This window comes from Dendropsophus ebraccatus, chromosome 11 (genome assembly GCF_027789765.1).
Source record: "Dendropsophus ebraccatus isolate aDenEbr1 chromosome 11, aDenEbr1.pat, whole genome shotgun sequence".
In the NCBI taxonomy this organism is placed as follows: domain Eukaryota; kingdom Metazoa; phylum Chordata; class Amphibia; order Anura; family Hylidae; genus Dendropsophus; species Dendropsophus ebraccatus.
This window is the reverse complement of record NC_091464.1, coordinates 26,261,951-26,324,926: the sequence shown is the minus strand read 5'-3', so window position 1 is coordinate 26,324,926 and position 62,976 is coordinate 26,261,951. Positions and strand designations below refer to the sequence as shown.

The 62,976-nt window shown below is 41.3% G+C and overlaps 2 protein-coding genes across 3 annotated transcripts; one reads left to right on the top strand and one right to left on the bottom strand.

The window, feature by feature from the left end:
• Nucleotides 1-11,450: 11,450 nt before the first annotated feature.
• Nucleotides 11,451-30,468, top strand: GUCA1B (guanylate cyclase activator 1B). Of its 2 annotated transcripts, XM_069944359.1 has the most exons (5): nt 11,775-11,958; nt 12,820-12,955; nt 23,025-23,174; nt 24,676-24,790; nt 27,846-30,468. In XM_069944359.1, exons 1-5 carry the CDS (start codon nt 11,870-11,872, stop codon nt 27,971-27,973), a joined length of 618 nt encoding a protein of 205 aa, XP_069800460.1. In that variant the 5' UTR covers nt 11,775-11,869; the 3' UTR covers nt 27,974-30,468. The 2 variants fall into 2 exon arrangements, with proteins under 2 accessions (XP_069800461.1, XP_069800460.1); XM_069944360.1 differs by lacking the exon at nt 12,820-12,955 and having other exon boundaries at nt 11,451-11,958.
• Nucleotides 30,469-35,348: 4,880 nt separating this feature from the next.
• GUCA1A (guanylate cyclase activator 1A) lies at nt 35,349-43,934 on the bottom strand. Its single transcript, XM_069944837.1, has 4 exons — nt 43,737-43,934; nt 37,932-38,081; nt 37,397-37,487; nt 35,349-36,709 (listed from the first exon to the last, which is right to left on the bottom strand). The coding sequence occupies exons 1-4, from the start codon at nt 43,932-43,934 to the stop codon at nt 36,540-36,542; spliced, it is 609 nt and encodes a 202-aa protein (XP_069800938.1). The 3' UTR covers nt 35,349-36,539.
• Between the last annotated feature and the right edge of the window lie 19,042 nt (nt 43,935-62,976).

Genomic DNA, 62,976 nt, shown 5'->3' with positions numbered 1-62,976 from the left:
ATACGTCTCTTATACTTGCCATACTATGATTACAATACCTATATATCATAACAGGTACTTTACCATAAACCTTTTTTTCTAATAGTCAGTTACAATACGGCTATACCCTTTTATTTAGTGTTTTTTTTTTTTTACATGTGAACACATGGGGGAGATTTATCAAACATGGTGTAAAGTGAAACAGGCTCAGTTGCCCCTAGCAACCAATCAGATTCCACCTTTCATTTTCCAAAGAGTCTGTGAGGAATGAAAGGTGGAATCTGATTGGTTGCTAGGGGCAACTGAGCCAGTTTCACTTTACACCATGTTTAATAAATCTCCCCCATACCGTATTTCCTGGTATGATTGTATTTATTGTCATCTATTAGTTATTGCTCTTCTTCTTTCTCCATTCTCCATTTTCTTTTTACATTTTTTTATGTGAACCTATACAATGTTTATCATTAAAGGGGTTATCTATTGGCACTGTGACTATGTATATATATATCCACCCCATTGTGATTCATGCTTGTCATCAATATGTATTGTGTCTAATCACCTTTATGTCCAGCTACTTAGAGCAAATAGACCAACAATGCCACCATTTTGTAATCTTTTTCACTGATGGAGACTGCAGATAGTTTTTATATTATGTGGATAACCTTTGCCCTCAGGCGTCATTTATACTCAACCTTTTCTGTGTTTTAAAATGCGCTAATGTTAAGCAGGGAAAACACCATGAAACACGATTCAAAACATTGTGGCCCCGATGCATCAGGTTGTGTAAAATATACACTGGTGTAAACTGCCCACTGCAACCAATCACAGAGAGTGTGTGTGTGTATGTGTGTATATATATATATATATATATATATATGTATATATATACTACCGTTCAAAAGTTTGGGGTCACCCAAACAATTTTGTGTTTTCCATGAAAAGTCACACTTATTTACCACCATACGTTGTGAAATGAATAGAAAATAGAGACAACACATTGACAAGGTTAGAAATAATGATTTGTATTTGAAATAACATTGTTCTTACATCACACTTTGCTTTCGTCAAAGAATCCACTTTTTGCAGCAATTACAGCATTGCACACCTTTGGCATTCTAGCTATTAGTCTGTTGAGGTAAGCTGGAGAAATTGCACCCCACGCTTCTAGAAGCAGCTCCCACAAGTTGGATTGGTTGGATGGGCACTTCTGGCGTACCATACGGTCAAGCTGCTCCCACAACAGCTCAATGGGGTTCAGATCTGGTGACTGCGCTGGCCACTCCATTACCTATGATAGAATACCAGCTGCCTGCTTCTGCTGTAAATAGTTCTTGCACAATTTGGAGGTGTGTTTAGGGTCATTGTCCTGTTGTAGGATGAAATTGGCTCCAATCAAGCGCTGTCCACTGGGTATGGCATGGCAGTGCAGAGTGATGGCCTTCCTTATTCAGAATCCCTTTTACCCTGTACAAATCTCCCACCTTACCAGCACCAAAGCAACCCCAGAACATCACATTACCTCCACCATGCTTAACAGATGGTGTCAGGCATTCTTCCAGCATCTTTTCATTTGTTCTGCGTCTCACAAACGTTCTTCTTTGTGATCCAAACACCTCAAACTTGGATTCATCCATCCACAACACTTTTTTCCAGTCTTCCTCTGTCCAATGTTTGTGTTCTTTTGCCCATCTTAATCTTTTTCTTTTATTGGCCAGTCTCAGATATGGCTTTTTCTTTGTTTTTTTGCGGGTACTATTTAATGAAGATGCCAGTTGGGGACCTGTGAGGCGTCTGTTTCTCAAACTAGAAACTCTAATGTGCTTATCTTCTTGCTTAGTTGTGCACTGCGGCCTCCCACTTCTTTTTCTACTCTGGTTAGAGCCTGTTTGTGCTGTCCTCTGAAGGGAGTAGTACACACCGTTGTAGGAAATCTTCAATTTCTTAGCAATTTCTCGCATGGAATAGCCTTCATTTCTAAGAACAAGAATAGACTGTCGTTTCAGATGAAAGTTCTCTTTTTCTGGCCATTTTGAGCGTTTAATTGACCCTACAAATGTGATGCTCCAGAAACAGAATCTGCTCAAAGGAAGGTCAGTTTTGTAGCTTCTGTAACGAGCTAGACTGTTTTCAGATTTGTGAACATGATTGCACAAGGGTTTTCTAATCATCAATTAGCCTTCTGAGCCAATGAGCAAACACATTGTACCATTAGAACACTGGAGTGATAGCTGCTGGAAATGGGCCTCTATACACCTATGTAGATATTGCACCAAAAACCAGACATTTGCAGCTAGAATAGTCATTTACCACTTTAGCAATGTATAGAGTGTATTTGTTTAAAGTTAGGACTAGTTTAAAGTTATCTTCATTAAAAAGTACAGTGCTTTTCCTTCAAAAATAAGGAGATTTCAATGTGACCCCAAACTTTTGAACTGTAGTGTATATATATATATATATATATATATATATATAATTTTTATTTTTATTTTTATATAGTACCCATAAAGATTCTTACTTTAAAGGGGTACTAAGGAATCTGAAAAAATGCAGCTACACAATGGAACTGCATATGAAAATAAAAAAAAAACCTATACATTAAGTTTAATGCAGTAGTATTACGAAGTAATCAGTCTCCGGAGTATCCCTTTAAGACTGCTATATCCCTTATATAGTACCTAAAATATGCAGCTTCCTAAAGGCCATGTAACTTAAGTGGTGTTAAAGGGGTAGTTCACAATAAAAAAAAATCTACTTTCAGATCAACTGGTGCCAGAAAGTGCAGGAGATGTGTGATTTAATTATATATATAAAAAAAATCTTTCAGTACTTATCAGCTGCTGTATGTCCTGCAGAAAGTCATGTATTTCTTTCAGTCTGACACAGTGCTCTTTGCTGCCACCTTTGTCTATGTCAGGAACTGTCCAGAGCAGTAGCAAATCCCCATAGAAAACATCCCCTACTCTCCAGACTAGAAAGAATGCAGCACTTCCTGCAGAACATACAGCAGCTGATAAGTATTGGAAGACTTGAACATTTTTTAATAAAAGTATCTAACAAATCTCTACCACCAGTTGATTTGAATTAAAATATTTTTCTGTGAGCTAGTCCCTCCCTAATAACCTAGGAAAGTGAAAGGGTTAATGTCCTATCCTGATGTGTGGCCATACACTGTGGTTTACATGACCAGTCAGACAACTAGAAGTGACAGTGAATACAGTAAGATACAGTGACGGCTTAAGAACATAAACAATCCTTGCAGATGTCGCTCCAGGCAGTTACTATAGAAGCAGTAAAACCGGTGTCTTTATAGCAAAGGTTTATATGTGACCATCATCATCCAGACAAGTGCGGAACTAGATTCCCACTTAGTTTTGGCAAAACACTTTCCCTGCACAATAAAACTTTGCGGTGGCTGCTGGAGTCTCATATTGTGCTGTCCATGCTTTTATCCAATGTGTCCTGTTAAAACTGTCCCAATCCTCTTAGCAACAGAATCCCTTTTAAGACCTTGGGCCATTTATAGAAACAGGTCACAATTCTGCCACCCGCCTTGAGATATGATATATTATCCGATCTTAGTGATACTGATGCCTTTACATAATTTCTTTACATAAGTTATAATCCTTTATTCTTAATTCTTTATTTTAATTAAATTGAAATAGAATGAAATGTTATATAATAATGCTGCGTAATAGAAGATCATCCATTAATAAAGGGATACAGTATGGAAGACGTAATAAAACTCCTTGCCTCATTGCTGGTAACCCAGCCAAGGTGCAGCCAATATTGGCCTTTGGGATAAGCCCCATTTAAAAAAAAATTACAAGTGTTTATTTGTGAATAACTCTAAAATTTTATAAAAATTTAAAAGAAATTGCATTTCCAGAAATCTGTAATTGTCTGCACCACATTTTAAAATTTTTATTAAAATGTTTTGTTTGTTTTTAATGCTACAAACCCCAGTAAATAATTCATTTTTAAACATTGCAGGTTTAGAAACATTGGTAACGCTTTAAGTGGTTTACAACAATTAGGGTATGTTCACACAACATAACTTTTGTATTAATGATGGCCATTTGCAACAACGGCCATCATTAATACAAAAGTTACGGTACACTGCAATCTGAGGGAATCCTGGCCGGAGTGTATAGACATAGTATACACTCTGGCGGGGATCCCTAGCGGCCGCACAAAAAACTGACATGTCAGTTTTGTGTGGCCGCTATTCATTGACTAGTGGCTGCACAACACTGACAGCTCACACAAAGGAGGGTGCAGCTCTCCGTTGTACCTGTACATTACATGAACAGGGCCAAAAAAGTGTGTAAAATAGAACCTGGTGTACACTCCCTATAGCAATCACAACCAATCGCAGCTCAGTATTTATGTTACCAGAGCTGGAAGCTGTGATTGTTCACTTGTCAAATTTTACACATTTGATAAATCTGGGCCAAAATGGTTTCAGAACAAAAAAAACAAAAAAAACCAAACAAACGTGTATTGAAAATTAATGTCACTCCTTTACGCACTTTTGTAATTCCATAATTACACAGTACAAGTATTCCTGTAACAAACAAGCCATTACATGGCCTTGTAGATAGAAAACTGAAAGTGCTGGAGCTCTTAGAAGGGGAGGAGGGAAAAACGAAAACACTAAGATCAAAATTTGCGCGGTCCACTGGGTCATTTGGGCCTGGTCCTCAAAGGGTTTAAAAAACTGATGCAATTGTGTGCATCTGTTTTCATTTGTTTTCCCATTAAATGGACAAAAAAAATGAGGTCGACCACGTTTTTGTGTATACTAAAAAAAAACAGATCCGTTTTGATCTGTTTTTTTTTTTTTTTTTATAATAGAAGTCAATGGAAAATGGATCAAAATTGATGCACAGTTGCATCCGTTTTTTTCATCAGTTTTTCATGTTTTTTGCAAAAAAATGGATGAAAAAAACGGATTGCAAAAATGTAGTGTGAACCCAGCCTGAGTTTGAACTTTTCCTTACACACCTGCCATCATTGTAAACACCCCCTTTTTCTCAATTTGTAGCTTGTATCACTGTTGCCCTCCTAGTAAGTAGTTTTTTTTCCCACTGACAGCTGCCCCCTAGTAAATAACCCCCCACCCTAATAAATAAATAAAAACCAATAAAAAAAAAACCTCATCTTCTCTCTGCTCCTACAGGACCTTTTCTTCTCTCTTCTTTCTTGCCTCTTGGAGGCTGCACAGTAAAAGAACTGCAGGCAGCACAAAAATCAGGTCAGTCACTATAGCGGCCAAAGAAGTAAAAATGACGATACGCTGTGGTTATTATGGAAACCCATATATCTCAGTTCTGTTATGGAGTAGGTGGAGATTTTCAATACTAATTTCTGCATGGTATGTGGTGGACTCATGTCAAAACTCAACCATAACACGTGTAAATTTTATCTTACTGTACATTAAACATGGTTTTGCTGAAAAACCCCACAGCAGAAAATGACTTTCTTGTTTTTCTTGCCTGACCTTTGTGTATTCAGGGTCATCAGTGACGTGAGTAATTAGATAGTTGTGTCAAATTGGTGGGTGGCACCATTGGAATTAGGTGACACTACCTTAACTAGTTGATACAGGATGCAGAATAACAGGGTCACACCCCAGTGGACTGTTACAAAGAGACAGGAATTGTGATTTTTTTTTTTTTTTTTTTAGAAAATCACCTATTTTTAACAACAGAAAGCTAAACGTGATTTGTAGCACAAGAAATCTATAACTATTTTCCTGGAATTCAGTATTGTAGCTCTTCTGGAGTAACCAGTTAGGCAGCAATATGAGCCTATAATAATATACAACAAAAAGAATGTATGCTGTATTCCTTATCAGCTGGAAATTCTAACGTCACAGAAGGGTCTAGTTTCAGATTTCATAATGATGAAGCTCTTCTTTCTCCACATACCTCAAGTCTTTAAAGGGAATATTCTCCTTTTTCTATTCATTTTTAATGACTAGAGACAAATATTGAAACATGCTTTTTTGTATTTTTTTTTTCAATTTTATTTTTTGTTTATTCCTTTAGAGGCAGCCATCTTGCCTGAGCTGTTGTTAACAGCATTTCACAGATGCTTTACAGCAAGCCCCATGGACATAGACAACAATAGACAGAAGCTATACCATTGACATGAATGGAAGAGGTATCTGGGCATGCTCTGTGAGCTTTAAAGATCATGCCACTGGGAGGGGGAGGCTGAGCTGTAAACATCATATAATAATTTCTCTATCTATTGACTGTATGCTGTACAGATAACTTTACAGCAGTTTCCTCTTTATCATCACAGATAGAACAGGATAACTTGACTGACAGCTCACTTCCATCCATGCACAGGGATGTGTTCAGTTCAAGAGCAGTTTCTGAATAGATTCTCCTTAAATTTAGATTCTCTTTAAAGTAAACCTAGTAATGTACCTGTTTTTATCCCCTGCATATAAATCACAATGCCCTCATTTATGGACTACAATCTTGTATCTGAAAACATTAAAGGGGTTAGCCACTTTATAGTAAAATAGCTCAGTGTACAGTATTAGTTAGTGTACTCACTGTATATACTGACAGCAGCTCCCTGTGTACCTCATAGAGCTAATATCAGGATCCCCTCCTCTAGGCTGGGCTGCCCTGCTCTGTGGTGGGTCTGTACATAAGATGGCCAACAAGGAGGAGCATGTGACCAGGCCCCACCCCCCAGTGTCCACCACTGAGCCTGTATATGGCTATGGAGGACACTGGGGGCGGGGCATGGTCACATGCTCCTCCATGTCAGCCATCTTATGGACAGACTCCCCACAGGGCAGGGCAGTACAGCCCGGAGGAGGGGAATGTAATTAGCTCTATGAGGTACACAAGGAGCTGCTGTCAGTAAGTGCAGTGAGTAAACCTACTAATACTATACACTGAACTATTTTACTATAAACTGGCCAGCCCCTTTAAAGAGGAAGTCCCACAAAATGTAAAAATTACATAATAAAGTATGTATACTTACCCATTCCAGTGCTTCCGTAGTGCTTGTCTACGGTCTCTTTGGCAGCTGCCTGATGCCATTTTGGTCTGGCATCCAGGTATGTCACATACCCGTCCCTGGCTGTTGAAACGGCACATCACTGCTGAGTTGCCAGTTCAGACACTTAGTGACTGCAGCAATGTCCCCCCTAGTCACTGATTGGCTGAGCGGGCAATCCATCAATGGTGTATGTGACTGGTGTATGCAGCAGGAGCTGCTGAGGCCAGCGAAGGGGAGATATTGGTAAGACAGAACTATGGGGCACGGGGATGGGTAAGTATATTTTATTATGTTCCTGCATTCCCTGCTTTCCGGTGAGTCTCACATTTCATGGGACTTCTCCTTTAAGGAACAGAAACACTAAGTATATCAAAAAGATTAAACCAGAATAAGTAATAGGTTAAGAAGAGGAAATGTGGATTCAGACATCTAGTCATTGTATGCTAGATTTTACCTCCTAAATTTTGGCTGCAATACTCACTACTAGAGATAAGCGAACCTGGAGCATGCTCGAGTCGATCCGAACCTGAACTTTTGGCATTTGATTAGCGGTGGCTGCTGAACTTGGATAAAGCCCTAAGGCTATGTGGAAATCATGGATATAGTCATTGGCTGTATCCATGTTTTCCAGACAACCTTAGAGCTTTATCCAAGTTCAACAGCCCCAGCTAATCAAATGCCGAACGTTCGGGTTCGGATCGACTCAAACCTGAACCCGGTTCACTTATCTCTACTCACTACCACGTAGATCAAGGGCATCGGTGATAAAGAGAAGCTGCATTATGGCTGCCCCACATAACTATCCTCAAAGTATCAGGAGTGTTTTAAAAGTTATCTGTCAACACCCGGACCTGACCCGAGGTGATGAGAGTATGCTGTAGGCGGCATTATATTAGATAGCAGGTTACCTGTGGCTATTCTGTGGGTGGAGGGGGTGCTGTACAATATCAATTCTCTAACTGTAATCAAGAGTAAAAGAGGAGTCACGGTGAAACACTTGTGCCGCACTCTGACACCCCTCACCACTCCTTCCTTCTCCTCCTTCTCTATGAATATTTTGATCTGCCTGGCCTCCAGCAAGATCGCTCCATCTTTCGGTTCTGCACATGTGCCGCTAATGTCAACAATGACTGTGAATGCAGGAGGATGGCACGACTATGCAGGAGGACAGGCAGGTCATTATATTTATGGAAAAGAAGGAGGAGGAAGGAGTGGTGAAGCGTACCAGAGTGTGGCACGTGTGCCTCACCACGACTCCTCTTTGACTCTTGGTTACAGTTGAAAAATCAATATTGTACAGCACCCCGTCCACCGACAGATTCCCTTTAAGTGTACCTCTCTATGTTACAGAATGTGTTGCAATGTTTCAAAGTAGATAAAACTTCATGCACATTTTCTTGAAGTCATATCTACTACTTAGTTCTGAGTAATGTTCCCCCAGATGGCAAAAGTTTTCCATATATACTTTTAGGGTACGTTCAAACTTACCGGATCCGCAGCGTAATTTCTGCTGCAGATCCGCAGCAGATTTCATTTAAATAGCTGAATGCAGCATCAAATCTGCACCATCAAATCTGCTGCGGATCCTGTAGGTGTGAACGCACCCTTAGGGGGTAATAGCTTGTTCACAATAGTGAAAACAATAAACGGTAAAATGGTGGGCAATACATTTCCATATGATACACTAACTATAGTACCCCAAAGCCAGTGTTCCTGTTCTACTCGCTTTCACTGATGTCCTGCTCCCTGCTTGTTTCTGTGACTGTCTGACTCAACATATACAAGCCTAAAAAAATGCATAAAAGAGGAGTATGAAACACAAACAATAAATAAGAGCGATAAATTGGACAGTTAAGAGGAAAATTCAGAGGACATTAGATACCACAGCACTATTCATTTGTGATATCTCTGAAACTGTGCGTGAGGGACTAACTTATATGCAGGTCAGTGGAGGAAGACAAGAGAACTGATTACAGTCAGTCAGCAGTGCACTCCTAGGAAATACAGCTGCCTGATGGTCACATGATTATACTGGTGCCCACCCACAGACTGTGAAGAGACCAGAGCTGTATAAGTGAGAGTAGCTTAAAAAGGAGAGTGTCATGGAGAGTGGTAAAGTGGTTGTGTGTATTACGTATGGTTTTATTTTTTTATGTTTCCAATTCAAATGCATTCTAAGGTGTCCATAGCCTTTTAAAAGTTAGTTTGACTGATAGGGACAACTACACGTCGTCGCAATTCAGGCAAGGGGCAAGAAAAGCTGGAAAAACTTTAGTGCAAATATATTGCAAAATGGATTGATTCGATAACACTCAGTAGGGCTGATTTACTAACGTGTTCCCGGCAGCAAATTGTTGTTTTTTAGTCCATTTTCCCTATCAGTTCATATGTTCGGATATATTTACTACAGGTATGCGACACAACCTGACCAAACCCCCGACAAAAACTCAACACTATTCTAAAAAAACAACAACAATAAACTAGTTTCAGTTTGTTCCTCGTGATTGTGAGCATGTTCTCTTTCTATATTCAACATACTTATTATATCTTTCTATTTCTATATCCAACACACTTGGAATCTATTAGGGACGTGGTGGGATGAAGCTCTGAAGTTGTTTTCATGGTACAGAGAGCAATGTGTGGACACACTATTGTATGTTTGTTTACTACGCAATAGAGAGAATGTATTGTAAGACCCACATACGGGGGCGAGTGCAATGCAAAGGATCACATTGTTGAACTGGCAGTGATGGGCTGCAGTGTGTTCCCGACGTGTGTTTTCATGTCTTTTCTCCTATTGACATTGATATTCCTATTTGAGCCTCCCTTCCTGCTCTGCATAACTGCTTTAATCTCAGTGAAATAACCAGTGGATATATTACATTATATTAGATATATTATAATATAGGCTATGTTCCCGCTTTGGGAATATATCGGCAGAAGGCGGGCGTTTAGTAATATAGATGGCCGCTAATAATGATCATGGCCACGTTCCCTCGATGGCTTTGTTCACACAATGAATTTCAACTGCAGTTATTTTAAACTCAAAACAATGGCCAGTGTTTTGAGTCTAAAAAAAACCCAGCCGTTGTTTAGCATACACTAGCGACTGCCATTGCAATGGCGGCCGTTGGTTCATTATTTAGGTTGAGGTTAGAGATGGCCGCTTTTACCACCCTCTTGGTTGTGGCTATTAGAAAGTTGACTGGCATTTAGGTGAATAAGGGTGGAATGATGGCCAGAAAAAAATGGCTGTGAATAGATGTCATGAGCATTTATTTGACGGTGCTCTAAACAACGACCGTTATTCCATACATTGTGTGAACAGACAGCCATTGTTTGCATTGACTTCAATGGAAATCACTGAAAAATTACAAAAATGGCCGTTATTTTAAATAAATTTAACGGCCGTTATTTTAAACATAGCCTTTAAATGTTTCCACTATTGCATGTCTTTGCTCAACACTGCTTCTGTAGGCAGTGGACTCCATAGGCCACAGTGGTACATGCATGTATGTCCCCCAAAAGCATGAAAAGAGAAATGGAAAGCATCAAGAACACTAAAGGAGAAGTCCCAACAACTATGAAATCTGCAACGCTGTCGCCGAGTTCCGTATCCCGCAGTCGTGGTCATGCAGCTCTGCTAGCTGCAACGTCAGGACCCTGGCTGAGTGACTGCCCACTCAGCCAATCAGTGACTGGGGCGGGGCACCTCCCCAGTCACTGACTGGCTGAGCAGGCAATCGTTTAGCTGCACCTTGACCTTGCTGGTGCAGGAGCCGGGTATGTGACATACCCCGAATGGGACCCCGGTGGTGGTGCTACGAGGTATGGGGGACGAGCGACTTAACTTGTTAGTTATTTTTACACCCACCCCCACCTGACTGCAGATTGCAAAGTTGGTGGGAATTCTCTTTTAAATTTATTGTACTTTGCAGCTATGAATGTCAGGTCTATTCTTCAAATAAGCATTTCCTCAATAGCATTAACATATGGTTTAAAAATATTTTACTAATATCACTCAAGCAAATACTGTCTATACTGTACCTTTAATAAAGGCATCACATGAGAACACCTAAGTCCTTTCGAGAGTCCTCTAATGATCTTAGATCTTCTTATCCCTATCTGACAACACATGTTTTATTTTTAGTCTAATGGAGTCAACTCCTTCATTGTCTCCTTGTGCAGACCAGACAGAGCATTATCCGGGGACAGGCACATAACTACTGAAAGACTAGGAGGACTAATGACAATTCCTGATTTTTTTTTAATATCAAGGTTAAGTTGCTCCTTGGACCTCTTTTATAGTCATCTCTATTACAGATAAAAGCTATTGACGAGGATGGACCGAGAAACATATTCCCCGGAGGACAAATTAAACATGTTTGGCTTGTATGTGAATTCACGAAATCCAGTCTAACATTTGAAAGAAGAAATCTAATGGAAATTGGGTATTTTCACAACCTTTTTTGTATTTCTTAACAGACGGTTTTCAACATACATCGACTGGAAACAGCAATTTCTTCTTGTAAATCGAGGAAAAAGAACAATTGGACTTCTGTTCTTCATCTTCTCCATTCCTTCAAGACAGAAACTCTCGGAATGTGGTTTGCGGAGGCCGAGCAACAAAGCCGTATGGGTGGCACCATATTAATATTGGCTCATTTTTGAAGACTAACAAAAGGTCACAAGGTCATTCAGTGAAGAAGGACAGAAAGACCGAGAAGAGTGCCGTAGAAGGGATTTCTCAAGATGGGGCAGCACCTTAGTGAGGAGTCTAACAGGGTGGAAATAGACGTGGCTGAGCTCCAGGAATGGTATAAGAAGTTTGTTGTGGAGTGTCCTAGCGGGACTCTGTTTATGCATGAATTCAAACGTTTCTTTGGAGTTCAAGACAACCAAGAAGCAGCAGACTATGTGGAACACATGTTCAGAGCTTTTGATAAAAATGGGGTAAGTCTTCTTCAACCAAGTCTGAATCCTATAATGTGAGCACACAGTGGTCTATGGACTCGGAATAAAATTAGAACTAGTTACGTGATTAAATGATTTCTCTAGGTAACGAGGGAACGGAGAGAATTACTCAACACCCAGGTTGTAATCTCTTACATTAGCTGAAATGTCTTGTCTGTATATACGGTAATGGAAACCACTGCAATTTTTAAATTTTTTTTTTTGCGAAATATTGTGTGGCAGTACTCCACTCCTACCATAGCATAGTGTAGCATTTTTTTTTAAAAGTCAAGCAGTAGTTTTTGTAGGCAAAAAATTGTGCAAGATTTATCAAGGCACTTGCGCCTAATGATTATTTTTGCACACAACCATAAAAATTAGTGCAGCCCATAAAAAGTACCTGCCCCTATATCTTTACACTTAAGTGAACAATTATCCCACCAATGTTAGTGGGACTGACTATTGCTGCGTTTACACGGAACGATTATCGCTCGAATTTTCGCAATAACGATCGCATTTGAGCGATAATTGTTCCGTGTAAACACAGCAAACGATCAAGCGATGAGCGAAAAATCATTCATTTTGATCTTTCAACATATTCTCAAATCGTCGTTCATAGGCTTAAGCGATTTTAAAAACGATTGCATTAACGATTTTTCTTATGAATTTTCTTACGATTTTTCTAACGATTTATTCGTCTAAACGCTATTCGTTATAAAAATGAAATCGATGCTTTAAAATGGTTAAACGATCGATTGGGCGACTTATCGCTCCGTGTAAACGTAGCATAACTCACTCTGCAATGTGTATGGGGGCTCTTGGTTTTCCACCGACAGATGACTTTCTCTTTATTACCTACAGGTTACAGATGATGATGATGAGGAGAGAAGGGGATGACATGTTGGATTTTAACTGTTTAACAATTTTGTTTTTTGGGAAAGAAGCACCAGAGCTTTTTTGGCAATGGCGTGCCTTCCCGCTCCGCCTTTTATGTCATGTAAATATAGATCATTTATTATATAGTTAAAACATTTGCAGCTCTCTCAAACTCTTTGGGGTAATTTACAATTTTTTGAATACTTTATGCCAGTTTTTGAGCATTCCAAATGTGGCAAACCTGCCTTTTTTTATGAGTTTCCAAATAATAAATATGCCTATAACCCTTACTCTAGCTTAGCCTCGCCCCTATCATCTGTCAGAAAGCAAAACTAGCAAACAAGAAACAAAAGCACCAAAGCATAGATACTGTAAGTGAAGATGGCCCTGAAAAATTGCGCAAATCATGCTAAAATATTGGTATAAGACCTGGTAAATTCCCTCCTTTGTGTTAACTTTTTTTTACCATTTTCAATAGTTTTTAAAATTTTTAACACAAACGCCTGTTGGTACATTATTCTACTTCTGGCCCTTTTGGGTATGGTTCTTTTTTGAAGGGTCATTCAATTTAGTTGTAAGTGGACAGTGGAATTATTATTTTTTTTTTAACAACTAAAAATAACGTCCATTGTTTGCAAAATAACGCCCACAAATAATTGTCATGGACATTACTTTGACGTCCACGTTCAATACACTATGGTGGATATTTATCAAGGGCTTTGTGTCTATATTTAGGTGAATAATTGGATTTTTCACCCATTTTTGGTAAGTTTTATTTATAAACCAGTATTCGACAGGCAAATATTTTTTAGATTTTTTTAATCTGCCTGTTTTGAATCCGGGAAAAATTGGTGCAAAATTTATCATTTACGATTTTTGAAAAAGTCGCACAAACAAGTGCAGGCTTACGTCTCATCAGTACCAGGTGAATATGCAATTTTTTGCTAATATTCTGAGAATATTCTATTCATAAATTTACACATTGTGAACATAGACCATGCCTGTTCCTTGTCTATGTCTAATATTACAATTCCACCTGATTCATTTGAATTAATGCCAGAAACAACACATGAACGAGGTAGACTTTGGTCACACAACATGCTTTGCGACACATGCTACTTCAATGGGACAGTTAAAAAAAAAAAATCTTTAATGCATTTTTGGTTACAGATTACAAACTGAATGAGGGAGATTTATCAAACTGGTGTAAAGTAGAATGGTCTTAGTTGCCCCTAGCAACCAATCAGATTCCACCTTTCATTTAACAGTCTGTGAGAAATGAAAAGTGGAATCTGATTGGTTGCTAGGGGCAACTGGCCCAGTTTTACTTTACACCAGTTTGATAAGTCTCCCCCAATATGACCTTGCCACCACTGACTCAATAGAACTGGTGTGCAACCGAAACTTGCTCAGAAGATCTCTGCAATTTGACTTTTTAACGGCCAAGTCAAAACCCATGTGAAGGTGCTCAACAATACGGCGCAAACAAGTCAAACTAAATATTTTGGTTGTAGCCCTAGCCTAAGGGTCCTATTATACAGAGCGATTTTTAACGATGAACGACTAACGATAAACAATCACAAACGAGATTGTTTATCGTTAACCTGAAATCGTTCCCCATATTAAACAGAATGATGGTCGATAGTTACGATCATTATTGCGATCGTTACTATGATTGCTTACTCCATCTGATCCCAGCAAAATAATGGCCAATGTGCAATTACACTGAACGATTAGTGAACAAATGCGGAACTTTAGCGAACGAATGTGGAATTACAGCGAACGATTAGCGATAATCTTAGGTTCAGATCTAAATCAACAATCACAGACAAACAAATTTTTCGCATGATAATCGTCCCGTGTAATAGGGCCCTAAGAGTCTGCAGGATAAAAGACCCTCGTCTGGCACTGCTGGAAGATCTCCAGGTCCTCCAGGGGTTAGTTTACATGGAATTGTATTGCATAAAACACATTAAAAAGCAATACTGTGTTTCTGGGACATTTCCCCTTCCTTGATTCAGTCTGAGAAGTTTCTAACAAGGGTGAGACTCTAACTTTGGGCATTTAAGTGGGACCCACCCTTTAATCCACAGGGTTACATGAGGCGCTGTCCTGCTATATCTCTTTTTCTTTACTCTCTATACAGTTAGCCTAAGGGCCCTATTACACTGGATGATTGTCACACAGAAAATCGTTATATTGTTCAAATTTAAATGATATTTGCCTGTGTAATTGCAGGCAATGATCGAAAAATCGTTTGTGTGTTGTTGATCGTTGATTTAAATCTGACCCTAAAAATCATCATCAATTGTTCGCTGTAATTCCGCATTCGCTCACTAATCATTCAGTGTAATTGCACATTGTTCCTTCTTTTGTTGGGATCTGGTGGAGTAAACGATCGTAGTAACCATTGTAACTAACGACTATCGTTCTTTGTAATATGGTAAATGATTTCAGGTTAACGATTAACAATCTCGTTTGTGATCATTTATCGTTAGTCGTTAAAAATCGCTTTGTCTAATAAGACCCTAAGGCCTCATTCACACGTTCAGTAATTTTTCTGGACTGCAAAACCTCCCACTATTTCTACTCTGTGGTCTGTATAAATTCATCCGTATTTGCATCCATTTCCGCAAAATGTGAATAGTACTAGTTTGCATAGATTTGAGCCATGTGACATCTGTGACGTCTGTAAAAAATACGGATCCCATAGACCACTATTGGTAATCCGTACCGCAATCACAATCCGCACTCTCTTTTACGGAATGGAATACGGATCAAAATTAACACGGACTGAATGAAAAGCCAAATATACATCAATGTGCTCTAAGTTGAACCGTGATTACAGATCCGCAATTACGGACAACTTTACTGAACGTGTGAATAAGGCCTAAGATTGACACTATTTCTGGGGGCAAATGTGGAGGTTTTTTCCCCCAATCCTGAACAATTCCTCTAAAATGACAAAATGACAAAAAAACAAACAAAAAAAACACCCAAAATAATAATAGCTGAGTGCAGTTGCTGATGCAAGTCTATGATCTGTGACATGTGAGAGCTAACAGAGATTAATAATTAACACAAACTTAACACTGCTTACTACTTTCATTTTACTGGTAAAATTGTATGTACGGTAATATTTTTTCTGTGAAAGAAAATGGATTACCAGTCTTTAGTATTCTGTAAAACAAGGAAGCCATTGTGAATTGTCCTATACCGTAGGTTTAAGCTTTGCTAGAACTTGTTCACATCATGTGTAAACCGAACACGTGTGTATCCAGGTGCTTGCACACCTCCGATCTCCTGTACAGGGTCATAAATCATGCTCATCCTCCTCCTTAATATTAGGCACTTTACTTGGCTGTTCTGTCTTTCTCCGCATTCCCTCTTCAAGAACAGACTGGGCAATGAACCAGCCCTACAGGAATATTCACAATGTTTTTCTTTTCTTGACTTTCCCGTAAAGCGTCATTCATATGAAGTTGCAAGCCTATGCTTGGCCATCAGATCCTCCTGACATGTTCTTGCAACACACAATGTGAATAGAGCCTAAGGTTTCTCTATAATTCTTCCATAAGGGTACTACGGAATTCGTGTGGAAACCTCAAGCTGATTCCGCCAGGCGGCCTCCACTTGAAGTTCCACATGTTCCATAGACTCAATATCTGCCCGTCCGCCCACAAAATTGACATGTCAGAACTTCAAGCGGAGGCCGCCTGGCGGAATCCGCTTGAAGTTTTTGCGCCTATTCCGTAGTATGAATGAACCCTTATGATGCAGTGCATGGGCGGGTTCACATGCTGTCACAGAACGGCCGTTGTCAGTAAAGTTCAGTACCAGCCATATGAACTTAAAGGGGTACTCCAGCGAAAAGCTTTTTCCCAGTAATTGAAACACATTACAAAGTTATATAACTTTGTAATATGCTTCAATCACCTATCTGCCCCCCTTCCCTATCTTTTCCCCCCTCCATCCCCCACCAGGAAGTGAAGTAAACTCATTCTTACCCAATGACTGTTGACCCCAGGTTGCTCTGTGGAAGCCATTTTGTAACTATGACATCATCAAGAAGGAGGCGGGTCTAAGCCCTGTTAGGCCAGCCTCCCTTTGTCAGATGACTCAGGTTGCAAAGCTCTCATTGGCTGAACAAGCTGTAAGCCATCTAACAGTTTTACAGAGTCAATTAGACATTACAGGAGACAAAGTGCATCATGGGATAGCCCAAACCAGGAAGTGAAGAAAAAATGAAGCCACCAACTGGAGCTTCAGGGACCTGCAAACAGCGGGAAATTCAAACGGAGACAGACTCAGAAGGGATGGTAAATGTGAAAACTATGTTTGATTGATTGACTTTTTTTTTAATCAGCGCCGGAGTACCCCATTAATTTAATTTTTTTAGAATTGGGATGCGGGCGTATTCGTTATTGCATTGCTCTGTCAGTCTTGTGCAGTTTTTGATGTGGCCGCAAGGAATCCCAGCCAGAGTGTATATACTCCGGCGGGATTCCATTGAAATCAATGTAATTTTTTTTTTTCATTTAACAACCTTCGTGAATTTAGCCCATTAGACCTTGATCCAGCTGAAGAAGGATATGCATAAGAGAGAGGCAGTAGTAGCGAAAATGCTCATGTACATGGAGGCCTCTTGAAAGTACCCCAATGGCAAATGTTGGGGAATAAGGAATTGGGAATCTTCGATTTGTTCGGCCAGAAGATTTCTTGCTTGATTGGCTGGATTAAGCCATGGCTGATCCTTTTGTTCTCCATCTATTTTAGATAAGGACATGCCCCAACTATAGAGTACTCATAGAATAGGGAATGTGTTCAAACAGGAGCCATTACAGCCAACACAGATGGGCTATGTTCACACACAGTATTTCTGTCAGTCTTTTGGTCATATTTTTTTCAAATCGGGAAATCGAAATCAGGAGTGTAACCAGGAGCGGAAACCTTTTGATACAACCATTATGTTTATTGTTGAACATAAAGTTATTAAAAAAAAATAATTATTATATATATAAAAAAAAATAAAAAAAATAAAATATATATATATATATATATATATATATATATATATATACATATACACTCACCGGCCACTTTATTAGGTACACCTGTCCAACTGCAAGTTACCACTTAATTTCTAATCAGCCAATCACATGGCGGCAACTCAAGACAAGACAATCAAGACAATCTCCTGCAGTTCAAACCGAGCATCAGTATGGGGAAGAAAGGTGATTTGAGGGCCTTTGAACGTGGCATGGTTGTTGGTGCCAGAAGGGCTGGTCTGAGTATTTCAGAAACTTCTGATCTACTGGGATTTTCACGCACAACCATCTCTAGGGTTTACAGAGAATGGTCCGAAAAAGAAAAAACATCCAGTGAGCGGCAGTTCTGTGGGCGGAAATGCCTTGTTGATGCCAGAGGTCAGAGGAGAATGGGCAGACTGGTTCGAGCTGATAGAAAGGCAACAGTGACTCAAATAGCCAACCGTTACAACCAAGGTAGGCAGAAGAGCATCTCTGAACACACAGTAAGTCGAACTTTGAGGCAGATGGGCTACAGCAGCAGAAGACCACACCGGGTGCCACTCCTTTCAGCTAAGAACAGGAAACTGAGGCTACAATTTGCACAAGCTCAACGAAATTGGACAGTAGAAGATTGGAAAAACGTTGCCTGGTCTGATGAGTCTCGATTTCTGCTTGAACATGACAATGAGTTCACTGTACTCAAATGGCCTCCACAGTCACCAGATCTCAATCCAATAGAGCATCTTTGGGATGTGGTGGAACGGGAGATTCGCATCATGGATGTGCAGCCGAAAAATCTGCGGCAACTGTGTGATGCCATCATGTCAATATGGACCAAAATCTCTGAGGAATGCTTCCAGCACCTTGTTGTATCTATGCCACGAAGAATTGAGGCAATTCTGAAGGCAAAAGGGGGTCCAACCCGTTACTAGCATGGTGTACTTAATAAAGTGGCCAGTGAGCGTGTATATATATATATATATATATATATATATATATATGTATATATATATATATATATATCAAGAAGCTGAGTATTATGCTTGCATTCAACAAATCTGTACTTAACAAGTCTCTGTTAAGATGTCATTGTAAGATAGTGTCAGTCTAGTCAGGCATTAGATATAGGTGAACCCGATTTAGATGGATTTTCTGCATAAATATGATCTAATTTTTGTATACAAGGTGTTTTACAGTTTTGTTACAGCACTATTATTCTTTTATACTCCTAGTGGGACAGTGATTTAGTTATTAATACTTAAAGGGGTATTCCACCAAAACATAACTTTTGATATGTTGCTACCCATGGTGAGACTTAAACTGACTCTATACCCACAATCTGACCCCCCCAAACCACTTGTGCCTTCGGATAGCTGCTTTTAATCCAAGATCTGTCCTGGGATCCGTTCGGCAGGTGATGCAGTTGTCCTAAAAAACTACTTTTAAACTTGCAGCCCTGTGTCAAACTGGCATGGTCTAAAGTATCTGTGCCCTAACTTTGCACCACCCATCCATCCCTCCTCCCCACCCTCTTCATCATTAGGAATGCCACTGGCAGGATTTTTCCTATTCCTCTGCAGTAAACACTACACAGGTGCCAGCCTAATGCACACACTCTAGGCCACGCCAGTTTGGCACAGGGCTGCAAGTTTAAAAATAGTTTTTTAGGACAATAACTGCATCATCTGCTGAATGGACCCCAGGACAGAACTTGGATTAAAAGCAGCTATCTCATGGTACAAGTGGTTTTGGGGGGACAGAGTCGCTTTTACAATTCATTCCATACCTATTATTATCTATTCAGTCTCCTTTCCCCAGTACCGAACTGCTACTTTCTGCTGAAAACACCAAAATCTGTGTGTGCTTTTCTCTCCATCTTCCCCTCCTCCCCCCTCTCTTGCGAAAAGGCTGATGGAAACAAGTCCCTGGCAGGCTTTACCTGCAACTTTGTAGCTTCTTTGTATTGCCGGGAGGGTTCATCTGAGGTCAAGTTGCTACAAAGTTGGGACTTGTTTACATCAGATGTCTCAGAAGGGAAGGGGAGACCGAGAGAAAAGCTCACACACAGTTTTTTGTGTCTTCAGCAGGTAGTGATGAGCGAACATCCTGATGTTCCGTTTGGATTCTGAACACGAACATAAAAAAAAATGATTGCGATCGGTTTGGTTTGTGTTTGCTGAACAATCATGAACAAATAACAAACATACAGTAGAAGTGTACATTTTGGTGCGTGCAGATTATCAGATGCAAAGACTATATATATATATATATATATATATATATATATATTAGCCCTAAAAAGGACTCTTTATAGTGACTCCTTATAGTGCTAAAACACTGGACCCTGTCACCCTCCCTTCACTGACAATTTCACAACGTTTTAAACCCTACTCAATCAGTCGCAAGATAAACTTTTGCACGTTCGAATATGTTTGAAAATGATCATTAAAACCATTCCGATCATCGGACAAATTATTTGTGATCAGCGAAAACTCATTGGTCATTTCTTGCATGTACAGCACATTAGAACTTAGGCCTGTGATATGCTGCGTTGTATATTAATATTGTGCATGATGCTCTTTAGTCTGGCTGTGTTTCATTGGATGGGTAATGCTTCTTTAGCTCACTAGGTGGCAGTGTTGCAGCATTTATAAGTGTATCTATGACTAGGTAAGAATTATGGTACTATTTTAGGGTTCTTACATTTACGTGTACAGTATCTGTAATGCATATTGTTGTATCCATTTGTATATTTTTTTTATATTTTACTTTGTGTAGACAACCCATTAACCCGGGCGTAGTGCCGGACATATTACTTTGCATGCATGAGCAAAATGACCTAGTGCTAGTGCCGGAGCTTAATAATAGATTTATATACAGGGAGCGCCCCCTATTGACGATAGAAAAATGTCAGCATTTATTTGATTGCTTTGTCCTAAAATGCCAGCAGAGTAAGAATATTCTAGCTGTCTTTATATTGAAAGTAGCGCTGTACAATCCATTTGGGTGGTTAGGTGGAAAGGCAATGTAATGTGCCTCTCCAGAAAGACACGGGAATAGCTGAGACTTCTCTTTACCTCTGGGTTTAAAGGGGTTACCCAGCATTAGAAAAACATGGCCACTTTCTTCCAGAGACAGCACCACTCTAGTTCAGGTGTGGTTTGTAATTTAAGCTCCGTTCACGTCAATGAAACTAACGGTGCGTTTACACAGACAGATTTATCTGACAGATCTTTGAAGCCAAAGCCAGGAACAGACTATAAACAGGGATCAGGTCATAAAGGAAAGACTGGGATCTATCCTCTTTTCAAATCCATTCCTGACTTTGGCTTCCAAAATCTGTCAGATAAATCTCTCTGTGTAAACGCACCCTTAGTTACAAAACCTGCACCCAAACTGGAGACAAGAGTGGTGCTGTTTTTGGAAGAAAGTGGCCATGTTTTTGGAACCCCTTTAAAGGCCCTTTAACATGGACTGACACAGCACTGCAGGTGAGCTTGTTTGCAGAGCCTCTTCAAGGATCATTAACTTGTAATGGTACTTTTACACGGAGCGATAATTCGCCCGATCGCATGATTAAAGATTTTGAATGAACAATTTTTTTTTTATAACGATCAGCGTTTAGACGGAACGATACATCGTACGGAAAATTCGCTATGCGATCGTTTTGCGATCGCTTAAGCTTATCTCACACATAGATGAAATCGCTGAAAGACTGTTTACACTGAACGATCTGCGAATTTTTTGCGAACGATCAACGATGATTTGAGAACATGTTGAAAGATCAAAATGAACGATTATTTGCTCGTCGTTTGATCATTCGCTGCGTTTACACGTACGCTTATCGTTCGAATTCGACCGTTATCGTGCAAAAACGAACTATCAATCGTTCCGTGTAAAAGGACCATAAGGGTCCATTTACACAGAAAGATTATCTGACAGATTATCTGCCAAAGATTTGAAGCCAAAGCCAGAAACAGACGATAAACAGAGATCAGGTCATAAAGGAAACCCTGAGATTTTTCCTTTTTTCTAATCTACTCCTGGCTTTGTCTTAAAATATTTGGCAGATAATCTGTCAGATAATCTTTCTGTGTAAATGGACCCTTAATAACACAGGAAGATGTGCTGGTGCAGCAATGATATAAATGCTCGTATAAAAGATGCAGTCAGCAATGAATAACACACTAAAGGCCCTATTCCACCAACAGATCTGACGACAGATTATCTGCCAAAGATTTGAAGCCAAACCCAGGAGTGGATTTGAAAAGAGGAGAAATCTCAGTCTTTCCTTTATGACCTGTTCTCTGATTATAGTCCGTTCCTGGGTTTGGTTTCAAACCTTTGGCAGATAATCTGTTGTCTGATCTGTTGGTGGAATAGGGCCTTAAAAAGGGAATAGCAATATGTAACCGGGCCTGTGCCTCCCTGCAGATCCCAACACAGCCAGTTGGTGGCAGCAAAGGGGCCAATCCATGTATGTAATGTTTTTTATAACTTTTATTTCCGTAAAGGGTGACAAGGCATGTATGGTCCGCTCTCTTTTTACCACACAAGCCAAGACTGGTCTGGAATCTAAGAAAATGCAAATTTTTATGTCAGATTTGTATAAACTGGCTTCTCTATCCTAATGTACCTGTATGTTGTTTGCCTGTTTTTCTCCCCCATTGTAGTGCTCAATGTAATGTGTTTCCACCATATGTAACGTATTTAAGCTCTGTGGGTCCTATATGAGCTTTGAAACTATAGCAAACTGTAAATCCATTCTATTTGAATTACAAAAATATTTCTTCACTTTATTAGAACCGCACAATATCTGGCATTTAAACTGGTTTTGAGCGAACTTGCTGAACTGTTCGGGTTTGGCAACGTTCTCCAAACTCCAACGCTCAGCATTTGACTCCTGTTGCCTTGAGGAGTTGGATGCCACCCTAGGTGTGCCATGAAACGTGGATACAGGCTATGGCCTATAGCTGTATCCATATTTTCCAGGACTCCCTAGAGCTGCTTCCAACTTTTCCAGCCGCCGGAATTCAAATACAGAGCGTTCGAGTTCGGAGAACATTGCCAAACCCGAACAGTTTGTTAGGTTCACTCAACACATATAAAGTATGTATCATTGTTACACTGTAAATCAATTGATATTTTTGTCATTTCTAGGATAACACCATAGATTTCCTGGAATATGTGGCTGCTCTTAACCTAGTTTTACGGGGGAAACTGGAACACAAGCTGAAATGGACTTTCAAGGTGTACGACAGAGATGGAAATGGCTGTATAGACAAAACTGAGCTCCTAGAAATAGTAGAGGTAAAGTGTTCTGTACATTACAAGAATTACACATGTATAAAGTAGTCATTGCCAAATTACATATTTATAATTTGCCAAGTGAAAGGAAGCCGGCAGAACACCAGGAAACGTGACATATTTATGTACCTTTATGCACTTTTTTTTTAATTGTCAAATTTCTTATGATAGATAAATTGGGAAAAATGAAATGCGTGCACATGAAAGTGAATAGAAATCCTGGGCGACGGAACTAAATAAAAAATCCCTTCGGCTGTATCTCCATATATTTCTTATTGCCAGCATTATTTGTATTTAGGGCCAGACAGGGACTAAAAAGCAGCCCAGGCCCATAAAACACCCTTCCAGCCCACAGAAGTATCACCCCCTACCCATAAATAAAAATAATAAAATGGTGGTGCCCTCTGTTCATCCCGGTTAGGTAACCCGCCCAGTCGGTAGTCCCCCCCCATGTAGCTATCCCGCCTGGTTGTTAGCCCCCACAGTACTGCACTCTGTAGTGCCGGGAGTGTTGCTAATGACCTAACTGTGATAACCCTCCCGGCATTACAAAGCGCTGATGCAACTGGCCAGGGACGGTATTTACGTGTGTTTAATGAGCCCTCTCGGAAGGGAGGGCGAGGAGGGGTAGATGGAAAGAAAAGCTTACACAGTTTTCTGTGTCTTCAGCAGAAAGCAGCAGCTCAGGACTAGGGGAAAGAGACTAAAAAGCTAATAACAAGTATGGAAGGAATTCTTAGCCTCCAGGAGGGGGGATGATTTAGGATGTATGTACCTGAGTGGAAAAAATAAGTGAAACAACAAGGCATGACAGAACATGTAACACTCAGAAACATGACCAAATGAGTAAAGCAATGGGGAGCCATATAAAGCAATAAAAAAAAACCCTACATAACATGAAACAGGGCTTATAATAATCAGAATGGGTCCGTGGTAGCTTCACCCTGTGGGCCTTGGAGACTATCTAGTCTAAAGGTCCCCATACACCTTGTACTTTTGCTGCAAGCATGTTCACCTGTAGGTATAAGGCCTATAGGGCTCTCCTGACCGTCTACTAACAGATGACGTAGGACATGATGGAAAATCACCGGCTGATTCCTTTGTTCTGAGAGAGATAAGCCAGAGCCAAAGCAGCAGCTTACCCCTTACCCCATAGAAAACACAGAAACGCTCGCCATACTGAACGTTCTTTGTATGTGGAGGATAGGAGAGATAACTGATGGCCAAATGATGGTTATTGATGGTATATGGCCACTTTAAATTTGCACCCGTAAGTCTTAGTTCAGGCAAGATGCCTCTTTTTCGAGCAAGTCACATCTCACGTTACCTAACAGCTAACACAAAGTATAAGTCTTACTCATTATTTGGCCTACCATTATTGTGATGCTTATGATGTTTATGATTACTGATATGAGTTTCTCTAACTACATACACAGATATATATACATCTGTACACTTGACATAGTTTTGTATTTTATATCAAATATGTACATTTTTATTTCAGTCTATATACAACTTGAAGAAAGTTTGTCGCCAGGGCCAAGAAGACCGGATTCCGTTGTTGTCACCAGAGGAAGTGGTGGATCGGATATTCCAGTTGGTGGATGAGAATGGAGATGGTAGGTTGCTGAAATAACGCTAAATTAAGATCACAGTGACATGAATGTAATACAGCGGTCTCTCTAATGATCTGAACTGACAGCATCCTAGTGAACTATCATGTCTTCTGTTCAAGTCGTTAGACCTGTGGTGAGGCCAGGGCATCTGTGTAAGGGAGGGTATGCTCACACTAAGGAATTCATGCTGAGAACCTTCCGTGGATTCTGCCGCTCACCCCCATGTGCTCCCACTCGCATCTCCGCCCGTCCCATATACTGCATTCTATGGTCAGGCGGATTCCGCCGTCTGGACATGTCCATTCTTAAAGGGGTACTCCAGCGTGGGGTACTCCTTCACTGAGTGGCTGAGCGGACCTGAGACGTCACGTCTCGGGCCCGCGTCAGACACCCGGAAGCGGCCGGGAACTGGGCACCGGAGCACCGCAATGCGGGACCCGCCGCTGGAACCAGGGAGGTGAGTGGACATCTTTTCCTTCGGCCACCTCCCCCCCGGTCTCAGCGAAAAAGTGCCCCCACGCTGGAGTACCCCTTTAAGGCGGACAGCGGAATCCGCCTGACCATAGAATGGAGTCTATGGCCGAGATACAGGTGGGAGCACATGGGGGCGAGCGGCGGAATCCACGGGATGTTCTTTGCGCAGATTCCGTAGTCTGAACGCGCCCTTACAATTGTGTGAACAGCTATCCTTCTTCTTGAAAAAGATCTAAACATACAAATATTTCATTAAGAAAACTTGCCTCCTTCTCCTGATATGCCCTCTTTCTTTTTTTCCCACTGTACACAGATCTTTGTCTAGATTACCAACCACCACTCTGCTCTAAAAGCAGTGGTCTGGCTGAGTTACATGGATAGCTATAGTATACATAGTAGTAGTGGTAAATATACATTGTTGCACCATACACCAGGGTGAAGTCCTGCCATATCCCCTGCTCACCCGTTGGGCAGGCAAGGGGGGCAGGTGGGGCAAGTCAAGGCGGGGAGGAGGTGTGGCCTTCTCCTGCACCTCATTTGCGTAAATCATGATTCAAATCTACACCTGCTGGAATCAGGTGTAGATTTGGTACGTCGGGCGCAGAGTCAAGCCGACGGTCGGTTGGATTCACTAAGAGGCGTGCGCCTCTTATTGAATTTGGCTGAGGGAAAGGGGGTGGGGCCTAATTTAAGACCAGTATACTAGTATGCTGGTCTTAATATATGTCCCCCTATATCTCTATACATCTACATATCAACACTTTTTATATTAATTCTTCATTTTAGAATACATCACAGGTGTCAAACTCAGGCCCTCCAGCTAGTACAAAACTACAATCATATCATGCCTGGACAGCCAAAGCTAGCTTTGGCTGTCCAGGAATAATGGCGTGGTAAACGCTATGGTAATCCCGGGTGATGATGTTATATCGGAGGATCGGCGTGTCACTTGCTAGATGGTATTCTGTGACGCCACTCCGGTGGTTGGCCAAGACACAGCCGGACCTTAGGATGTTACTTTTTGATGCCAGTGCCTGGTGGGCACACAGATGTGGTGGCACACCTACTTTTAGTTTAGGAGGCCGGCTGTACCCCTTTTCCCTGTGGTCAGTGTCCTGCTGGGCTGCTACGGGGTCCCTTGGGTTAGTGTAATCACGGATGGCCAGAGTAGTGTAGTGACCCTCCCGGACAATCGGAACTGCCATCCACAGAAAGGGTTAATGTCCCAAGGCTGTAGTGTATACTGTGTCGGTGTGGGGGCGAAGAATCTCGAAGGCTCTTAATCATAAATAAGCTTGTTTTTACTTGAAAGGTACTTGTGTGCAGCAAGACATACAGCTGTGCATTGACAAGATAAATCACACTTGACAGTTCTCTTGATAAAGCACTTGATAAGACACTTGATAATACGAGAACCAGTTCTGCAACAGGAATAGAGTGAGGAGTACAGTCGTGCTAACTGAGTAGCGTGTTGAAGGATACAAAGAAGCAGAGTAGCAGAGAGGAGGATGTCCCAACCCAAGTAGTACTGTGCTCTGCCGGGAGGTTGGAGGATGAGGTAGAAGAATACTTAGAAGAAGAAAATACTTGTGCCCGTGTATTGACTTTTGAGTCTTCACATCACCTTATGCCCACTAGATTTGGGGGACCCGTCCCAGAGGGTGACACAAGGCCCAGACCTTGTTTCCTGGGATGAACAGAATGCTGAGGGTTCCCTGCTGACAATCGTGCTGCGAGATAGAGTTCCTAGGCTTACTGCAACTTTGTTCTATCTGGATCAGTTTCTAGCTTACTGCTGTCTGGGGATACTGTCCTGCTCTGTGACTCTCCTAGTCCACGGCGTGGGTTGAGGTTGTCTCTGACTTGTCCTCCCTTAAAAGGGTTTAACACTGCATAGTGTTGTGTTGCATCACTGAGGAGAATACTATTAGCTGTATCCTGTCTGACGTCCTACCCATACGGGGCTCTGACAAAGATTGAACTGAGTAGGGGACCTGGCAGAGGGCCAGGGCCCAGAGAGGACCACTGTAGAGAGCTGTATAGCTAGCTCCCTTCCTCTACAATGTGCAACACGAAAGACCCATGCACTTCTTCCACCCATGTGAACTACTTCCTCAGCGTATCTAAATTACACTGTGAGTGGGTAAAGAGTGCAACAGAAGAAGTAAAGAGAGAGGGGATAGGAGAGATGAAGAACAGATTCCTGTTGGTCCGCAGATCCATGTAACGCACAAACAAGCAATAACACTTTACCCACTCCAGGTGTGCAGCATCTGAATACACATATCTATTACAGCGACATCTAGTGGCGAAAATTTATCACTACCTTCATCACTACTTTAGTACAATAAGTACAGACTTATCTGAAAATAGTAACACCATGGTAGGACACCACAATGGGAATTGTAGTTTTGCCACAGCTGGAGGACCTGAGTTTGACATCCCTGGAATACATCATTTATTTTTAAACCAAGCAATTTTTATTTTATTGCTATCTCTGTTTTAGTTTTTAAGTTTTATTTTATGACTATGTCTTCCGATGTGTTTACACACCCATGTAACTAATCTATGGCTTTCTTTGCAGGCCAGTTATCTCTAGATGAATTCATTGATGGTGCTCGCAAAGACAAGTGGGTGATGAAGATGCTTCAAATGGACGTGAGTCCCGGCAGCTGGATTAGTGAGCAGAGGAGAAAGAGCGCTCTGTTTTAACGTTAACTGGTTGAGTACCTTCTTGTTGTTTATCTGAAGACCTGAAGAGCTCTGCTGAGTTTGGGACGTCTCAGAAAGGACTTGGGGCATCAGGTTTTGAAGACGTTCAATCACTTGGATCACACACCGGATGTCTGTGACAAGCATTACTGATCAGAGATTATCATTGGTTTTGTATTTTCTGATTCATGATTATTGCTATCCTGTTCCTGAGATCCATAAGTTCTATGCAGTATCTTGCAATGTAATTGGGCATATTGTGCTATTTCCCTATTTCTATGTACAGTTTAATGTTGTGGTGGTTGTGTTGTCGGGTTCACATGTAACTATTGTGAAGTGGTCAAACTGTTGCCGTATTGACAGATTTTTACATGTGAAATTTTTTTTTTCTTTTTTTACCTTGATTCCCCTGGGACAAGTTATAGTAACTTGTAGTAGTAACCGCCTGCGTGACGCGCTGTAGTTAGGTGTGAACTCAGCCTTAGGCTATGTTCACACACAGTATTTCCATCAGTCTTTTTCCAACCAAAATAGTGAGTGGAACTAACAGGGCAAAATTCCAATGGAAAGATTTGCCCAGTTTCTCTGTTTTCAACCCACTCCTGGTTTTGGTTGGAAAAAAAAAAATGATGGAAATACTATGTGTGAACACAGCCTTGCTCTGGAAACAAATAGATTTTGCAATGTGGATATTATTTGGAAGTGAATGTTATTACACCATAAATGATCAGCTTCATAATGCTAAATAGAATTGATAAAAGTGACGCTTTCAATCAATGTGATGCACTATGCAGCTTTAGCTCGACAGAGTTCTTTAAGGAATTGTTCAACAATGGAACTCAATAAGACAGATAAAGGAAATGTGGCGGTAGGTATTATATACAGTAACTCAGTTAGCAGAGAAGAAACCTCCATCGCTAACATGCCCTGTAAGGCCTCATCTACACAGTCATGTAAAGGAGGCTTCATGATGGCGCACAGAAGATTGGTGTACCGCCATATGGTGTTCAGTGCATGTTTTATGTTGGAGAACAAAAATTTACTCCATGGCTGGGGGTGGTGTAAAAATCATAAACACGCTATACTCAACTCCCCTGGTCCCCTGCAGCTGCCATGCTGATGCTTCTCCTGGTCCTCAGCCAGTTTCTGGGTTTTTGTGACCCCATAATAACTGCCTGCAGGAAACTGCTGCAGCCACCGATAGGCTGAGGGGCCCAGTTTCCGTGGGGTCAGGATCTCACAGGAACCTGGAAGAAGCAAACACTGGGAAGATCAATAGCAGTTGCAGGGGACCACTAGAGATGATTATATGCTTAATATCTTTACACACCCTTAGCCGTGCCAGCCATCAAGCACATTTTTGATCTTCTCAGATGACCCATGTAAAGGAGAAGTCTGGCCATTATTAAAATCTGGCAAGGGGGAATTTGATCAGGAGTACAGACCTACCTCTCCCAGTGCCCGTGGTGAGCGGCAGGACAGGTCTCGGGACCCCCACCAGAAGACATTTTCCCCTGAGTTGTAATGACGTCATGACTTGGGTAAAAATGCCTGTCCCGGCTGATGGACTGGCCGCTCAGCCAATCAGTGACTGGAGTGGTGTCCCACCTGAGTCACTGATTGGCTGAGCATTCAGTCTATCAGCCAGGTCGTGACTAGAGTTGATCAAACCTCAGGAAATCCTAGGTTTAATCGAGGTTCGATCTAGGATTTTCCGAGATTCGATCAACTCTAGTCGTGACGTGTCAGATCCCGGAGCCCGGTGCGGTACCAAGCATGGTCAGGCTGCTCACCGCGGGCATGGGGAGACGTAAATTCGTACTCCTGATCAAACTCCCCCCTGCCGGCTGCCATATTTTAAAAATGGGCAGACTTCTCCTTTAATATGGTTGTGTGGATGAAGCCTTACTAAGTAAACGTTACCTCGGAGTCTTTTTGCCAAGGAGAAACTGATCTTTTTGCGAGTCTGTTGGGAAATATTTCCGTAAGTGAACATTATAAATGATACAGAATGCAGTATATAAAATGGTATATGTATATAATCCTATTTGTTGTCTTATGCTTTGCAGTTGCATTCTACTTAGACGTCTGTTGAAGTGTTCCCATAACAAAACATAGGTGGCGGCAAACCAACACTGCAAATAATGGCTGCCCTATCACCGGCAATGGCTAATGGCTGCCCCCGGTGTCTCTACAGGAACACATTCAGATGGCTTTGACCTAAAACAGCTTAATCTGCACTTGTATACAGCACTTTAAAAAATGTGTACAGCTATAACATATATTTAACCCCTTCCTTGTCAAGGGGTCTTTCAGCAATGCAGAACCCTCTGGCAGGGAATTTCAGAAGACATGTATAGTGACTGGGAGATGAATAATCATCCATAACAGATGTGCGTTGGTCTCTACACACTTCTTCATGTGTCTGCAGTATTGTCACTGCAAGTGAGCAGCATTATTGTGTAAATGTGCTAAACTTCATACAATTTATTTAATAAAACTAACAGCAAATGTGACAAAAAAGTGTCACTTCTATTATTCTCTTCTAAGGGATAATAATATATTTAAAGGGGTACTCCAGTGATTTTTCTTTCATTTAAATCAACTATTTAAAAATCTCCAGTCTGCCAGTACTTATCAGCTGCCGTATGTCCTGCAGGAAGTGGTGTATTTTTTCCAGTCTGAAACAATGCTCACTGCTGCCACCTGTGTCTGTGACAGGAATTGTCCAAAGGTTTTCTATGGGGATTTGCTACTGCTCTGGACAGTTCCTTGCACAGAGAGTAATAGCAGCAGAGAGCACTGTGTCAGACTAGAAAAAATACACCACTACCTGCAGGATATACAGCAGTTGATAAGTACTATTATACGCGGCAGCAGCGAGCGGGTGAGCCCGGGAGGGGCCATAGGGGCTGCCCGGGTGATCACTAGATCGTCCGGGCAGCCCATAGCATACAGAAGCGGTCTGCTGCCGCTGCTCCTATTCCACGGAGCGACGGCAGCAGATCAATGTCGGCTGATCGTTGCCTTCTATTCCACAGGGCGATTATCGGCTAAATACGGCCAATAATCATTCTGTGGAATAGGGCCTTTACCCTTCTTAACAATGTAGCACCATTAGAAACATGAGAAAACATGGACACTTTCTTCCAGAAACAGCACCACTCCTCAGTTTGGGTGTGGGGTTTTGCAGCTCAGTTCTATTGAAGTGAATGGAGCTGGATTGTCATACCACACACAACCTGGGAACAAGTGTGGCACTGTTTTTGACAGAAAGTAGCTGTACTTTTATAATCCTGAATAGAAAAACCATCATTAGTGAGATGCTAAATAATAATATGTTATTCCAAGTGCACTGAAAAATCTTTTATTTTTATACTTCTACTATTTCCCTGTGCCAACTATTAGATGCTAATCCACTTTGTTCCTCTTCCAATCCTAACCTCACCTCTACGAGAGATGTAATCCAATGGCAATGGATTTCTCTTGATCGGATTTCTTAACTGCCCAAATTAGAATCTTAAAGAGGAAAGCAGAGGCGCAAAAGGGCAAAGCCACTAAGAAAGGTCAGGCCAGCCTTTCCCCATCTTGGATATTCTTAGAATATGAACTGAATGTTCCATCTAATGACTGATATGAGGGACTCCGAGTCAAACAGAATTATGTCACGGTATGTCAGATGAAAGTAATTCATGCTGTAACGTTTTCCCAGGGAAAGGCCACATTGTGATGGTTAGTTATCGTTAATCTGGGGCCTGAAGAGGTATTGTTATACTGTATACAGAGAGAAGGGCTATGGCATTTGAACATTATGGTCTAGAAAAAAAAAGAAAAAAATTGCTTACACTTTGCCTGACGTTCACACAAGCTTCACATACAGTATGTGTACAGGATAGTAACATCATCAGATTGGCCATGTAAGTTATTTCTTTTAAAGGGGGACTCCAGTAAAAAAATCTTTTTCTTTTAAATCATCTGGTTTCAGAAAGTTATATAGATTTGTAATTTATGGGGGACATGTATCAAGAAGAAAAGGCGTACTTTTTTGTGCAAAGTGCCGATTTGCGAATATTTTATTCCCAAAAGGGCCATTTGCGAATAAAATATTCGCAAATTGGCATTTTCCGCCGCATACTCCGGGGAGGCGGGAGGGTGTGTGGAGGGGACGGAACGAAGGGCACGGACTCAGAGTCCGCGCGATTCATTATTGTTTCAGCCTAAAGATACGCAGAAAAACAACTCCAGCTCTCAGCTCGGGATTTATGTAGAGGCAGTCCGGCGCAGAAAACGTCGGACTTAATAAATGTCCCCCTATGCCTTTTTAAAACCCTCCAGTCTTCTCATACTTATCAGCTGCCATATGTCCTACAGGACATGGTGTTTTCTTGTCAGTCTGACACAGTGCTCTCTGCTGCCACCTCTGTCCGAGCAGTAGAGGGTTTTTTTTTATTGGGATTTTCTACTGCTCTGGACAGTTCCTGTCACGAACAGAGATGGCAGCAGTGAGCACAGAGTAAGATTGAAAAGAAAACACAATTTCCTGCAGGACATACAGCAGCTAATAAGTACTGGAAGACTGGGGATACTGGGGATTTTTAAATAGACACAAATTACAAATCTATGTAATTTTCTGAAACCAGTTGATTTAAAAGAAAAAGATTTTTGCTGAGGGACCCCTTTAAATATGTTTCTCCTGTCCAGAGGCTACAATGAAAAGTAAAGATGTCCAATTGTGTCCAGCAAAGTTGTTTGCCAGTTGGTATTGGGAAGCAGGTTCTCAATTTAAAGGTGAAAACACACAGGCTGTCAGTGAAGTGAGGCTGGGATTTGGCGGTGAATCAGTGCATGCCCTCCCCCGGTATCCTGTTGCAACATCTCTGGTGTCCTCGGTGAGTGCAGCTGCCGCCGCTTTTGCTTTCAGGTGTCAGTCAAGCAGATAGGGGGAGAAAGGAAGATTCCAGCTTGCAGCTATTCAGAAGCTTGGAAAAGCACTTTTTTGCATTCTGGAAGCACAGATGGATAAATGAAAGGTATCATGTGTCTCCTTGATCTAACAGTGTCAGGAGTTTGGAACCTGAATTACAGCTGACAGATTACCTTTAACTAATTATGTAAAGTAATTCTAGGCAGGTTCATATAATATTGTGTTCTAGAATGGACATACAGCACTCTTTAAAGTGAATGTACCATCAAGCCCAGGCTGAAGCACTGGAGGCAGGCCGACCCACCCCCAGTGGGAAGAACCCCCCACCCCTCTATGGTGCGGCTCCATTGATTCTAATGGAGGGGTGGGGGGTTCCTCCCACTGTGGGTGGGTCAGCCTGCCTCCAGTGCTTCAGCCTGGGCCTGATGATACATTCACTTTAACTTAAAGGTCACATAATCTCATTAAGTCATTTTTAACATTGTTTAACATGTTCCTCCGACCCATACTACATTATCGTCCGGAGGAACATTATTCAAAACCCACTGAAATCTGCCGGCCATATGGATGTGCCTGGAAATCAATTAACCATTGATTTCCATGCACAGTACGGCCGGCATGACAGCGACACAGAGTGTGAACTATCGATTATTTCCGGCCGCTGTTTGGAAACAACAAATTGACAATTCAATTATTCCCACAGCCGTATTGAACAATGGGCGTTGTTCAATACGCTGTGAACATCCGTTTTTTGCGTTGATTTTCAGTTTTTTATGACAAGAACGGCCATTGTTTTAACTCAGCACCAATGCACGTTCTTGTCATAAAAAAATATTTATTGTGAACATAGCCTTATTATGTAATTTATTAACATTTGGGCACCGATCAGATCAATAATCAGACGATTTCATTTGATAGAAATGTTGTATACAGTTACACCTTGTACAAAAATTTATTCTAAATCCCACTGTAAGGGCCTGTTCACATTGTGTTTGGCTATCCACATGAAATTTATTTATTAGTTGGAAATGAAAGAAAGCGGACATATGTGAGACAAATGGTAGCTTTATTATTGGTATATGACAGACGTCACTTTTATAAGAACCGACAATACAACCCGACTGTCGGCAATATACAACATGACAGAAATGGTCACAAAAGTGCAAAATTGTAGCTAAACAACTCAGTCTATAGTCTTGCTATATATACACGGGCATATGGACTGTATAACCCTTATAGTGGCGTTTTGTACATAAATGATTTTATTAACGTTCCTGAAGTAGCGTCATACACCAAAAAATAGAGAAAAAATAGAACAAAAATATAGAAAACAACTGATTTGATAATGTGAATAGATGTTATAGTTCTTTCTTTACCAGGTAATGGCCTTTATAGTATTGACTGTAGAAGCATGCATTGTGCATGTCGGCTGGCTATTACACCAAGCGAGTATTGGCTGTAAGGGCCGATAATCGGACAAAAACAGCCGATAATTGCTTGGTGTAATAGGGCTGCTACACAAAATATAATTACCGACTTCAACAAATTCCCTTCTCCCGAATGTATATTCCTGGATAAGGAATGCTATCCCTCATAACGTGTCTGCTTTGTAGTTAAGTATTTTATGTATCTCACATCTCTTTATCCAGCTTTCCGTCATCTAGAACATCTGCATTTCAGACATGTCCCCATACTTGTTGAAACTGTTGTACAAATGCATTTCCAGAACCTAATCCGGCCAATACTTTTTTCAGTGCTAGTGAATAGAAACACAAAACAAACTAGTGAAATAAAACTACATGTTTCTATAGCTATATATAACCTCTTCAAGACGCACAAACAACACAGCGAATGGAGAAAGATAAATGTAAGACTACATCCAAATATACTAGAAGCGGTGAGCAAATTAAAAAAAAGCACTTCAGGATTTTTTTTATTTTTTTTTGCCCACATAATGCACACTGACCACTGCTATTCCTGCATTGTCACCTGCTTCATCCCAGCTCTGCTGTACTCACACATTTCATACTTCACGTTCACATTGTGTACTGCATTCACTCCCTTTCAGATCTGCTATCGATGCTATGGTGCATTGATGCTTCACAGCATTACATGGGCAGCTAGAGCCAGTACCATCTCTGCCTGCTGGAAGAACACTGTAATAGTCTTTCCCTCTATATTATCCTAAATAAGTATACAGTCGGGAAGGCTGAACTGTCATCTCCTCCATTATAACTGTGTGACAGGTATGGTATAATCATCATCGATAACTGTGATGGGGCATACTAAGGGGGGGATTTATCAAGACCGGCATACTTGTACGCCGGTCTTAAATTAGGCCACGCCCATTTTCCCCAACAGAATTCATTAAGAGGTACACGCCTCATACGGCTGGCCATGCGCCCAAACCCGCACCTGGCGTACCAAATTATCAGCTGCTTCCCACAGGTGTAGATTTGGATCATGATTTACACCTGCAAGCAGGTATAAATCATGTTAAATTAGGCCTGGGACGAGGCCACACCTCCTCACGGCCTTGCCACGCCCCCGAGTGCCCCACCATCGGGCAAGCGGGGCATACAGCAGGCGTATGCCAGGGAGATGGGGCAAATCTGCTTCTTCTCTCTGGCGTATGCCCTGGGTGGGACTTTCATAAATGTCCCCCTGAGTGTTCTGCTGGCTGAGGTGTAACCCTATTGAGAGCACAGAAACACATGTAATTTCCAAGACGGTCACCATGAGATCACATGACTGAACTTAAAGAAAGAATTCCAGAAAGGAACAATCAATAGCCGAATTTTATATATTGGCTTTCTAGCTGCATAATATAAAAATATATATATAATGAAGTGCTTCTTTAATGACATTTTTTAATCATATACTGCATGACACTGATACATATATATCTTATATCAGTGTATGTATTATACATATTACCAATACCTACAAGGTACATAACATATCTTGTGCCATCCACCGTAGTTTCATCAAGATATCCTGTCAGCCATTCTACCCAAACTGCCCTGAGAAGGATTCTATTACTCTTTTTGTTTTACCACCTGTCCCTAGGTTTCATCAGTCAGAAGCACACACCACTGTATTCAGACTACAGATAGACATTATTAATGTGCAGTCAATATGCATCAATAAGGAATGGTTGACTAACCAAGGTGAAATCACAACTTGGATATCAACCTCCTATAGTGTCGGACTGGCCCACCAGAGGCCCGGAGAATCCTCCAGTGGGACCAAGCTTTAGAACCTGCAAAAACACTGACTAATATGTTGTTTCTCACTGGTCCTTCATCGGTGGGCCCCCAGGATCATTTCCTCTGGTGGGCCCCAGATACCCCAATCCGACTTTGACCTCCTACAACAAAATATTACCCAATTGACCCTTTATGCTATAAGTGTTGACTATACTGCTGATGACTAGGATAGATAATCCCTTTTTTGAACCCCTTTGGGCTATTCTATGGTGCAGATGTAAAGTCATTGTATGGTGCCAGGCCACTTGATGATGGCTCCTGGGATCTGGTGTAGGTCATGTTAAAAAAAAGTCCATCCTGAGCATGTAATAGGCAAAGTCCGCAGAAAAAAGGGATGAAAAGTAATGGAAACACAGATGATATTCCTTTGGACTCAGGGTGTGGTCGTGATTTCTTTACAAGGTCGTTCGTTCATGTCCATCCTTTTACCATCATTCTGAATCATATAGACAATGTGTTTCAAGTCCAAACTGCGGGTCAGCACCTCCAGGAGCATCTCATCCTTCTGTACACCCTCCATAAATTCCTCAAGTGATAGTTCACCTAGGAGCAAAATAGGAAAGAAAAATATTTAAAATGTAAATGGATCTAACCCGAAATACTCCTTAGAATTGAGTACCTAATAGGTTACATTTACTACATAAGGTTATGTTCACACATAAATCAGGTGCAATTCCGCTTTCCCCGCTCTCCCCTCAAAAAATTGAAGCGGGGGCACGTGAGAGATTGACACACTAAGGCAGGCGGAATTCCGAAATAGGGAGCTCCACCGCGGAATTCCGCCTGATTTACTCAGTGTGAACAGGCCGTAAGATTTAACCCCATAGTGAACACAGACAGGAAGGTTGACACAAATATATAGATTAACTTTAGTAAAAAAAATTAGCATCCCCCTCCCTATAGAATGACCCCTGTGGAGATGAGCAAACTTGCCGACGGTTCCTGCTGCCTGGAAAAGGTGGATGCAGCCATATGTTCACACTTAGTAAAAAGAAAAAAGGTGTTTGATTTTTCCTTTTAAAATGACGTCCTTTATAACCGCGATGGAAAGACGGATGTCCAATGCACAGTGCATTAAATAACAGACGTTATCTGCGCGGACGTCAAAATTACTATTAAATTCAATGGACTTTTTAATGAAAGACACATCCAAAAGCCAATCAGTTCACCTGAAGTAGAATAATGTACCAGCAGCCTTCACTATAGTAAAGAAGCGTTAAGATTACTCACCATCACCATTAATATCAATCTTGTCAAAAACCATATCTGTGAATTCCTCGGCGGTCATCTCATCGTTACATCGGTTAATAGCTCTAATGGCCTGAGGAAAACAACAACAGTGGGTTTGGTTGATATTTTAATTCTTTCATTTACATCTGGGAAAGTTGAAATACAGGGGGACATTTATCAAAGTTACGGCAGGGGCGTACGCCAGGGAGAAGGCGCACCCCTTCTCCTTGGTGTACAGTATCCCTTGCTAGAGTAATGGGCGGGCTGGGGGGCTTGGGGGCGGAGCACAGCAAGGTGGGGTCTTCTCCAGCACCTCATTTAACATGATTTATGCCTGCTCACAGGCATAAATCATAATCCGATCTGTAGATTTGGTACGCCAGGTGCAGAGCCGGACAATTTCACTCTTGGTGAATTTGTCTAGGGAAAAGGGGACGGGGCCTTATTTAAGACCGGCGTACAAGTATGTTGGTCTTGATAAATCCCCCCTATAATGTACAGAATTTACGGAAATGTATTATATTTTTTCTCTTACCTTTATTATATTGAGAAGTTCTCCTCTGTCGATGCAGCCATTCCCATCCACATCATAGAGTTTAAAGTACCACCGCAGCTTCTGCTCCACTTTGCCTTTCAAGACTAAGCTCAGAGCTGCGACATACTCCATAAAGTCCATGTAGCCATCCTGGAAAAAGAATGGATTTGACATAATTAGGTCTGCTAGTTAATATCCAGTACCTACAGTACATCTATCTATCTATCTATCTATCTATCTATCTATCTATCTATTTATCTCCTATCTATCTATCTATCTATCTATCTATCTATCTATCTATCTATCTCCTATCTATCTATCTATCATCTATCTATCTATCTCCTATCTATCTATCTATTATCTATCTATCTATCTATCTATCTATCTTCTATCTATCTATCTATCTATCTATCTCCTATCTATCTATCTATCTATCTATCTATCTATCTATCTATCTCCTATCTATCTATCTATCTATCTATCTATCTATCTATCTATCTCCTATCTATCTATCTATCTATCTATCTATCTCCTATCTATCTATCTATCTCCTATCTATCTATCTATCTATCTATCTCCTATCTATCTATCTCCTATCTATCTCCTATCTATCTATCTATCTATCTATCTATCTATCTATCTATCTATCTCCTATCTATCTATCTATCTATCTATCTCCTATCTATCTATCTATCTATCTATCTATCTATCTATCTATCTTTCTCCTATCTATCTATCTATCTATCTATCTATCTATCTATCTATCTATCTCCTATCTATCTACCTATCTCCTATCTATCTATCTATCTATCTATCTATCTATCTATCTATCTCCTATCTATCTATCTATCTATCTATCTATCTACCTATCTCCTATCTATCTATCTATCTATCTATCTATCTCCTATCTATCTATCTATCTATCTATCTATCTATCTATCTATCTATCTATCTCCTATCTATCTATCTATCTATCTATCTATCTATCTATCTATCTATCTCCTATCTATCTATCTCCTATCTCCTATCTATCTCCTATCTATCTATCTATCTATCTATCTATCTATCTATCTCCTATCTATCTATCTATCTATCTATCTATCTATCTATCTATCTATCTATCTATCTATCTATCTCCTATCTGACATTGTTGCAGTATTATCTGGACCAGCTCCAGGTGCTTATATCAAATGTACCTATAGGCTTCTAATAACCTGACAGGGGCCAAAAGGGTGTCCTTTCCATTGGACTGCCTGCCATCCAAAAATATATAGCATATGTGTTTTAGGATGGGGGCCGTTGAATGTATATGTTAGAAAAAACCCTGATATATTCCTCTGATTAACAATGTGAGGCGCTGTGCAAGAATAGCCTCTCTCTATGGATGGGGAAAGAGAAGAGGGGCTTGGAAATCTTGGGGGAGATTTATCAAACATGGTGTAAAGTGAAACTGGCTCAGTTGCCCCTAGCAACCAATCAGATTCCACCTTTCATTGCTCACAGACTCTTTGGAAAATGAAAGGTGAAACCTGATTGGTTGCTAGGGGCAACTGAGCCAGTTTCACTTTACACCATGATTGATAAATCTCCCCAGTGTCTATTAATAAGGGAAATGTTTTCTAGTGGTTACAATAATATAATAAATAAACAAATAATATAATTAAAGTGTCAATGGGGAAAATTTATGAAGGGCTTTGTGCCTATTTTTAGGTGAATAATTTTTCTCCCATTTTTTGGTTTAAGTTCTCTTTATGAACCAGTATTCAACAGGCGACTATTTTTTAGATGTGACTTTTTTAATCTGCCTCTTTTGAGTATTCACCCAAAAGTTCCCATAATCTGGTATTAGCACCCAATTTATGATTTGCAACTTTTAAAAAAGTCACAAAAACAGGGGCAGGCCTATGTCTGGTCAGTACCAGGTTAATATGCTTGCGCAATTTTTGCGATTTTTTTTTTTTGTGCGACTACGGCAGTGCTACATTTTCATAAATCAGTCACAAAATATTGGAACACCAATATCCACCAATCCCCATTAGAATAGTCACACACATTAGACTCCTTAGTAAACATCCCCATATGTCATAAACATCAAAAGTTTGAATCCCTCAAAGTCTGAGTGCGGACACCACCATCAGTCATTGGAAATGCTTCTTCCTCAATCTCTCTCCTCGCTATTGGAGATGGCCTCCTGAAGTGATGAGAGAGACATGGAGAGAAGGACTTGTTGTAGTGATCCAGACACCCTGACCCCGACTGATCATATTTTACTACAAGTCTCTATGACATAACAAAAGCAACACTCTAATATAATTTAGGAATACCCGATAGAATACCTCTATGTAAATACAACTACTGCGAGAATCTGCATAAGAAATGTAGCATTACCTGAAGATTAGTTAAAGGGGTTATCCAGCGAAAATCTTATTCTTTCAAATCAACTGGTGTCAGAAAGTTATATAGATTTGTAATTTACTTCTATTTAAAAATCTCTTCCCACACGTATCAGCTGCTGTATATCCTGCAGAAAATGTTGTTTTCGTTTCAGTCTGACATCGTGCTCTCTGCTGCCACCTTTGTCCGAGACAGGAACTGTCCAGAGCAACAGCAAATCATCATAGAATTCCTCTCCTGCTCTGGACAGTTCCTGTCTTGGACAGAGATGTCAGCAGAGAGCACTGTGTCAGACTGGAAAGAATGCACCACTTCCTGCAGGACATACAGTAGCTGATAAGTATGGGGAGATTTGAGATTTTTAAATAGAAATAATTTAAAAATCTATATAACGTTCTGAAACCAGTTGAGATTTTTCTTTTTTTGCTGGATAACCCCTTTTAGTTTATGTCAACCCCTCTTTCTTCCATCTTATACGAATCAGATATTCTCTCTCCCTTCTTCCAGAAACAGTCCCACACTTGCCCATGGGTTGTATGGTATTGAATCTTAACTTTATCAAAGTCTTTCTATTCTTAGACGGCCCCTTTAAAAGACAATGATGCCAGTATTCACTGAATAGCGGCCGCAAAAAACCCTGTCATTTCACACAATAGAGAGAGCAGCTCTGGCCGTACGCTCTATTGTGTGCTGTGGGGAGTTCTGATGCGGGTGCACACGGATGCGCCCGCATCAGAACTCTGCTGTCTGAAAGATCATCTGGCCGGTACTGCAGTACCGACCGGGATGATCTTTTCAGTGTGCACATAGCCTTAAGAAGTAAATAAGTAAGAAAAAAAAAAGCTGTGCAAGTGTTGCAGCCTCAAAAGCTTTTACTCAGGTTGGTTGGGAAGAGCACTGGGGAAAAAAAAAAAAAAAATCAAAATTATAGACACTCAACTTTTTCCACTTTTACCTCTAAACTTTTTATGTGTCTTTATGCAAGTTCTATGTGAGTGTCTCACTCTACTCTGTTACTGCTGCATCCTGCTATACAACCACAGGGTGGCAGCATTTTACGCAAAATGAGGATGTTTTCTTCCTAACTTGCAGCGTACAGTAACACGGGCACGGAAAGGCCTACTAACACATGACTTTAAATACAGGGTGCAATGCATGTGACTTCCTATTCCATTTTATTACTAACACTTGATGATTTCTCTCTGGTGGGTGTGGTGCCAATGTGTTGGGAGTGGTGAAAAGGTTGGCGAGGAAGGGCCCTATAAAAGAATAATTCTTAACCACAGACACTCTTCACTTTCTCGGTTTCACATTTAAACATAATAATTGTGGTTATGGAGGTTCTATGTGAGTGGCTCGCTGCTGCATACTGTTATACGACCACAGGGGGGCAGACTTTTGTGACTAGTGAAGACAGTTTCTTGACTGCAGCATTGCAACATACACTAGGATAGGAGTAGAATAAGCTCTCTAAAGGCCTATAAATACTTGATGACTGTAAATATGTCATATGGAATAAAAAAATGGTGTCAAACTCCATTGAATGCTGTATTATAGAAACATTCTTCCCTGAAATGCAACTTTCTCAGTAATACAGAATACTTCCTGTAGTATGTAACAAGGAAAAACTATTTTGCAAGCTTTACTAGAAGATTAACAATGGCAGGCACGGTGGCCATCACAAGGTCTCTGGCTTTCAATCACTATTGATCATGGCATCCCGATGGTGAGGATTGGACTAAAGCATGGGCTGTGATATGCGGTCAGCCATTGCCGTATATAAAGCAATGACAGGGATTAGACAGGCGTTAGATATCATATATTGCATGCCATAAATAATATACCAAGGTAATATAGTATTTTCCATGCAATGTATTTGTGGTGTAAAAGTTATATCCATCAGTTTTTGCAATGGTGAAAATGACTCTGTTGAGTTTTCTGTAAGGTTCCTCTTTCCCTTAGAGATAAGCGGCACCAGAAAAGCCAGGCAGCCGCTTATCCCCCTTATTTGCTGTCTGGCTATACTGTGCTTGGTTATTGAGATGTTTGTTTTCCTATGGCTACCCACAGACCATGTCATACAAACACAAAGCCACTTACAGAAATAGTCACATTTCTGAGCTTTACCGAATCACGTGTTAAAGTGATCTGACCCAGGGAACCTAATCCACAGGCTATGAGCTATGTTGCTATGATTCCCTGCACTCGGCCATTTTTTTTATATGAAAATTTTTAAAGGAACTCCTTTTCAAGTCTGTATCAAAAACTTTTTATACATCATAGAGACCCCAACCGATAAAAACTTTTGACACGTGTCTGCTTCTTTTTATTTATTTATTTATTTATATGACAGGTGCACTATTGGTGCATTATTACTTTACTTTTTCAAAAATGTCATTGTCCGTGAAAACTTTGTAAGAGGGGCACTTCCCATTTTTTCCTTGCTCACACAGCAGCAATCTATTCTGCAGCAATATACAGAGACTGTCGGCAGGCGCAGCTGTCCTGTCCTCCATAGGACTCCAAATCTAGCTTCCCTTTCTCAATCACACACAGTAACGTCAATGTCATATAAAGCCAGTTTACTGGCTATATGCTTTGATTTATATACCACACACAGTTAGCACTCTCTATAGTGCACAGTTTGACACCTTAGAGGAATAGACCTGCATGCAAATATTATTATAACGCCCAATAAAGAGATATTATAATATAAATTGCAGTGTTATAATTATATAAACTACAGAATTATAATAGCCAATGAAGAGATATCATAATATAAACTATAGAATTATTATGCCCAATGAAGAAATATCATACTATAAACTGCAATGTTAATAATGATAATGATAATAATAATAAAAAAAATATAAAATACAGAATTATAAAGCCCAATGAAGAGATATCATATTATAAATTGCAGTGTTATAATATTAACTACAGAATTATAATACCCAATGAAGAGATATAATATAAACTGCAATGTTAATAATAATAATAATAATAATAATTAATATAAACTACAGCATTATAATACCCATTGAAGAGAAATCATAATTTAAACTACAGAATTATAACGCCCAATGAAGAGAAATCACAATATAAACTACAGTCTTAATAATTATATAAACTAATATAAACTATATTTAAACAGAAAAATAATAGCAATAATATAAACTACAGAATAATAATGCCAATAATATAAACTACATAATAATAATGCCAATAATATAAACTACAGAATAATAATGCGATTAGTATAAACTACAGAATAATAATGCCAATAATATAAACTACAGAATAATAATGCGATTAGTATAAACGACAGAATAATAATGCCAATAATATAAACTACAGAATAATAATGCCAATAATATAAACTAATAAAAATAAAAGTTATAGATAGGTTACCTTGTTAAAGTCAAATGTGTTAAACATTTGTTCAATATATTGGTTGGATGCCGGACTAAGATTCTTTAGTCCAAAAAACTGCTTGAATTCATGCTGGGTCAGCTGACCAGACGGACACTCCGTCATAAACTTTTTATACCATCGATGGATTTCTGTGGCACTGAGCTCTTCTACTGCTTTTCCATCCATATTCCCCATTTTGAAGCTGTTATTTATCCGCGTATAAAATGCGGTTTCCAAAAAACACAAAATAAAAAATTCAGCAAAAATCAAATTCTCAGTTTTGTCCAGTAATTAGGATGAAATATCAAAATCCTTTGAAAAGTTTTCTAGAAATATGATCCGGCAGCTTGAAGGAGTCCAGTGTGTGTTCTTCACGAGTCTAAATGAAAAGACGCTCAAAATCGAAAAATGTCACTTAAGGAACCGTAGACTTTCACAATTGGCCAATCGCAGGGCTTCTCGGAGGGGGAACCCCTCGTGTCTATGCAGGTGGCATTCCAGGAGCAGAGGAACACATACACCCCCACTCAGTAAGCTATCTGTAGTGATTAAGGAGGAACAGGATTACAGAAGGAGGTGGTTTAGGATGCCCCTGAAAGGATTTGTAATCTTCTAATCGCAGATCTGGCTCTGACATTGTTAATGACCTATTAATGCTCTAACAATAGCATCAAGAATAAAATTAGTGCTGCTTCATTTTCTTTGCATGTAATGGTTATAACATTAATCTTAATGGCTGTTAATGAATGGCCGAGGTCAAAAGGCGCTTACAAGAGGTACAGGTATTTCCATAAAATACAAGCGCAACAAGAAAAAGGAAAGGAATTGACTGTTTATTACAGTGGTTATCCAGGATTAGAAAAATCACAGCTACTTTCTAGCAACAAAAAAAAAAACAGCGCCACCCCTGTCTCCAGGTTGTGTATGGTATTACAATTCAGCTCAATACACTTTAATGGAATTGATCTTCAGGATCACGCCCAAACTTATGTCAAAAATAGTGCTGTTCATGGAAGAAAGTAGTCATGTCTTAATAAGCCTGGAAAGGCGCGCAAGAAATCCCATTGAATCAATGGGACAGGCGGAATTTCCAGTGGCGTCCAAGGCCCGGGCTCTGCTTGAAATTCTGCCACTTTTGCTTAGTGTGAACACAAACATTTACAGTAGTAAATGATGACAATTTCAGACTATTTAGACTAGGTTCACACTTTCATCACGGCTCTATTTAGCACCAGCAAACGCAGCTGAATGTCACATCAACAACGAACGCCAATAAATCTGAGATCTGTCAGGTTTCAGTTTGGTGTCTGTCTGTAATGGAGCTTCCTGATCAGAGCTTCAAGTGTGAACCTAGCTTTATCTATGTAGATTTCAATTCAGAAAAATGATGTGAATAAATATTTGGGGGAATTTGATTGGGTCACTCTAATGAGGTCACATAATGAGGTTATGTTCCCACAATGTCCTTTTGGAGAAACAGCTGCCTGCGCCCACATTGTAAATATTGTTTGTGTCATGAGCCGGGCTGTGCATGGCCAGCCTCCAAGATGCACACATGGCATCCCTGACAACCGGCCTGGCTGATTGCTAGGGGCACGCCGACGACGTCCATAGTTACTGTGCCGTGACTGGGATTTTTCTGCCCTCAACGGAACAGCTGAGTTTACTAAGTACATACCGACTGGCGGCTGACACCGCCAGTCAGCTCTATATGTGTACTGGGGGCAGAAGTTTCAGCCCCAATCATGTCCTGGGGCTGGGACTCCAGCATCCATAATACGAATACTCCCACCATGCTCCCTTGCCTGGGATAGAGCCTCCTTGTGAGAGTAACTAAGCTATTGTTTTGTATCCTGATTGTATTCCCTGGTTTTCCTGATTTCTGGCTTGACTTCCGACTATTCTCCTGACTCCTGATTTTGTACCGCATCGACCAATTATTACTGACCCAGCTTGTATACTCTGAGACTATTGTTTTTGTTTGTTTTGTCTGCCTTTTTGTGTTACAGGTTAGAGACCGTCACCCAGTTACCCGCTGCCGCCTAGGGCAATTGCAGTAAGTAGGCAGGGACAGCAGGACGGGTGCCAGCACAAGGCCCTCACCTGTCTTGGGCCCTTCTGTCCCCAAGCTTAACAGTTTGTTTTTACCGTGTCCACAGACATTACTCTGAAGACCTTAATAAAGCATGTTATTATATGGGAAAAGTAGCCGTATTTATTCCTTCTTTTTGCCATATTTTACTGTTTTTTTTTTTTTTTTTAAAGAATTGATCTTTCTCTAGTTGATAAATGTCTTTAACCGCTACGCCAATACTCCTCCTTTTTTAACAAAAAATTTAAACATAGAATATTACAAGATTTTTCTTTACGTAAAAAAGTTCTCTATAATGTAATGCACTAAGTTTTGGGGAAGTTTATGCCAAAAAAAATGTTGTAAACAAAATGCTAAATGCCACCAAAATTTCCAAAATATATGTATAATACATTGTGTAATTTCTGTATTCATAGATAAATTGGCTTACCTTTTAATCTGGCGTGCAATGTGTAATATAAAGAGGACATTGCTGTGGAGCTCACGTAGCATATGTGGTAAGCACATTACGGCAGGCCTCAGGGTCATGAATGTATCCTTGTCATGCTAGAAATCCTGTAGGTTTTAGAGCAGTTGCCTACTAAGTTGACAATTCTTACATATATAACTATGGATAAAGAATATATAAAGATTATATATGAGGCCGCTTCTAATCTTATGCATCCAACTTTTACTTGGGAGGAATATCTATAGAAAAACAAAGTTCAAAAGGACAGCACAATCCTCTTATCTGCGTGTCAGGGAAGTTCACGTGTCATGGTGTCAGGATGTTTGTAAATATTTTCCTGGTTAAATAATGAGTTTTGGCCCTCCAGAATTATTTTTGAATGTTTGGGGACAACAGAGAATGAATAATGGTTCTCCCTAATAAGATAGTGGGACAGAACATGTCATCATACTATTGGCTATAGGGCTGTGTTCACACGTTGAGTTATTTCCACATTTTTTCCTGCGTTATTGCCACGTTTGGCCGTGATTATCCTGAAGTCACAGCAAAAATAGTTTTATTTTACTGTAATATAAATGTGTCTTTTTACCTTGATTTTGGTTATTTACACCTAAAACTCAGCAAAACAGTTCAACCCAGCAACTGTTGAACACGGCCTAGAGCAGACTCACTATATTACTTATATATAGTATCTTATTAGAAAAAATCTAAACCACTACTTAATGAAGCTTGACTTATCATTAGACCGGTGTCACATGGCAATAACCACCAGATTCTAGGGCTTGAAAGTGGAACAAGTGGTAGGTGGAGTAGGCAGTCGCATAGGGCGCTACTGAGTGAAAATAAAATGTATGTATTTTCTATTTTTTTCTTTTTAATAAAAAAAATGTCTGCATTGCGGCCAATGTGCTGCTGTTTTTTTTTTAATAGAATTTAGAGAAATACCGATACTCTTGTCATCCAAACTGGCAATAATATTACTATGGTTTACAATGTGTATACTGTTGATATGTTTCTATATTCCAGAGTTTAAGAAGTTTTGTTTATTATATTACTGCAATGAATTTTGTTCCTATACAAGGTACCTGTATTAAATGTGCAATTGCGTAGAGAGCACTATGATAGCAGTTTACATCAAAGAGGATTAATCTCTTTAACAGTGTGATCCAAGGGTCAGCAACCTCTTTACCAGATTGCATGGGTATTCTAATCCTGTTGAACCTTGATTCCCTTGACTGATCATTTATACCTTAAGTGGACTTTTCCTCTATAGATGTGTCCTGACTTCAATACGGATTTATAGCTGTTGTCTTTATTGTCTTAACTATACATTAACTCTACTAATCAACACAATGCATGAACAGACATGGGAAGTGATACCTGGTTTTATTGTTATGTTTTATAGTCTGGACAGGTCACTAGGCGAAATTTACCCAATCAGTGTAGAAAGATAAAGGAAACAAAATTAAACAAAAACCTCCTTTTATATTGTCCATGTAATACATGGTTAATATTCTCAGATGTCTAACACCTTATGTTTACCCTTTGTCAGAGAGGAGCTGGGCAGCCATTCCTTGCTGGACATTGAGGTGTATGTAAGGTCATTGCCATGTTGCAAGCTGCAATTTCAAACTAGCTTCAATCTTCTGACAGCTGATGTCACACGAGCATCTGTCTTTAAGTGAGTGAGACCCAATGCAATTTTTAAGTTTTGACATCTAAGGACATGTTTAAGCGAATGTACCACTGGTGTGGGGATGCCGATACCGTTGTCCTTTTTTGAGCCGCCCGGTTCCCGCACACGTCGCTGGTCTATACCTAAGCACCGGCCTGGCATGAAGCACTAGGAGCGGGCCTGCTGGCCCCCAGTGTGACGATCTCCCCACTGTGGTGCAGCTCCATTGGGGGTTTCATCACACTGGGGGCCAGTGGGCCCACCCCAGTGCTTCATGCCAGGCCGGTGCTTGGGTATAGACCAGCGACGTGCGTGGGAACCTGGCGGCTCAGAAAAAGGACAATGGTATCGTCATCCCCACACCAATCCCCAAACCAAAATTTACCTACCTAGTGTTACATTTGCTTTAAAAGTAACTATTTTTTACATTGATGTTTTAACCCCTAGACAACCTAGGGCATACAGGTACACCCTGGAAGTCTGTCCCCAGACAACCGTGGGCATACCTGTACGCCCTAAAGTGGAGCGCGCTTCATAGGAGGTGGGGGCCGGCTGCAGTGACCAGCCCGGCCTTCTCCGGTAATGACAGGCTGCAACGATCGCGCTGTAGCGTGTCATTAACCCCTTAACTGCGATCGCGGTGTGAGCGCGGCGTTTAAGTGTCAGTGACAGGGGGAGTCCCCGGTCACTTAACGATCGGGACCCCCAGAGTGTGACTGCTGGGGTCCCAATTGTTGTAACGGACCGCTGGTGGTCTCTCACCTGCCTCTGCGCAGTCTGATCGTCGATCTGCTCACTGAGCCTGCACAGGCAGGATCAATGAGCAGATCGCCTATCACACTGATCAATGCTATGCGTGTGAATAATCAAACAAATGTATGTAAAAGTCCCCCAAAGGGACTTAAAATGTGTAAAAAAAAGTAAAAATCATTATTACTTTACCCCAAAGCCCTTCCCCCAATAAAAGTTTAAATCACCCCCCTTTCCCATTATATAAATAAAACATATAAAAATAAATAAACATATTATATACCATAGCGTGCGTAATTGTCCGATCTATTAAAATATACCAAGCGTCATCACAAACGGCGAATGGCGTAAACGTAAAGAGCTAAAAAAGTGCCAGGATTACCAATTTTTTTGTTACATTATATATATATATATATATATATATATATATATAAAAAAAAAAAAAGTTAAAAAAGTTAATAAAAAGTGAGCAAAACGTCCGTTCTTCACAAGTATGTTATTAATAAAAACTAGAGATCATGGCGGAAAAAATTACACCCCATACAGCCCGTAGGTGAAAAAATAAAACCGTTATAAGCGTCACAATAGGCCCATTTTATTAATAATTAATTGCAAAAAAAAAAAGGATTTCATTTAAAAAAATATATGACATTAGAGAATCTGTGTAACCTGCATATGGTTGTGTTCGGACTGACCTATAGAATAATGGTATTATGTCGATTTTACCATATAGTGCATTACGTAGACACAGGAACCCCCCAAACGTTACCATGTTACATTCTTTTTTACGATTTCACCAATTTATATCTTTATAAATAATAATTTTGGGGTTCCGTCATACATGTTATGGTAGAATGAAAGACGCCATTAGACAGTACAACTATTCCTGTAAAAAACAAGCCCTTACATGGCCTGTAGATAGAAAACTGAGAGTGCTAGAGCTCTTAGAAGGGGAGGAGGGAAAAACTAAAACACAAAAATGAAAATTTGCGTGGTCCACGGGGTCATTTTTGGCCGGGTCCTCAAACGGTTAAAGAAATTCTTCTTTGCCCATTTAGGTTGAAAAAAATCATTTTAAGAGAAAAAGACTTGTCGTTGGAACCTGGTGCCTACTGCCTACTGAATTTCCTATCCGCCCATGAAATTCTAGGCCAGAGCCTAGGCCTCATAGGAGAGGCGACCCTGTGCAACAATACTTCCTCTCCACCTTTGAACATGACAGTCACCCTAATTCTTCCTTTGGATATCTGCCTACAGATAGCAGCCTTTGTGGACTCTGGCTCTAATGGCAACTTTATTCATCCTTCCCATGTTGCCCAATACAATCTGCCTGTTATCCCGCTGGCCAAGTCCCTCTCCATCTCATCTGTGAATGGGCAAGTTCTATCCTGTGTCATCTGGCATGTAGGTGGGGGTCTTACATCATGAGAACATTTCTTTTTCCGTGCTCCATTAACACCAGGATGGACCTGAACAAGCAATCTGCAGTATAAAACTGGCCATGGCTTATTTGTGTCCAAGCCATCCGGTGTTTCATCGGTTTGGCTACTTTGTTCCTGTACGCACACATTGATGTCTGACTGGCTCATTCAACACTTATAGGCACTTTACGATTCTATGTACAATGGCTGTACCATTTACAAATTAAGCACAGTAACGGATTAACACAGTAACGCCAGTAGCGGATTATAATAGGTCCGTTTTGGGCAGTAGCCCAGGGCCCTGAGCTCCTGGAGGGCCCATGGCCACCGAAAGAGACTTATACTTTCAGTGGTGTATTGTCTCCTGGCTACAGTTCTGCCATGATTTGCAAAAAAATTGCTGCTTTTTTAACGCAATTTTGCACAAAAACGGTCATCATGACATTATCTATCCTGTACTATGAACACCGCGCTAGTGCTGTCAAAGTTACAGTGGGGTGGTGGCCAAGCTCTTGTGTCACCCACAGTCCTCCTAGTCTGTAAGCTTCTTTTATTTTTATTTGTTTTAATTATTTAATTCTGTAATGTATCTATGTAATGTAACATTAAAAAATAGGTGCTGCAGAATCTGTTGGCGCTATACAAAATACAGTAAATAAACTATGATCTGCAGGATCTACACAATTTGTTTTGTACTGGGAAGCAATTACCGTGCAGTATGACGATTTTCCTTGCATGCGTTTTGAAGGTTACAGACAATGACGGTAACATACCTGGACACAAGTATGACCGGCATTTAGAGTTGTCATTTCAGTATGCTCAAAAAAGTATCATAATCCAAGCAAACAAAACACACGTTCTTAGCATTTCATCTTCCTCCTTGTCTGGCTTTTTTTTTATGTCTGTCTTTCAGAATGTTGGATGACAATAGTATAGTATATAAAGAACAAATCCCCATTAACCTGAATGTCTTGACTAGCATTTAGAAATGTACATTTTAAAGTGCTACTATCATTTCAATCACACAGACATGTCAAATGTTTTGATTAGTCAGGGTCTCAATCCTGAGACCCCACTGATTGTTAGATATAGCCAGGGTACGGCTATACATGTCACTCTCTGGCTTGTAGTTCAATCTGATTTATAATAAACTTATAATGGAGCCTATCTCCTGCAATGGGTTGGATTGAGAGGCTAGCCAGGCAGTGAGGCCAGTCAAAAGTTTATTTTTATAACAGTAACACTTTAACCTGTCAATGACACAGGAACCACATGATTAAGGCATAGAAGCAGTTAACTTTCTTAATAAAAATGAGACCATACAACTGGAAAATGCAACATTTATCATAGAATCAATCAAATTCTTATTCTCACATAATTTAATTAAATTGTTTTATTGCCAGAAAATGGGTACCACTATGGGCACCAGGTTTACCCCAAGCTATGTCAATTTTTTTTTATATAGCATCCTGGGAACAAACCACCATTCTACCTTAATTGGTAAAGATCAGTGGCTCTTGTATTGGTATAGCAACAGAATAAAATATCTGGGGGGAAAAATGCACAAAACTGGGCAGAAAATGCACAACAATAGCTGAATGTTAACAGCATCTGGGACTAATTACAATTAATTAAATGCACAGAGTACACAGAGAATGGTCCAATGCTGCTACTACTGTTATTCCTACATGTACATGGCCTACATGGCTCTGTCTATTTTATTCTATACTATACTGCTGCTGCGATCTCTATCATACACAGGGTAGCTATATAAAGGCCTAAAACACAGGAGACCTCAGAATGTGAAGCATCAGTTTTCTCGGTTATCAGGGCACTTGTCTCTTATTAAAAAGAATGACTGACAATCCTGTTGTAGCCAGGGTTTGACTGCAGTTGTAGAGTCCCAGAACCCATGTGCAGTGTCCCAGAGCGGGTGTCCACTGCTTTTGTGTAAGCATGTATAGGTTGGTATTGTATTTGTATATGATTTGAGACTGAAGCTGTAGTATGCTGCTCCCAACACCAGGTGTCACTGTAATTTGTATCCTACATGGCAGAGCTGAAAATGACTGTACCCACAATCTGACCCCCCCCTCCCCAAACCACTTGCACTTTCACATAGCTGCTTTTAATCCAAGATCTTTGGCAAGTGATGCAGTTATTGTCCTAAAAATCAACTTTTAAACTGGCAGCCCCGTGCCCTACGGGCGTGGCTTAGAATATCTGTGCCCTAACTTTGCACCACCTCTCCATCCCTCCTTCCCACCCTCTTCATCATTAGGAATGCCACTGGAACATTTTCTCCATGCTGAAAATTTGCACAGGTGTCTTAACGATCCAGCCCATGTGCTGGGCTGACACAGCTGATGAATAGTAGGCAATCTACCTGGAGCATTCCATTCCTAATGATAAGGAGGGCGGGGAGGATGGACAGAGAGGTTGTGCCAGCCTAATGCATACACAACCTAGACCACTCCCATAGGGGACGGGGCTGCGAGTTTAAAAGTTGTTTTTTAGAACAATAGCTGCATCACCTGCCGAACTGAGCCCAGGACAGAGTTTGGATTAAAAGCAGCTATCCGAACGTACAAGTGTTTTTTTGTTTTTTTTTGGGGGGGGGGGGGGGGGGGGGGCGGGGGCAGGTTGTGGGTACAGAGTCGCTTGAAGGAGAAACTAACAAAGGATTAACCTATACTGTATTGATTTTGTATATTTATGATCCATGCCCCTGTCTGATGTTTGCATTATAGCCAATTTCTGAACTAGGTACTTCGGTGGATTAACTAGCCAATGCTAGAGGGTTATCTTGGTTCTTCTGCCCAATTAGAGCCCCACTGAAGTAGAGCATATATTGGGGTTGGAGTCAGTTGGGTTAGGTTGATCCAGACAGAGCATTGAGAGAGACAGTATAAAAGACAGAGTGTGCATGCAGAACTTTATTGTTCCCTCTTTGGCACACCTGTTTTTCTAGCCAGTGAGGCAGCTAAAGCAGCTGACGATGAGGCTCTGGTAGACGGCACAGGACAAACCCTATCTACGCGGGGCAGCCATTTCTCAAGTTCCTGATTATCACTCCAGGACTCATGCCAGTAGTTATGTAAGTGCTATTTGCAAGTGCTAGGTTTCCTAAGGGGTCACCCCAACGGCTAGCTTCTCCCACTAGGTGGGCTTGCATTCTTATCCTGTGTCACTTGGTGCCCACAAGATAGCATAGGTGGACATTCATTCCCGTGGACATAAGTACTCTTCTTCTTGATAAAGGTGGCTGAGTGACCACCAAAACGCATCGTTGAATAAAGGACTCCATATGACTGTATTGGGGTACCCCTATTGTTACATGCAAACTTGGAGGGGGATCTGAAAACTTTGTTGCCTATTCCTTGTGGTTCACCTATTCTTACACTGCTCTATGGTTTTTTGGTAGTAACAAAATTTGGTCCCTATCGTGTGTCGTTTTTTGTTAAAAAAAAAAATTGGAAAAATTATCATTGTTTTACAATAAACTTACGCTGTTCAGCGTGCGGTAATAATAAGAATAAATGATAATAAATGTGTTCTCTGGGTCACTACGGTTACAGTGATACCAAATTTGTATAGTTTTTTAAAACTATTACCACTTTGGCCCAATAGAAACTATCTTCCTGAAAAAAAAAAGACAAATCTGTTGTCACATTGCCAGATCCATAAAGTTCTTATCTTTAGTGTGACGAAGCTGGTTTTGGACTCATTTTTTGCAGGAAGATGTATAGTTTTTATTTATTGTAAAGTTTGACATATATCTACTTTTTGATCTTTTTAATAACATGTTTTCTGCAGTGGATTGCTAAAATACAACAGTTCAAGTGCAGTTTTCTGTTTTTTTTTTTTTTTACAGTGTGCACTCATAGTTTAATAACACCCCCCCCCCCCCCCCCCCCCAGCCATGTTCTTTTCTACCAGTTTAAAAAGAAAAGCCTATAGGCAAAACAACAGAAAGAAGGGTGTAACCAGTAAATGAAAATGAAAGCTGTGCTGTGATTGGTTGCTATGGATAACAAAGTCTGCTTTACTGTTACAGTCTTTGAGTGTCTTGCCAGTGTGTGTAGTGAGTTTTACATTTCACTATAGATTTAAGCTAAAATCTGTTCACAAAAAAATGCAACTTAAAGCCACTAAATAAGTCCCACCAGGCAAAGCTACCGAGCTGCTTCCCCCTTAGGGACTCACGCTTACATATATGTGAACTGTGATTTGAATTCACACAGGGTCTCTATGACAACTCCGCATCTGACAAAAATCACAAGGGGACTGGTAGTTCTGGTTACTCAGGCTCTGGGTAACAGCAAGCAGCCCAGTCTCAGCACAGAAGGCTATACAACAGATTTTATAACCCACCGGACTTCTCCTTTAAGACATTCATTAGGGTATTGTAACATATAGATTTGTCTTCAGAATACAAATGATCTGTCACCATTTGTATAATAAATTAGATAAGTAGTGAAATCTTTCCTTGGATAGCCTTTAATGCAATCACTTTAAACATCTAAATGGTCATAAACATTTGTTTTTTTCCCCCCAAAATGCCAGTATTAGGTTTAATTACAGTTCTATTGTTTCCCAACATGATCTGTTGGTGCATTACTAATATATTCATATACTTTTAGCTTGTGTTGGCCTCTCCTCATTTAATTAAGCCTCTTTTTTATTCTATTCTTGGCACTGATTTAAAGAGCACACTAAGCCTACACCCATGTAGAACACCCTACTAATTATACATAGAACACGAGCATTTCCTTCCCACCCATGCTGGCACTAAAGATGTGTGACTGAAGATCCAAAAACAACTTTACACATTGTAGGTTTACTTATAAACAGTGTGGCCAGTTCATCAGAATCAATGGCAAGTTTATGTAAAGCGTATATTACAAACATATTGCTAAAATCAGATAGCTAGGTGTTGCATACAGCACTGACTGGGTTGTTGCTCACTAGTCCCTGCTCCAGCGCCATCTTGCTGGCAGTTGTGCCATTGCCCTTGTCCACCATCCCGGCACTGGTGGCACCAGATTACACACCCTTGTCTCTGCCATGAACGAGAAACCAGGACTGCTACAGACGGTCGTAATTTGCTTTAGTTGTTCCGCCATAAATGCTTGAAAGGCAAAAAATCTGGTAGAGCAGGCCAAGGAAGTGTTGCAATCTGGCAGAGACGACCAATGATGGTTGGGTTCAAGTATGGAGGCCTCGTGGTGAGGAGCAACACACTGCACTAACTGCTGTTGTGATAATCCAGGGATTCATCACATACAAGAGTAGCATAGCAGTATGATGGCTTTTTGTGGAATAAGCTGTAATTTTTATTGGAACTTTGTATATATATATATATATATATATATATATATATATATATATATATCATGGCGGGTCCAGAAATGGAGAAGTGTACAGTTCTGCCATGATTTCTGCCTGTTTGCAGGCGTAAACCATAATAAATCAGACCTGCAAGGAGGCCACGCTTCCTTCCCGCCTTAATATGAGCCCCCTGCCCACCCATCAGTTGAGCAGGGAGTATGGCACTGAAAAGGCGCAAACCATTCTGCATACACTAGAGGCGCAATTGATATATTTGTGCCCCTACGTGTTTTTATTTATTTATTCTGAAAAAATAATTGTTGAATTTATTTCCTTAGATTTTAAAAGGTTTTATTTATTTTTATTTATTACACATTATTATTTATTGTTTATTTTTCACACTTTTTTTTTTTACTGATTCTGGTACCAAAGCATTATTATTTGTTACATTGACAGGCAATATACTTTATTAGGTACATTATAGATATTACACTACATAGGCTCCTGGCTACCATGGCAACAATTGGAACACAGTATTTGCAAATGCTGCATGACAATGGTAACAGAGGAAGCTCCCTACCCATGTAAAATCCATTATATGCTATGCAGTCACTACTGACCAGGTGGCGTGTAAGGAGTTAAGTGCTGGAAATGTATTCACCTCTGTTCCCGGCAGTAGCAGCTGAGTCCCAGCCATACAAATTTGTAAAGAGGTTAAAGGGGTTATCCAGCGCTCTAAAAACATGGCCCTCCCCTACCCTCTCTTGTCTCCAGGTCAGGTGTGGTTTGCAATTAAGCTCCATTTAATTAAATGGAACTGAGTTTAAAGGGGTTATCCAGCGCTACAAAAACATGTCCACTTTCCCCCTACTGTTGTCTCTAGTTTGGGTGGGGTTTTGAAACTCAGTTCCATTGAAGTAAATGGAGCTTAATTGCAAACTGCAGCTGAAATGGAGACAACAGTAGGGGGAAAAGTGGCCATGTTTTTGTAGCGCTGGAAAACCCCTTTAAAAAACCTGCACCCAGACTGGAGACAAGAGTGGTGCAAAAGTGGCCATGTTTTTGTAGTGCTGGATAACCCCTTTAAAAGGCAAGTAGGAAAAAAATTTAAACTGTCTGTGTCTCCAAGGGGTTAAATAAAAATACCGCACTATGTACTATGAATATGCTATCTCCATGATGCTTATAACAAAATATTAAATATTTTTAAAGCAAACAATGTTTTTTTCATAGCACATAAGATGTTCAGAAATGCTGGAAATGACCAAACCAGTCATTAATACTAGGCACCTTCTGTACAGTTGCTAAGAGACATGGAGACTTGGCTCCGAAAATACACGTTTTATTTCAAGTAAAATTATAGCTGAACTACAAGTCACTCAGCATAAAATAACAGCCTGTCACATTTATTGTAGCTAGGTTTTATTACAACAGAAAATCTTTGGATTTGTATACTTTATTTACTTTCCTTTATCATTTTTTTAGTTGTGCTACTCTGAGGGCCCTATTACATCAACAGATTATCTGACGGATTTTTTAAGCCAAAGCCAGGAGTGGATTTGAAAACAGGAAAAATCTCAGTGTTTCCTTTATTAGCTGTTCTCTGTACATAGTCCATTCCTGGCTTTGGCTCCAAAAAAATCTGTCAGATAATCTGTTGGTGTAATAGGGCCCTGAGGCTATGTTCCCACAACGTCTTTTTAGGTAAAATAACGCCTGTTTTTTTTTTTAATATAACAGGCTTTATTTTATAATGGCAAACACAAAGAATGCTCATAAAGATTGACAAACAACGTCATAAAAAAACGATGATGTGTGAACCTAAGAGCCTAAGGGCCCCTGCACACTATGGAAATTGCGCGGATAACTTGCCACGGATTCTGTTGCTTACCCCTCCCACACTCCCGCTTGAAGTTCCGCCGTTCTGGCTGATCTAGTGGTGTTTGCCACTAGTCACTGTTCACTCTGCTCTAAAGTGCTTTAGAATATATAGGAGGATAGGCTGTGAATATGAAAATGTTCATGTTCCTAAATATTGAAAACTCGGCACTCCCAAGAATGGCTGTGACAGTTCCACCATGCTTCCAGATAATAGAAACAGTTGCAACCATCTCATAAGGGTAATGACATCAGCGGGGTTACCATGTAGCCTCTGTCTCCTATGAGATTGTAGTACATAAACAACTAAAGAAGTGAATGTTCAGAAAGAAAAAGAAACATGGCTCTCCTCTGAGCCTGAGTCTTTTCACTTTCCTGATTTTCCAGGATATATTCAAATAATATACGTTCTATTGTTTTTATTGGGAACACACTGTGAGTTTCGGTGAACGTTACTTTCTGCTGCGGACGTGCTCAACTCAGCTATTCTCTCAGCTCGTTTTAGTGATTGGGGGAGTCTGAACCAGACCCCGGGTGATAAAAACATTTGAGAAGTCTCTATGCAATGTAAAAAACTTTTTTTTTTAATGGGCACTGTCACTTAAAACTTTTGTAAGGATATAGAGATGTTGGCATTCTAGAGTGGTGGAGCTCGTGGTTCAGTAGATACAATGTAGAAAAATGTCCCAGCACTCACCAGAGTACTTGCTCTTAAATTTTATTCCAACATGGAGGTGCACGCATAACCAAACAGGCAGGACGTGTTTCAGTGTTACCACCTTTCTTAACTGCCGTTCAGAAAGGTGGTAATGCCGAGACGTGTCCTGTCTGTTTAGTTGTTCATGCACCTCCATGTTGGAATAAAGTTTAAGCAAGTACTCTGATGAGTGCCGGGACATTATTCTACTGTACAATAAAAATAACTTTTTACATGTCATCAGACATAACCAAACAATGGAGATCCAACAGCACCATAAAACCAGGTCCATAAAGTGGCAGGTAGCGGTAAGGTTGTACACTGAAGTGCCAGTTATCCCAGTACTAACCAAAGTAACATGTTGCGAAGAGAAGTCCAACAGCATCCAAAGTTCCTTTGTCAGGCGGGGGAGGTAGGTACAAGACACGACAGTGATCCCTGATACTGAGCCCACCCACTGTCCCTACTTACTTGCCTCAAACGGCCCTAGGTAGCCGTGGACAACCATGAAGGCGGTCCGTGCACTAGTATAAGTGTAAACACGTTACAAGACAGATGAACAAACACAAAGGGAAAGTCGACAAGCCAAAGTCCAAACGAAACGGGCAACGCGGTACAAAGTCGGGTAACAATCGGATAGTCAGAGGTCAGGCGGAGGGTCAGATAACTGGTCAAAACAAGCAGAGGGATTAGGTACGTGGATTGCAGGAATAGACAGGGGGAGCTGGGATCAGGGTATGAACCTAAATAGCCAGCACTGAGAGACTGGCTCAGCTTTCTTTTATGAGGATCAAGAGCCCTGTCCAGATCCCCATTGGACCGGCGCTCTGATAATCCAGGTTCCAGACAGGCAGAGAAAAACATCAATCAAACAGACTTGCTCAGCTGCAGCAATCAAGGCTGGGAGAGTTCAGTGGTAACTCTTGCATTGCCGGAAGCTGCGAAGAAATCGGGTGTGTCACACAGAAGCAAAAACCAGGCCCAGTTCACACCAGGCTACTGCACATTCCTGACATCATTCAAAAACTTCAAGTTTTTTTTCTCCATATCTGAGGAAATAACAGCCACGTTTTAACCCATAGGGTCCTTGGGTCGAAAAATTGTTGTTATTTCCTCGAATATGGAATAAAAGTTTAAGTTTTTGGATTACCTTTGGATGCTGTTGGACTTCTCTCATGTACATATTATCAGACAGCTCAAAAATTATTGCTCAGAGCAGATCTCATTCTGACACCCACTCTGATCAGAAGATATATCCGGGGACAGACTGCATCAGCGCATCCACTTCCTGGCCGGCAGCTAAAAACGTCAACATTTCCCATAAACTTTTGACTCACTGCGCTGCTGGCTGAGGATTGTATGGTGCTGCTGCGATATCTCCCCGGACATATCTTTTGATCAGAGTAGGTGTCAGCAGAGAGACCACTCTGATCAATAACTTTTCACATGTAGTGACAGGTACTCTTTAAAGTGAGAGCGACACTCTAAAATGTCCCTTAACACCCATCAGGTAGCCAGGATGCAGATTACCATCATATTTCTACACATCCTCACATCATAAATATACACCCTGTGAACTTATCCTTAGTGAGTGAGACTTTTATGAATGGAAATGCTGGAACAAGTGTATTTTGAAACAGAATTTATATTTGCTGTTTCATCACTTCATATGACAGATTGTGACAGACTGTTTTACAAGGTTGTTTAGCTTTCTTTAGGAATTTACATACTGTAATGACTCGTGCAAGAAAATTAATCTTTACAAATACTGTATATACCTATCAATGCATCAGGGCAGGGGTGGGTTAAGGGGGACGGGCTTTACATATCGGGGCTATGTTCAGACTGCATATAAGACCGGCCGTTCTATGACCAGGCCAGTCTCAGAAAAGATTTTTAGCGCCGCAGAATTCTTCAGTGCGCATGGCATCAGAACTTCCCACTGCACACTATGGAGCGTGCGGCCGAAGCCGCTTGCTTCATAGTGTGCACTGACAGGGTTTTCTGCGGCCACTATTCACTGACATGTCAGTTTTCTACAGTGCCGCTAGGGATCCTGGCCAGAGTGTATAATATGTGTATACACTCCGGTGGGGATCCCTTCAGCCTGCAGCACTACGTAAGCTCCGTGGAAATCGCGGCTGTTTTAACAACGGCCGTGACTTCCACGGAACTTACGTAGTGTGAACATATGTCACAGCCGCGGCGGCTTCCCGCTTTCCGGGTCGCCGCCGCGACCGCCTCCTGTCCCATGCAGCCGCCGGGGTCCTTGTGTAGGGACCCGGCGCTGCTGCTAGTTCGGCCCCTGGGGCGCCTCACCTCTCCTCCGTTCCTGTCTCGGTCTGTGCCGGCCGGCGCGCGCGTCCCCGCCTCCTAGGGCGCGCGCGCGCCGGCTGTCTCAGATTTAAAGGGCCAGTCCGCCCTTAATTGGTTAGTTGCACCAATCACTCCCCTATAAATCCCAGCATGCCCTGTCCCTCGTGTTGGAGCCTCTACATGCTTCCCATAGCGTTTGGCCCAGCTCCCTGTTGTTCCTGACCTTAGTCCTTGTCCCTGGTTCCTGTCCTTAGTCCTTGTCCCTATCCTTGCCCGCTGCCTTCCCATTGTTCCTGAGTCCTGTCCGCCACCTGCGAGCACGCCTTCTGTCCTCTGCCTGCGCGATCTCCTGCCTACTGCTCCTGCCACGCCTCGCCTGCCGTCACCAGCAACCAAGCCAGGGGTAGCGACCTGGGGGTCGCCTGCCGCAGCAAGTCCGTCACGCCTTGCGGCGGGCTCTGGTGAAAACCAGCGGCCCCTTAGACTCCGCTCCCTGGTGAGGTTAGTGCCATCGCTGGTGACGGTCCAGTGGATCCATTACTCCGGGCGTTACAGTGGCTGCAATTACATGCTCCTAAGCTGGACTGGAGAACCGGGGAGATTATCAGTTGGGGTCAGGACTGTTCCAACCAGTGTCTCAAGTCACCTCAGACCAAGTACTCGGTGTCGTCACCTGACCCCGCCAAGCCTCTATCCGGCCTACCGGCAGAAGACCAAGACTTGGCGGATGCCTTCTCTGCCGAGAAGGATCTCATCCACAAACCCACATCCCCTCGCCACAGTATACCTCCTGATCGCCTAGTACCAGTCGTCACCTCTACTCTTCAGAGAATACCCCCCGGAAAGACCCATGTTCACCCTGCGCTTCGAAGAGGGATTTTGAAGTGGGGACATTCCTCATTGGAGGCCGGGCACCCTGGAGTCCGAAAGACCGGGCAACGGATCTCCCGCCACTACTGGTGGCCCAGTTTGTTCCAAGATGTCAAAGACTTTGTGGCTTCCTGTGCCATTTGCAGGCAAGAAAGAGGGGGAGGCCAAAGGGGGGGGGGTACTGTCACGGCCTCCTGTCCCATGCAGCCGCCGGGGTCCTTGTGTAGGGACCCGGCGCTGCTGCTAGTTCGGCCCCTGGGGCGCCTCACCTCTCCTCCGTTCCTGTCTCGGTCTGTGCCGGCCGGCGCGCGCGTCCCCGCCTCCTAGGGCGCGCGCGCGCCGGCTGTCTCAGATTTAAAGGGCCAGTCCGCCCTTAATTGGTTAGTTGCACCAATCACTCCCCTATAAATTCCAGCATGCCCTGTCCCTCGTGTTGGAGCCTCTACATGCTTCCCATAGCGTTTGGCCCAGCTCCCTGTTGTTCCTGACCTTAGTCCTTGTCCCTGGTTCCTGTCCTTAGCCCTTGTCCCTATCCTTGCCCGCTGCCTTCCCATTGTTCCTGAGTCCTGTCCGCCACCTGCGAGCACGCCTTCTGTCCTCTGCCTGCACGATCTCCTGCCTACTGCTCCTGCCACGCTTTGCCTGCCGTCACCAACCAACCAACCTGGGGGTCGCCTGCCGCAGCAAGTCCGTCCCGCCTTGCGGCGGGCTCTGGTGAGAACCAGCGGCCCCTTAGACTCCGCTCCCTGGTGAGGTTAGTGCCATCGCTGGTGACGGTCCAGTGGATCCACTACTCCAGGCGTTACAACATAGCCTCACAGTGGCATGAAAAATCCGCTGCGAGTATGTAAAGCCATACAAAATGACAGTACAGAGAATCACAGTGGATTTCGCTGCAGAATTCGGAGCGTAAAATCTGCTGCAATCAGGTACGTGTGACCCATCCTAAATGTAAACCCATGTGTATATCACTTTAAGAGTGTTGCATTTTGGGTACATTTTGTATATAAGGACATTAGACTCTGGCTCAGAGTATGTGAGTGGGGAAGGCAGGGTGCTGCTTGATACTAAGGATCCTATTATATGAGCCAATGGCGGCCCGATCAATAATGTAAAAGAGCCCTTGCCCTAAACTGTTCATACATTACCTCTTCACACTCCTTATCTCCTCCTGCCTTCTCTGAGCTGACAGGCCGCTCAGCCAATCACTGGCCGTGGCGGTGCCGGTGTCAGGGAGAGAGCAGAAGGCAGGAGAAGACTGGGAGCGTGGAGAGGTAATGAATAAACAGTTTATTTAACTGTTAGCCATCAGCCACGCATTGCTATTACACACAACAATGCACGGCTGGTGATTGATGATTTTAGGCCTGGACCTAAGGAAACGATCAGCCAATGATTGTTTCATGGCTGAGCGTGTAATTAGTGTGTAAGGGTCTCTCCCAAGACCCCACCCATTGATGATAGTAGTGGAGATAGGGGTCGGGACGTGATGGTATTTTGGGCCTCTTTGTTTTCAGAGAGATAAACTAATGTCAGAACATTGTGGCTGGTTGTGGCTTCTCCTTACCCATGAAGAACTCAGTAAAGGCCGTATTACACACACGATAATGAGGGGGATCAAGCGCCGACATGTCAAGCAAGTGCTCACTTCCTCCTCGTTTCCTGTTTGTTGCCTGTGCTCTCATATGCACAGACAGAGGGTGGGGAGCAGCGGGCTCCCTCATGTCCTGCTCAGCCAATCAGAGGCTGCAGCGAGACA

Coding starts and splice junctions, on each gene's coding strand:
- GUCA1A (XM_069944837.1), bottom strand. CDS start 43,934: ATGGGGAATATGGATGGAAAAGCAGTAGAAGAGCTCAGTGCCACAGAA. Junction 38,082..43,736: donor ACACATTTGACTTTAACAAG/GTAACCTATCTA, acceptor TTCTTTTTCCAG/GATGGCTACATGGACTTTAT. Junction 36,710..37,396: donor GATTGATATTAATGGTGATG/GTGAGTAATCTT, acceptor TTTTGCTCCTAG/GTGAACTATCACTTGAGGAA.
- GUCA1B (XM_069944359.1), top strand. CDS start 11,870: ATGAATTCAAACGTTTCTTTGGAGTTCAAGACAACCAAGAAGCAGCAG. Junction 12,956..23,024: donor CGCTCCGCCTTTTATGTCAT/GTAAATATAGAT, acceptor TGTCATTTCTAG/GATAACACCATAGATTTCCT. Junction 23,175..24,675: donor AGCTCCTAGAAATAGTAGAG/GTAAAGTGTTCT, acceptor TTTTTATTTCAG/TCTATATACAACTTGAAGAA.